General features: G+C 39.1%; 3 protein-coding genes across 17 annotated transcripts in view; 1 reads left to right on the forward strand and 2 right to left on the reverse strand.

The window, feature by feature from the left end:
- UBR4 (ubiquitin protein ligase E3 component n-recognin 4) overlaps positions 1 to 18,400 on the reverse strand; it is a 256,917-nt gene extending 238,517 nt beyond the window's left edge. For all 15 annotated transcript variants that reach the window (XM_053690290.1, XM_053690289.1, XM_053690283.1 and 12 more), the window contains exons 1-2: positions 18,267 to 18,400; positions 7,788 to 7,885 (exon numbers count right to left, since the gene is read on the reverse strand). In XM_053690290.1, the coding sequence (XP_053546265.1) occupies positions 7,788 to 7,885; positions 18,267 to 18,391 (223 nt within the window). In that variant the 5' untranslated portion in view covers positions 18,392 to 18,400. The remainder of the gene's footprint in view (positions 1 to 7,787; positions 7,886 to 18,266) is intronic.
- A 2,922-nt stretch (positions 18,401 to 21,322) lies between these two features.
- On the reverse strand, positions 21,323 to 45,871 carry EMC1 (ER membrane protein complex subunit 1). The gene is made up of 23 exons (XM_053690293.1): positions 45,731 to 45,871; positions 42,545 to 42,669; positions 41,946 to 42,011; positions 41,761 to 41,854; positions 40,538 to 40,666; positions 39,271 to 39,397; positions 39,038 to 39,187; positions 38,766 to 38,936; positions 38,603 to 38,674; positions 37,474 to 37,536; positions 37,156 to 37,278; positions 36,982 to 37,078; positions 36,785 to 36,901; positions 34,890 to 35,089; positions 32,422 to 32,571; positions 31,345 to 31,506; positions 31,095 to 31,214; positions 30,394 to 30,531; positions 28,102 to 28,275; positions 27,753 to 27,963; positions 24,795 to 24,879; positions 24,511 to 24,640; positions 21,323 to 24,427 (listed from the first exon to the last, which is right to left on the reverse strand). Exons 1-23 carry the CDS (start codon positions 45,814 to 45,816, stop codon positions 24,248 to 24,250), a joined length of 2,970 nt encoding a protein of 989 aa, XP_053546268.1. The 5' UTR covers positions 45,817 to 45,871; the 3' UTR covers positions 21,323 to 24,247.
- A 308-nt stretch (positions 45,872 to 46,179) lies between these two features.
- On the forward strand, positions 46,180 to 60,476 carry MRTO4 (MRT4 homolog, ribosome maturation factor). Its single transcript, XM_053689850.1, has 8 exons — positions 46,180 to 46,307; positions 50,083 to 50,141; positions 51,135 to 51,238; positions 54,457 to 54,538; positions 55,732 to 55,799; positions 57,248 to 57,399; positions 59,469 to 59,545; positions 60,001 to 60,476. Exons 1-8 carry the CDS (start codon positions 46,280 to 46,282, stop codon positions 60,157 to 60,159), a joined length of 729 nt encoding a protein of 242 aa, XP_053545825.1. The 5' UTR covers positions 46,180 to 46,279; the 3' UTR covers positions 60,160 to 60,476.
- Positions 60,477 to 65,124: the final 4,648 nt, after the last annotated feature.

Below are 65,124 nucleotides of genomic sequence, written 5' to 3' on the forward strand. Positions count from 1 at the left end.
CTTGGCAGTTTGAAAGCTTGAAGCTTGTATCAGAATGTCGTCTAGGTACGGAGCTACCGAAATTCCTCGTGGTCTTAGTACCGCCAGAAGGGCACCCAGAACCTTTGTGAAGATTCTTGGAGCCGTAGCCAATCCGAATGGAAGAGCTACAAACTGGTAATGCCTGTCTAAGAAGGCAAACCTTAGATACCGGTAATGATCTTTGTGAATCGGTATGTGAAGGTAAGCATCCTTTAAATCCACTGTGGTCATGTACTGACCCTTTTGGATCATGGGTAAGATTGTCCGAATAGTTTCCATTTTGAACGATGGAACTCTTAGGAATTTGTTTAGGATCTTTAAATCCAAGATTGGCCTGAAAGTTCCCTCTTTTTTGGGAACCACAAACAGGTTTGAGTAAAACCCTTGTCCCTGTTCCGACCGCGGAACCGGATGGATCACTCCCATTAATAACAGATCTTGTACACAGCGTAGAAACGCTTCTTTCTTTATCTGGTTTGTTGACAACCTTGACAGATGAAATCTCCCTCTTGGGGGAGAGAATTTGAAGTCTAGAAGGTATCCCTGAGATATGATCTCTAGCGCCCAGGGATCCTGAACATCTCTTGCCCAAGCCTGGGCGAAGAGAGAGAGTCTGCCCCCCACTAGATCCGGTCCCGGATCGGGGGCCCTCGATTCATGCTGTCTTAGGGGCAGCAGCAGGTTTCCTGGCCTGCTTGCCCTTGTTCCAGGACTGGTTAGGTTTCCAGCCTTGTCTGTAACGAGCAACGGCTCCTTCCTGTTTTGGTGCAGTGGAAGTTGGTGCTGCTCCTGCTTTGAAATTCCGAAAGGGACGAAAATTAGACTGTCTAGCCTTAGCTTTGGCTTTGTCTTGAGGCAGGGCGTGGCCCTTACCTCCTGTAATGTCAGCGATAATTTCTTTCAAACCGGGCCCAAATAAAGTTTGCCCTTTGAAAGGTATATTAAGTAATTTGGACTTAGAAGTTACATCAGCTGACCAGGATTTTAGCCACAGCGCCCTACGTGCCTGAATGGCGAATCCTGAGTTCTTAGCCGTAAGTTTGGTTAAATGTACTACGGCCTCCGAAATGAATGAATTAGCTAGTTTAAGGACTCTAAGCCTGTCCGTAATGTCGTCCAGCGTAGCTGAACTAAGGTTCTCTTCCAGAGACTCCATCCAAAATGCTGCCGCAGCCGTAATCGGCGCGATGCATGCAAGGGGTTGCAATATAAAACCTTGTTGAACAAACATTTTCTTAAGGTAACCCTCTAATTTTTTATCCATTGGATCTGAAAAAGCACAGCTATCCTCCACCGGGATAGTGGTACGCTTAGCTAAAGTAGAAACTGCTCCCTCCACCTTAGGGACCGTTTGCCATAAGTCCCGTGTGGTGGCGTCTATTGGAAACATCTTTCTAAATATTGGAGGGGGTGAGAACGGCACACCGGGTCTATCCCACTCCTTAGTAACAATTTCAGTTAGTCTCTTAGGTATAGGAAAAACGTCAGTACTCGCCGGTACCGCAAAGTATTTATCCAACCTACACAATTTCTATGGTATTGCAACAGTGTTACAATCATTAAGAGCCGCTAAAACCTCCCCTAGTAATACACGGAGGTTCTCCAATTTAAATTTAAAATTTGAAATATCTGAATCCAATCTGTTTGGATCAGAACCGTCACCCACAGAATGAAGCTCTCCGTCCTCATGCTCTGCAAGCTGTGACGCAGTATCAGACATGGCTCTAGTATTATCAGCGCACTCTGTTCTCACCCCAGAGTGATCACGCTTGCCCCTTAGTTCTGGTAATTTAGCCAAAACTTCAGTCATAACAGTAGCCATATCTTGTAATGTTATCTGTAATGGCCGCCCAGATGTACTAGGCGTCACAATATCACGCACCTCCCGGGCGGGAGATGCAGGTACTGACACGTGAGGCGAGTTAGTCGGCATAACTCTCCCCTCGCTGTTTGGTGAAATTTGTTCAATTTGTACAGATTGGCTTTTATTTAAAGTAGCATCAATACAGTTAGTACATAAATTTCTATTGGGCTCCACCTTGGCATTGGAACAAATGACACAGGTATCTTCCTCTGAATCAGACATGTTTAACACACTAGCAAATAAACTTGCAACTTGGTTACAATCTTATTTAATAAAAACGTACTGTGCCTCAAAGAAGCACTAAACGATTAAATGACAGTTGAAATAATGAACTGAAAAACTGTTATAGCATCAATCCTTGAAAACAACACAACTTTTAACAAAGGTTTGTTCCCATTAGTAAAGTAACAATAATTAAATCTGAAACGTAAAAATAAGAGAGCAACGTTTTTAATCACAGTCAATATATAAGTCTCACAGCTCTGCTGAGAGAATCTACCTCCCTTCAAAGAAGTTTGAAGACCCCTGAGTTCTGTAGAGATGAACCGGATCATGCAGGAAATACAAGAGTAACTGACTGGAAATTTTTGATGCGTAGCAAAGAGCGCCAAAAACGGCCCCTCCCCCTCACAAAAAGCAGTGAGAGAGAAACGAAACTGTCACAATTAAAACAAGCAACTGCCAAGTGGAAAAATAATGCCCAAACATTTATTCACTCAGTACCTCAGAAAATGCAAACGATTCTACATTCCAGCAAAAACGTTTAACATAATAAATACCTATTAAAAGGTTTAATGTACTTTTTACAGAGTAATTCCAGTGAAGTACCATCCCCAGAATACTGAAGTGTAGAGTATACATACATGTCATTATAACGGTATGGCAGGATTTTCTCATCAATTCCATTCAGAAAATAAAAACTGCTACATACCTCAATGCAGATTCATCTGCCCGCTGTCCCCTGATCTGAAGCTTTTACCTCCCTCAGATGGCCGAGAAACAGCAATATGATCTTAACTACTCCGGTTAAAATCATAGTAAAAACTCTGGTAGATTCTTCTTCAAACTCTGCCAGAGAGGCAATAACACGCTCCGGTGCTATTGTAAAATAACAAACTTTTGATTGAAGTTATAAAAACTAAGTATAATCACCATAGTCCTCTCACACATCCTATCTAGTCGTTGGGTGCAAGAGAATGACTGGGAGTGACGTAGAGGGGAGGAGCTATATGCAGCTCTGCTGGGTGAATCCTCTTGCATTTCCTGTTGGGGAGGAGTTATATCCCAGAAGTAATGATGACCCGTGGACTGATCACACATAACAGAAGAAATAAAGAATCCTGGAATCCCTGATCTTATGCCAGGGAAATCCACGCTCTTCACACCGGAATAAGTAGGTCCTCCACACCTTATGATAGATGCGACAAGTAACCGGCTTACAGGCTTGAATGAGAGTATCAACTAAGCATTCAATTACCACGCAGTCAGCCTCAGAGAATCTAGATTTTGATGAACAAAAGGACCCTGTTCCAGCAGATCTCTGCGACAAGGTAACCTCCATGGAGGAGAAGATGACATCCCCACTAGATCTTCAAACCCCATCCTTCGCGGCCACGATGGAGCAACCAGTATCACCGACGCCTGCTCCTGCTTGATGAGGTAACGGTGGGAAAAGTTAGATTAGCCTAAACCTCCAAGGCACTGCTGATGTTGTCTGATTGGAATCTGATAAACTGTGTCGAACCCAGAAGAGGCCAAGCCTTCAGAGCATTTAAGATCGCTTCAAGTTCCAAGATGTTGATGGGGAGGAGAGATTCCTATCAAGTCCACAGACCATGTGCCTTCCTGGCACTCCAAACAGCTCTCCATCCTGAGAGACTCGTAGTCACAATCTCCCAGGATGGTCTCAAGAAGGATGTCCCTTGGGACAGATCTGGACAAAGCCACCAGGAGAGCGTTTCTCTCGACTGGCTGTCCAGAGAAATCTGTTGAGACAGATCTGAATGATTGCCGTTCCACTGACTCAGCATGCACAGTTGAAGAGAAAAGAGAAAAGAACACAAGCTGTGTTAGATGGAACCTGGCAAAGGGGATTATGTCCATGCAGGACACCATGAGTCCAATTACCTCTATACACTGCGCCACAGATGGCCTGAAGGAGGTCTGGAGTGCAAGACAACTGGAAGTTAGCTTGTAATGTCTCTGGTCGGTAAATGACAATATGTTTTAAATAATTCAATTATCCCCTTGTGTTAAAGGGAGAAGATGATGGCAGAGTTCTTACCTGGTAAATATCCTCAGACATGGAGTCTATTATCGTACCCAGGAACTCCACCCTGGTACTGGGAATAAGAGAACTCTTTTCTAAGTTCATCTTCCATCCATGAGATCGAAGAAGAGAAAGAAGAGCTTTCGAATGGTCCTCTGCTAGACGACAGGACGGTGCTTGAACCAAAATATCGTCTAAGTACGGCGCCACTGCAATCTCTCTGGTTCTGGCCACTGCGAGCAGACCCCTAGAACCTTCGTAAAAACTCTTGGAGCAGAAGCTAGACCAAACGGAAGTGCAATGAACTGGAAGTGCTGGTCCAGGAACGCAAATCTTAGGAACTTGAAGTGTTCCTTGTGTATAGAGACGTGAAAGTAGGCATCCTTCAGGTCTATCGTCATAAATTGTCCTTCCTGGACTAAAGGAAGAATGGACCTTATTGTCTCCATCTTGACCGAGGGGACAGACAGGAATTTGTTTAAACACTTTAGGTCCAGGATCGGATGAAAAGTGCCCCTCTTCTTTGGTACCACAAACAGATTTGAGTAGTATCCCAGACCTCTCTCTGCTGGAGGGACCGGTACAATGACCCCCAGGGCGGAGAGATCCCTCACACACCCTAGAAAAGCCTCTCTCTTTTCTGGCCTTGAAGACAGGTTTGATAAGAGGAATCTGCCCCTGGGAGGATGAGACTTGAAACCTATCCTGTATCCCTGAGCAATGACCTCCAGTACCCACGGGTCTTGCATGTCCCCCAAACCAAGCTTCTGAAAAAAGAGCGACAGTCTGCCCCCTACCAGATCCAAAGCCAGATTAGGGGCTGTCCCTTCATGCGAATTTGGACTTGGCAGGCTTCTTATTCTGCTTGGATTTATTCCAGGACTGAGGAGGTTTCCAAGTTCCCTTGGACTGCTCCAGCTTTGCAGAGGGCTGCTGACGTTGGGATTTGTCTGAACGAAAGGAACGAAAATTAGGACCCTGTCCCTTAAGTTTGTTCTTCTTATCCTGCGGTAAAAAGGCACCTTTGCCTCCAGTAACCATGGATATAAAAGAGTCCAGGCCTGGACCAAAAATAATCTTTTCCTTGAATGGGAGGGAAAGAAATCTAGACTTCGAGGTCATGTCTGCAGACCAAGACTTCAGCCAGAGTGTCCTCCGGGCTAGCACAGAAAAACCTGAAGCCTTAGCGTTAAGGCGAATAATCTGCATATTTGCATCACAAATAAAAGATTTGGCTACCCTTAAGGCCCTAATTCTTTCCTGGATCGAGTCGAGGGGACCCTCCACCTCGATCAGCTCAGATAAGGAGTCGCACCAGTAGGTAGCCGTTCAAGCAACCGCAGCAGCAGCCACTGCCGGTTGGAACAAATATCCTGTATGCTGAAACATTTTTCTTAATAGAGTTTCCAGTTTTTTATCCATGGGCTCTTTAAACGACGAACTATCCTCAAGTGGGATAGTAGTGCTTTTAGCAAGCATGGAGATAGCACTGTCTACTTTAGGGACGGAACACCACAACTCCAACTGAGAGTCCAGAACCGGGAACAATTTCTTTAAGGAAGAAGAAGGGCAGAAAGAAGAACTGAGTCTTATCCATTCATTCTTCATGTTCGCCATCTTTACGGGAACCGGGAAAGTCTGTGGTACAACCCTGTTCTCGTATACTAATTTAGGAATACAAGGTTCCTCAGGTAATTTAGGTTCTGGAACCTCTAAAGTAGCCAATACTTCCTTTAGTAGAAAGCGTAAGTGTTCAATCCTACATCTAAAGTCTGGTTCCTCCGCAGCTGGAGGCTTAGAGGCAGCAGATTCCGACCCAAAAAGAGCATTCTCTGAAGTATGAGAGGCGTCTTCATCATCGGATAATCTTGTATCAGATAAATCCAATAGGCTAGTAGATGACCCCTGGGAAGGATAGCAATATTTAACCTTTCGCTTGTGCTTAGCAGTGCAAGGTAAAGCACTAAAGGCTGCAGACACTGCCGTCTGTAACTGTTCAGTAAAGTCTGGCAGTAAAAGGGCCCCTCCAGATGGAGGAATAGGAGTGCTACGGGAAGCTGCATGTGTATCAGGAGATGAATGTAGGATGCACACCTCACGGGAAGGAGACTCCTCAGAGGTCGAAGGCTTAGTAGTACTAAACATATTAGTTTTCTTTGATAAGATTACTATATCACGGCAAGTGGAACATAACTGAGCAGGCGGGTATACAGTGGCCTCCTCACAATATAGACAGGTATTCGCTTTAGGTAAAGAGTCCTCCATAGCTTGCCCTTATATAAAAAAGGACTAAAGACAAAGATAAAATAGCACCTTTTTACCCCAATGGTTCCCATGATTACAGTAATATCTCAACCCCTTAAAAAGTCACATTACTCAGATCATCTAAAAACATATCTAAGAATGCTATTGCTGAGTGAGCACAAATTATATATATATATATATATATATATATATATATATATATATATATATATATATATATATATATATATATATATATATATATATATATACACACACACTTAAAGGGACATTCTAGAGCAAAATTATATGTGCTTCTGCTGCATTTAACCCTTTGAGTGCTAAGCACTTTCCCACCTGGGTGCTAAGCACATTTGAGGGTTTTTTAATTTTACATTTTTAATTTATTTTATTTTTTTTACTTTTTGTCTTTTCATTTCAGACTTATACCATTGGAAAGGTTAGGCGATTACCTTTCCAATGGTGGGTCTTGGGGGTCTGTAGCTGCTTAGATGCCTGAGATACAGGCTTCTAAGCAGCATGCCCCCTTTCCCTATATTGTTCATTGTCTTTTTTTACATAAAGTTGCGCAGTGACGTCATCACGCAAAAACGGGAAGCCCCGGCGATGCCTGTCACTCTACAGGCACGATCGCCGGGGTAGGAGCGGGTGGGAGCCCCCAGATCTCCCTCAAGGTGGGAGAGTGCTAGCAACGGCTCTGAGCCGTCGTTAGCACCTGAGTGAGAAACTCTGCGACGGCTCAGAGCCGTCATTAGCACTCAAGGGGTTAAAGGGACATTCCAGCAAAAATTGGAATCCACATGGATGCATTTCAGGTTTTGAATATAAGTATTTTTGACATATACATGTATTAGCAAAAATGAATCTAATAAAAGCTATAGCTGTTTTAAAATGTGTATTTAATGCACCAGCATTTTAAACAACACTTGCTCAGAGAGCCTAATGTGATTGTAACATCTGGTAATTACTCAATTTGTTAATTGCTGACATGATACAAGCCCCACTGGCGCTCTTGGTAGCTGCAGTATTTAAAATGCTGGTGCACTGAGAATATCTAGTTATGCTTTGTGCAGAGAAAACTGTTAACACTAAAACAGTGATAACTTTTACATAGATAAATTACATCTTTGAATAGAAACATATTTGCTATGTGCATTAATATTTTGACCGAAATGTCCCTTTAATGTGGTCCTGATATTTGTCAGATTGTCTCAAGTGGCAGCCCATGGGTCAATCCATGGGGGGGGGGGGTTTATTCCCAAATGTATTTTCAAGAATAAACATTTTAATTATTTTGTTAAGAATTTAATACATTCAAGTAGAACTCTCCTGTTTAATACTGATGATGATGATGATGATGATACTTACTTTGACTGCATACTGTAGTAATATAGTGAGTGGCCAAGGCAACAAAGGAAGAGTAGAATGGCTCATACTGTTTGTCATGGTGCAGGAGCTCTGATTCACTGCAAAAACAAAAAGTGAGTGAGTGAGAGGCTATAAAGAAAACGGATATCTCCAACATTAAAGGGACACTAAACCCAATATTTTTCTTTCATGATTTAGATAGATCAGCAATTTTAAGCAACTTTTTAATTTACTTCTATTTTCATTTTTTCTTTATTTTCTTGCTATATTTATTTAAAAAGCAGAAATGTAAGCATAGGAGCCGGCCCATTTTTGGTTGGGAACCTGGGTTATGCTTGTTTATTGGTGGGTAAATGTAAGCCTCCAATAAGCAAGCGCTATCCATTATGATGAACCTAAAATGGGCAGGCTGCTGAGCTTTACATTCCGGCTTTTAAAATAAAGATAGCAAGAGAACGAAGAAAATGCGATAATAGGAGTAAATTAGAAAGTTGCTTAAAATGTCATGCTCTATCTGAATTATGAAAGAAATAACTTGGGTTCAGTGTCCCTTTAATTGTAGAGAACATTTTAACCAAGTGTATATGTTAAACTTGCCTCAAGAGCAGCAGTTTATAAATTCATTTGAATTTAAACACTCACATTTATTAGAAAACAGATAAACAATGAATAGTCCAAATGGTCAGGAAATAAAATCATTCAGATGAACAAAAGTAATTACACAGAAAAGCGTTCCTTTATGTGAAAAAAAAAAAAGAGTCCTCAATTTGATGTTTACTGTAATCTTTATTGGATACTTATTCAGCACTGGTTTTCAGGAAGAACTTTCCTGCAAATTTTCTTTTACACAATCAAAGGAACACTGAACTGAAAAGGACATTGTACAATAGATTTGTCTTTACATAAAGGTTTTGTAGATGATTTATTTATATAGCCCATCTGGGGGTGTTTTTGTAACAATGTATAGTTTTGCTTATTTTTACTGAACATTGTGCTGATTTTCATATTCCTAACCAAGCCCCAAAGTTTTAGATGTATACTGATGTATTTAGACTCCAGCTTGCTCCTGTTTGTGTAATTTGTATTTTCATATGCAGGGGAGGGGGGGGGGTCTGCTCTTCCTGCTTTCTCAGCCCATTTCAGTGGATGTCCCAGCTTAACCTAATCAACAGTGCTAAACTGGAAGCTTCTAAATAAATTTTTAAAAGGTTTCATACTGGATTTTATATCAGTATCTGTGCATATTCTTCTTTATAGTAGTGTCTATTACATGCAGTTATATGATAATTAGTGAATACTGTCCCTTTAAAGCAGGGGTCTTAAAGTACTGGCCCACGAACCAGTTACAATGCGGCTTTCCACTTACTCCCCATAACTGAGAGCTGTGGGCTGATTAACATAATGCCAGGGGCGCAAGGAGCTGAAGCTCCAGGCCCACGCCTCTATATAAGCCCCTGAGTGTGCAGCACGCCAAAATTGGCGCCATAGCTGTTTGTGAGTGTGGCAGCAAAGGAGCAAAGCAAGCGAGTTAGGATTGTTTTGCCCAGAGCTTGTGTTTGGCAGTGACGAGGGGACTTTACTGGGGCAGTGTAGTGTATCTCTCAGTGAGACTGTGGGGCAAACTGAGTCTAAGCAGACCGCAGCAGAGGAGGACAAGCAATGGGGTTAAGCAAGGTATGTGCCAAGTATAGCTGCCTTATAGTGAGTTTTATTTTGTGTCTATCTAAGAGAGGGGCTGTATAGCTTGCTTTGTTTATAATACTACCATACCATAACTTGTGTGTGTGTGTGTGTGTGGGAGGGGTCTGTGTGCGTCTGTGTGTGTGTGTGTATGCGTGTGTGTATGCGTGTGTGTGTATGCGTGCGTCTGTGTATATGCGTGTGTGTGTGCGTACGTCTGTGTGTATGTTTAAGTCTGCGTGTGTATGCGTGAGTATGCGTGCGTCTGTGTGGGTGTGTGTATATGCGTGGGTGTGGGTGTGTATGTCTAGGTCTGTGGGTGTGTCTGTGGGGGGGGGGGGGGTCTGAGGGTGTGTGTAAGGGTGTGTGTGTGTAACGGTGTGTGGGGGGGGGGGGGGGGCTCTGTGTATGTGGGTCTGTGTGTGTTTGTGTGGGTCTGTGTGGGTCTGTGTGTGTATGTAATGATTACACATATGACACAAAGCCATCACTGATAGTATCTGTTTAACAGAGCATTATATAATTTTGTTAAAAGTTTTGCAAGCGGCCCCCATGGGGGAAGAAAATTTGACCAGTGGCCCAAAGGTAATTTGAGTTTGAGACCCCTGCTTTAAAGGGATATGAAGCCCAAATAATTTTTTTGTGATTGGAATAGTGTGCAAATATAAATAACTTTCCAATTTATTTCTATCATCTAATTTGTTTCATTCTCTTGGTATCACTGGTTGAAAAGCATACCTAGGTATGATAAGAAGCTGCACATATATGCTTCATGTCATTGGCTTTAAGCTAGCTGCCAGCAGTGCATTAATGCTCCATCAACAAAGGATACAAAATGAACAAAGCAAATGAGATCAAAAGTAAATTGGAAAGTTGTTTTAAAAAATGTATGATCGATCTGAATTATAAAAGGAAAATGTATTTCAAGTGCCTTTAATAATGCATTAAAAAAATTAACATAAAGGACCATTACAGCGATAAAATTACGCTTTAATTTGTTATAACGTCATTTTATCACTAGCGATGATGCAAAGCAATGTGTTAACCCCCGCAAAGGAATTAAAAACATAAAGTACACTTTAGACTCTTAGACAATATTAGAGCATGTTATTTTATCGCTAAAACAGCCCTTAAAATTAAAGGAAAATATTGAATTGTACATAAATTATTTTTCAGACTGCTTTTCTTCTAATGTAACTTGGAATGCAGAGCTTTTGCAGTGCAATGTGTAACCACTGATGTATCAAATTTTAAAAATTTATTAATGTTCCCTTAAAGGGGACCCTTTTTTTTTTTACTATAACAAAATAGAAATTAAATTTTGTAATTGTGTTACTAATTATTTTCTATTCATAGGTATTTGCCGAGTGGTCGCATCTACCCCTCATTTGCTTCCCTTGTTTGGTTTATGAAATGCAACAACGTGCTCAACCACTCTACACAATGTTTCTTTAAAGCCACAGCTTTACATTACCTAGCAACAACACAGAAGGTGTAAGCCAGTGCTTTCCAAACAGTGTGTCGGCAGTAGTGTGTAGGTGTGTCCCTGCTTCAGCACAAATTTTTTATATTTAATTTTTTAAAATTTTTTTTTTGGTTTCTGACTTTCCGCCTGCCTGCTACGCATATCACATGGTTGACACATGATTGATACCTAGTGGGTCGCAGATCATCTTAACCTATTGGCGCAGCTCAGTGGGAACTGAAACTATTCCCATTGGTGGCACATTGGCTCCCGACTACACGTGTAGTCTCCTTAATTGGCTCGTGACTGCATGTGTAGTCAGTGAGTGAGACAGCAATGTGTTTGCAGCGTGGGCAGTAGTCAATCGGACTCACCGAGCTCTGAGGGCGGCAGCTTAAATGCTGAGCTGAAGTCAGAGGGGTTTTTTCTGCAGCTAGCTCCCAGTAGTACATTGCTGCTGCTTCTGCTCTTGATATATGGATAGGAAGGGGAAGCTTAATGAAATGCTTGATGATGAAATGCGAGTGTCTTTATCTAATATTCCACCAAATATTCAGAAATTGTGTTGATCCCATCAACCTCATACATCCCATTAATATAGTAAGTAGCTATTGGTGTTATTAAACTGTTTATTAATTCTTGCACATACTTACTGTTACTTGTAAATACATTTTGTTATTATATAATTTATGTATGTGTCCGTATCTCTTAAAACAAGTTAGTTTAACCTCCTGTTTGCCAGTACAACTGAATTACTGTGTTGCAAAATGATGTAGGTCTAAAAAGTGTATCACCATCATAAAAAGTTTGGAAAGCTCTGGTGTAAGGGGAAGACACTTAGATACCGTTATCCAGCACAGAAGCAGCAATCAAGGTACAAAAATGGTTAAAGGATTCCAAGTTCAAACACCTTTATTAAATCAACATAAAACCACCCATTCACAAAATAAAACTAGGATCTCGTATTATAAAAAATAAAGCAGGTTATTTGTAAGACAATCTGTAGGGGGAGGGCTATAGTTCTACAGGGTAGGATATAAGTAAAACAAGCTGGTCACAGGGTGTCAGGAAATTTGTGGTGCTGTTAAAGGGACATTAAACCCCAAATGTTTCTTTCATAATTCCCAACAACTTTCCAATTTACTTAATTTATCAAATTTGCTTTGTTCTCTTTATATCCTTTGTTTAGGAAGCAGCAAAGCACTACTGGGAGCTGAGAGGCATATATGTAGAGCTACCAATCAAAAGCTAGTTCCCAGTAGTGCATTGTTGTTCCCGATCCTACCGAGGCATGTCTTCCAGCAAAGGATACCAAAATAAAGAAGTAAATTAGATAGAATTAAAATGGAACATTGTTTTAAATTCCTAAGGTCTATCTGAATCATGAGCTTAATTTGCCGTAATTGCCCCTTAAAGGGACAGTCAACTCAAAAAAAAAGAAAAAAAAAAAAAGGATGATTGTTTTAAAAGATAGACAATCCCTTTATTACCCATTCCCCAGTTTTGCATAACCAACACGGTTATATTAAAATACTTTTTACCTCTGTGATTACCTTGTATCTAAGCATCTTCTGACAGCCCCCTAATCACGACTTTTTATTTATTATCTATTGACTTGCATTTAAAGGGACAGTCAAGTCCAAAAGAAAAACTTTCATGAGGTAAATAGGGAATGTAATTTTAAACAACTTTCCAATTTACTTGTATCACCAATTTGCTTTGTTCTCTTGGTATTCTTAGTTGAAAGCTAATTCTAGGAGGTTCATATGCTAATTTCTTAGACCTTGAAGACTGCATCTAATCTAAATGCATTTTAACCACTAGAGGGCATTAGTTCATGTGTTTCATATAGATGACATTGAGCTCATGCACGTGAAGTTACCCTGGAGTGAGCACTGATTGGCTAAAAAGCAAGTCTGTCAAAAGAACTGAAATAAGGGGGCAGTTAGTTTGCAGAGGCTTAGATACAATGTAATCAGAGGTTAAAAGTGTATTTATATAACTGTGTTGGTTATGCAAAACTGGGGAATGGGTAATAAAGGGATTATCTTTCTTTTTAAACAACAAAAATTCTGGTGTCGACTGTCCCTTTAAGCCAATAACTGCTGCGTTGTGCACAACCTATGGGCGTGAGCACAATGTTATCTATATGGTTCACAAACTAGCAGTCCCCTGTTGTGAAAAGCTAATAAAAAAGCATGTGATAAGATGGCTGTAGTGGCTTAGAAACAGGCAGACATTTAGAGGTTTAAAGGTTATAAAGTATATTAATATTACAATGTTGGTTGTGCAAAGCTGGGGTATGGGTAGTAAAAGCATTATCTATCTTTTTAAACAATAACTATTTTTTTGTTGACTGTCCCTTTAAGGACCATGGGATTTCAGTAGGGCTGTAAGTCTGGGGAGATGGCTTGATGGAGTACAAGTGTGTACTAACATCACGCGTCAGTGTATCCCGTAGTGGGAAGAGAGAGCAGCAGTGTTTACTAACATCACGTGTCAGTGTATCCCGTAGTGGGAAGAGAGAGCAGCAGTGTGTACTAACATCATGCGTCAGTGTATCCCGTAGTGGGAAGAGAGAGCAGAAGTGTGTACTAACATCACGTTTCAGTGTATTCCGTAGTGGGAAGAGAGAGCAGAAGTGTGTACTAACATCACGTTTCAGTGTATTCCGTAGTGGGAAGAGAGAGCAGAAGTGTGTACTAACATCACGTTTCAGTGTATTCCGTAGTGGGAAGAGAGAGCAGAAGTGTGTACGAACATCACGTGTCAGTGTATCCCGTAGTGGGAAGAGAGAGCAGAAGTGTGTACTAACATCACGTTTCAGTGTATTCCGTAGTGGGAAGAGAGAGCAGAAGTGTGTACGAAGATCACGTGTCAGTGTATCCCGTAGTGGGAAGAGAGAGCAGAAGTGTGTACGAACACCACATTTCAGTGTCTACCGTGGTAGGGTGATAGAGCAGCAGTGTGTACGAACATCATGTGTCAGTGTATGCCATGGTAGGGTGATAGACCGGGATAGGCAAGGTGTCCGTTACTAGCCCTTGCAGTGTCCGCCACAACCTTAGTATATGTTTTATTTCTGATTAAATAATAGGAATAAAAAAATATATGTAGTGTGAATAAAATTAGTGGCTTCTCAAGAGACTGCTAGCGATATTTGGTGATAAGTTATGGAATAAATAAAGCCTGACTGAAATACTGGATGTGTATCTGCATCTGTATAATAACACCCAGCTCTATACAAAGACACAGCAGTGACACTGGCTCATGGGTATAGCCAGAGGAGGGCTGGTTATAGGATCAGTGGTATCTGTATCAGTATAATAACACCCAGCACTATATAATGACACAGTAGTGACACTGGTACATGGGTATAGCCAGGAGGGCTGGTTATAGGATCAGTGGTATCTGTATCAGTATAATAACACCCAGCACTATATAATGACACAGTAGTGACACTGGTACATGGGTATAGCCAGAGGAGGGCTGATTATAGGATCAGTGGTATCTGTATCAGTATAATAACACCCAGCACTATATAATGACACAGTAGTGACACTGGTACATGGGTATAGCCAGAGGAGGGCTGGTTATAGGATCAGTGGTATCTGTATCAGTATAATAACACCCAGCACTATATAATGACACAGTAGTGACACTGGTACATGGGTATAGCCAGGGAGGACTGGTTATAGGATCAGTGGTATCTGCATCAGTATACTAACACCCAGCACTATATAATGACACAGTAGTGACACTGGCTCATGGGTATAGCCAGAGGAGGGCTGGTTATAGGATCAGTGGTATCTGTATCAGTATAACACCCAGCACTATATAATGACACAGTAGTGACACTGGTACATGGGTATAGCCAGAGGAGGGCTGGTTATAGGATCAGTGGTATCTGTATCAGTATAATAACACCCAGCACTATATAATGACACAGTAGTGACACTGGTACATGGGTATAGCCAGAGGAGGGCTGGTTATAGGATCAGCAGGGTGTGAGTGTACTTCATGACAAGCTATTTGAACAGAAGAGAATTCTGTAACACAGTGATGGGGCAGCAGGTTTTCTAGGTTTCCTGTGAGCACATAATCAGGCAGCAGGGTATCATGTGACATGGAGATGGGGCTGCACAGTGTCAGGGTATCATGTGACATGGAGATGGGGCTGCACAGTGTCAGGGTATCATGTGACATGGAGAAGGGGCTGCACAGTGTCAGGGTATCATGTGACATGGAAATGGGGCTGCACAGTGTCAGGGTATCATGTGACATGGAAATGGGGCTGCACAGTGTCAGGGTATCATGTGACATGGAGATGGGGCTGCACAGTGTCAGGGTATCATGTAACATGGAGATGGGGCTGCACAGTGTAAGGGTATCATGTGACATGGAGAAGGGGCTGCACAGTGTCAGGGTATCATGTGACATGGAAATGGGGCTGCACAGTGTCAGGGTATCATGTGACATGGAGATGGGGCTGCACAGTGTCAGGGTATCATGTAACATGGAGATGGGGCTGCACAGTGTCAGGGTATCATGTGACATGGAGCTGCACAGTCTCAGGGTATCATGTGACATGGAGATGGGGCTGCACAGTGTCAGTATCATGTGACATGGAGCTACATAGTATCGGGGTATAAAGTGACATTGTTATGGGGTGGCAGAGAGGCACGGTATAATGTTACATGGTAATAAAGCAGCAGAGTTGAAGGGTATAAAGTGACAGTGAGGGAGCAGTAGAGTGTCAGTGTTTCCTATAACAAGTTGATTGGTCAGCAAGGTGTTCTTTTAGCAAGGTGGTGAGCAGCTGTGTGTAAAGCTATGTGGCATGGTGACAGATCTGCGGGGTGTCATGATTTCCTTTGACAAGTTGGTGGGCAGCTGGGTGTCAGGGTAGAATATGACACGGTGGTGTAAGAGCAGGGTGTTAGGGTTTCTGGTGACAAGGTGGTGCCCTATGAGAAGTTGATAGGATAGCAAGGTCTCAGGGTATCCTGTGACAAGGTAATGAGGCAACAGGGTGTCCGGTCACAGGTTTGTGGGCAGCTGTGTGTCAAGGTATAACCAAACATGATACAGGGCAGCAAGTTTTCAGGGTCCCCTGCGACAAGAGTGGTGGAGCAGCAGGGTGTCAGGGTATCCTGCGGCAGAGAGATAGGGCAAAAGGGTGTCAGGGTATCCTGCAGGCAGAGAGATAGGGCAAAAGGGTGTCAAAGTATCCTGTTACAGGGCAGCAGGGAGTCAGGGCACCTTGTGGCAGAGAGTGACAGGGCAGCAGGGAGTCAGGGCACCTTGTGGCAGAGAGAGTGACAGGGCAGAGGGGTGTCGGGGTTTCCTGTGACAGGGCAGAGGGGTGTCGGGGTTTCCTGTGACAGGGCAGAGGGGTGTCGGGGTTTCCTGTGACAGGGCAGAGGGGTGTCGGGGTTTCCTGTGACAGGGCAGAGGGGTGTCGGGGTTTCCTGTGACAGGGCAGAGGGGTGTCGGGGTTTCCTGTGACAGGGCAGAGGGGTGTCGGGGTTTCCTGTGACAGGGCAGAGGGGTGTCGGGGTTTCCTGTGACAGGGCAGAGGGGTGTCGGGGTTTCCTGTGACAGGGCAGAGGGGTGTCGGGGTTTCCTGTGACAGGGCAGAGGGGTGTCGGGGTTTCCTGTGACAGGGCAGAGGGGTGTCGGGGTTTCCTGTGACAGGGAAGAGGGGTGTCGGGGTTTCCTGTGACAGGGCAGAGGGGTGTCGGGGTTTCCTGGGACAGGGCAGAAGGGTGTCGGGGTTATCTGGGACAGGGCAGAAGGGTGTCGGGGTTATCTGGGACAGGGCAGAAGGGTGTCGGGGTTATCTGGGACAGGGCAGAAGGGTGTCGGGGTTATCTGGGACAGGGCAGAAGGGTGTCGGGGTTATCTGGGACAGGGCAGAAGGGTGTCGGGGTTATCTGGGACAGGGCAGAAGGGTGTCGGGGTTATCTGGGACAGGGCAGAAGGGTGTCGGGGTTATCTGGGACAGGGCAGAAGGGTGTCGGGGTTATCTGGGACAGGGCAGAAGGGTGTCGGGGTTATCTGGGACAGGGCAGAAGGGTGTCGGGGTTATCTGGGACAGGGCAGAAGGGTGTCGGGGTTATCTGGGACAGGGCAGAAGGGTGTCGGGGTTATCTGGGACAGGGCAGAAGGGTGTCGGGGTTATCTGGGACAGGGCAGAAGGGTGTCGGGGTTATCTGGGACAGGGCAGAAGGGTGTCGGGGTTATCTGGGACAGGGCAGAAGGGTGTCAGGGTTATCTGGGACAGGGCAGAAGGGTGTCAGGGTTATCTGGGACAGGGCAGAAGGGTGTCAGGGTTTCTTGTGACAGGGCAGAAGGGTGTCAGGGTTATCTGGGACAGGGCAGAAGGGTGTCAGGGTTTCCTGTGACAGGGCAGAAGGGTGTCAGGGTTTCTTGTGACAGGGCAGAAGGGTGTCAGGGTTTCCTGTGACAGGGCAGAGGGGTGTCAGGGTTTCCTGTGACAGGGCAGAAGGGTGTCAGGGTTTCCTGTGACAGGGCAGAAGGGTGTCAGGGTTTCCTGTGACAGGGCAGAGGGGTGTCAGGGTTTCCTGTGACAGGGCAGAGGGGTGTCAGGGTTTCCTGTGACAGGGCAGAGGGGTGTCAGGGTTTCCTGTGACAGGGCAGAAGGGTGTCAGGGTTTCCTGTGACAGGGCAGAAGGGTGTAAGGGTTTTCTGTGACAGGGCAGAGGGGTGTCAGGGTTTCCTGTGACAGGGCAGAGGGGTGTCAGGGTTTTCTGTGACAGGGCAGAAGGGTGTCAGGGTTATCTGTGACAGGGCAGAAGGGTGTCAGGGTTATCTGTGACAGGGCAGAAGGGTGTCAGGGTTTTCTGTGACAGGGCAGAAGGGTGTCAGGGTTTTCTGTGACAGGGCAGAAGGGTGTCAGGGTTATCTGTGACAGGGCAGAAGGGTGTCAGGGTATCTGGTGGCTGAGTGACAGGGAAGAAGGGTGTCAGGGTATCTGGTGGCTGAGTGACAGGGAAGAAGGGTGACATGACAGAAGGGTATCAGGGTTTCCTCTGGCAGTAACAGGGTGTCAGGGTGTCCTGTGGCAGAATTACAGGGAAGCAGGCTGTCAGGGTGTCCTGTGACAGGGCAGAAGGGTGACATGACAGAAGGGTATCAGGGTTTCCTCTGGCAGTAACAGGGTGCCAGGGTGTCCTGTGGCAGTATTACAAGGAAGCAGGCTGTCAGGGTATCCTGTAGCATTGTGACAGGACAGAAGGGCCGCAGTGACACAGCTCTCCTGGCTCTCTATGCTTTTTTCCATCCTCCTCTTGCCTACACTACATTCTCACCTCTCTATTACAGAGCCCACAAGCTGCGGTAGTTCCTTCATATCAAACGCAGAATAAGAGGCCGACAGAAGCGGCCGAACGGCCACTTCCCAGCCGGGCCCTGAGCTGCCTCCGCTAGACGCCATCTTCCTGACTGTGACTGAACCTACAACGGAAGTGAGAACCTCCTTCACTAGCGTACAGGGCTAACTTTACGTCTGTCCTGTCTGCTTGCAGGCGCCATATTGGAAGAGGAAAGACGCCATATTGGTAGGGAAGGCTCAAAAGTAACATTTTGATGCTGAAGTCACATGATGTCTAATAACTAAGTAATAGTAGCACTAGCTTAACTAGTTTAATCTTTTTAAAGTAGAACTATTAAAACGTATGTATTATTATTATTTATATTATTATTATATACAATTATTATTAACAAATACAATATCATACAAATTTGCAGCAACTGGGTCTAGTATTGTCTACTTAATCACAGAAAATCACGTTTCCAGTTCGTCCAAATAAAGGTTTATTTTTAGAAATTACCACACCAGTATTTTATCTAACTGACTGGAGTTGCAAGTGAATGTTGCTAACCTTGGTGACTTCACCAGTGAGTAATAGATGCATTTAGGAACATAAAACCCAAACATTTTCTTTCATGATTCAGATAGAGCACACAGCTTTAAACAACTTTACAATTTACTTCTATCTATTATCTAATTTGCTTTGTTCTCTTGATATCCTTTGATAAAAAGAATACCTAGGTAGGCTCCGGAGCTTGGAGCTAGCTGCCGATTGGTGGCTGCACATATATCCTTTTTGCCATTGGTTAACCAATGTGATCAGCTATCTTCCAATAGTGCACTGTTGCACCTTCAACAAAGGATACCAATAGAATGAAGCAAATGTGATAACAGATTAAAGGGGCACTCAGGTTAAATTAAACTTTCATGATTCAGATACAGCATGTAATTTTAAACAACTTTCCAATTTACTTCCATTAAAAAAAAATGTGCACAGTCTTTTATATTTACAAGTTTTGAGTCACCAGATCCTACTGAGCATGTGTAAGAATTCAGACTATACGTATATGCATTTGTGATTGGCTGATTGCTATCACATGGTACAAGGGGAGTGGAAATATACATAACTTTGAAATTTGTTATAAAAAATGTACTACTCATTTGAAGTTCAGACTAAGTGCTATTGCATTGTCTTATTATCTTGCATTTGTTGATTATGCAAATCTAATGTGTTGACTGGTCCTTTAAAGGGGCTGTCTACTCCAGAATTTCTATTGTTTTAAAAGATAGATAATCCCTTTATTACCCATTCCCCAGTTTTGCATAACCAACAGTTATATTAATATACTTTTACCTCTGTGATTACCTTGTATCTAAGTCTCTGCATCCTGCCCCCTTATTTCAGTTCTTTTGACAGACTTGCATTTTAGCCAATCAGTGCCATCTAATTTGTAACTCCACAGGCGTGGTCACAATGTTATCTATATGGCACACATGAACTTGCACTGTCTAGCTGTGCAAAACTGTCAAAATGCACTGAGAGAAGAGGCGGACTTCAAGGGCTTAGATATTAGCATATGAGCCTACCTCGTTTTAGCTTAAAGGGACATTAAACCCAAATGTTTTCTTTCATGATTCACATAGAGAATACCATTTTAAACAACTTTCTAATTTACTTGTATTATCTAATTTGCTTCATTCTCTTGATATTCTTTCCTGAAAAGCACATATAGATAGGCTCTGTAGCTTCTGATTGGTGGCTGCACATAGATGCCTCATGTAATTGGCTTACCCGTGTACATTGCTATTTCTTTAACAAAGGATATCTAAAGAATGAAGCAAATTAGATAATAGAAGTAAATTGGAATGCTGTTTAAAATTGTATTCTCTGTCCGAATTATGAAAGAAAAATGTTGGGTTTAATGTCCCTTTAAAACAAATACCAAGAGAACAATTAAAATTTGATGATAAAAGTCAATTGGAAAGTTGTTTAAAATTGCATGCCTTATCTGAATCATGAAAATTAAATTTTGACTAGACTGTCCCTTTAAATTGGAAAGTTTCAGCAATGCACTACTGGGAGTTAGCTAAACACATGGGTGAGCCAATGACAAGAGGCATATATGTGCAGCCACCAATCAGCAGCTAGCTCCCAATACTACATTGCTGGTCCTGAGCCTACCTAGGTATGTTTTTTTTTTTTTTTTTACTAACAAAACCAGGAGAATGAAGCAAATGTAATAATAGGAGTACATTGGCAAGTTGTTTAAAATTGCACGCCGTTTCTGAATATTGAAACTTTTTGGATTTACTGTCCCTTTAATGCTCACACCATTGTATTATACTTATGGTGTCAGTCCATCCAATAATACTGATCTCAATACTGCTGACAGCTACTCCTCAGTCACAGTGGTAATAGATATGACCAAGCTGTAGATTAAATAAAGCAAACCGAGGGCACCACAGCCGTGTATTAGTATAGGAATAATTTTGGAATCTAAGATGAAATAAGTCAAAAACACTTTACAAGGATAAAGCACCTGATTCCAACATGCTAAATATCACAAGTCCCCCAGCTAATGAAATATCCACACCGTCAGAGAGATGTGAAACAGGGTTTTTTTTTTAAGATCGGATTCTTGCCACAAGGCCCGCACAAACAGTGGATGAGCGGTTAATGCTTAACTTCTTAAAAAAAAAGATTTTTTTCTAAGTGGGACGGCAAAGGTGGGAGCGAGTCTAATAAACAAGATTAATTTTAACCCTCCCAGGTACAATGTTGATATAAAGTAAAGGTGCGCATATCCCTTTTTTTTGCCCCCAAACAGCGATTTCATATTTACGTTCAGTATAGGCTGTGTTTACCATCACTTTAAAGTGTAATGCCACAGAAATTGTTTAATTCTGCTTAGTTAAAAACAAACTTTACAACACAATTACTTTATTTATTTGGTCCTCTTTTTGTTAGAAAAAAACTAAGATGTGTGTGGAGTGAGTGGTGTTTTTATATTGACAAAATATTTGAACAAAAATAAAAAAAAATCAGAACACTCATTTTATAAATATTTTTTATTTTTGTAACCTTGATAAAGAACATTTTTATTCTAAGAAGCATCTCATATTTTAACCATATCCCTGCTAGAAATCTTCGTAATTCTTCTTTTGCAATATATTGTTATTCAGCATTAAATCAAATTTCTAAATGTACAAATTTTCGTGATTAATCCTACGCTTTGATCCAGACTGCTTGGTCCGTACAGAAAATCAGCAGTCAACAGTTTTAGGATTGCACTGCTCAGATGATTCAACCTATGATAAAGTTCATGAAACCCGAGACACAACATAAGTAAATCGGAATTTTATTTTACAATAATGTCTTTATTTTTGCAAAAGCATAATTTAATCATTTTATTTTTTATTTATGTTTTGCAAAGGAAGTGATGAATTCAAGTTAAAGGGACATGAAACCCATTTTTCTTTCTTTCTTGATTCAGATAGAGTATGTGGTTTTAAACAAATTTCTAATTTACTTCTATTATCTAATTTGTTGTGTTCTCTTGATATTCTTTGGTGAAAATGATACCTAGGTAGACTAAGGAGCTGCTGATAGGTTGCTGCACAAACTGTATGTGCCTATGGTAATGGGCTGACCAATATCTTCAGATAGCTCCTAGTAGTGCATTGCTGCTCCTCCAACAAAGGATACCAAGAGAATGAAGCAAATTATAATAGAAGTAAATTGAAAAGTTGTTTAAAATTGTGTTCTCTATCTGAATCATGAAAGAAGAAATTTGAGTTTCATGTCCCTTTAACACATCACTTTTATTTTCCTCTTAGAATATAATTAATATTGTATTCCACACAAGAGTGATTCAGTCACATAATTGGCAGTTTTTTATATATTTATTTTATTGTATAATTACATAAAAAGTTCCTTTCATTCCAGATTTGAATATGTGGTGGTCAGTTTTAGTCTATAACAATCTTCGGGGTTTATTTTTATACTAATCTACACACATACAGTGTTGTGCACACACATATTACAGGCCGGTTTACAGCCACCTTTACCAGTCATGCATCACATATAAAATTAACCCATAATCTGTGCAACACCTCCCCATCTCGTTTACAGAAAAATTCCAAGATGGGGAGTCTATTTTATCCTTTGTGTACAAATCAAATACAGAGAGGTATATTTTCTGTATCCTGTAACCTGTACATCATTAAATAACAGGGACACAGTCTACCACATGTTCATTGGTTACACATAGGGTTAAAGGGAAATTTTACTGCAAAAATAAAATGCCCAGCTAAGGGGTTTTCTACTTAAAGTCTGCAATACAGCTGCAATGCATTGCCCTTCATAAACAGAACATGGCTGGTAAGCTAATCAGAAGTAGCATATGTACAAAGCGGCCAATCACCTGCTGTGTCCTGTTCAGGACTCGGTGTGAAGCATCCCCTGTGCACAAGATTAAAAAGGGACATGAAATCCAAAATATTTATTTCATGATTCAGAAAGAACATACAATTTCAATTTACTTCTTATTATTATTAATTTTGCTTCATTCCCTTGGTATCCTTTATTGCATGCGCTACTGGGAGCTAGCTGAACACATCAGAAAGCCAATGATAAGAGGTATGCATGTGCAACCACCAATTAGCAGCTAGTTCTCAGCTCCTGAGCCTACCTAGGTATGTTGTTCAACAAGGGATACAAAGAGCCAAAAACAGAAGTTAATTGGAAAGTTGTTTAAAATGATATGTTCTCTCTCACTGCTTTTCAAACCTGTTCTCAGGCCTCTCTAACAGGTCAGATTTTGAGACTATCTGAACTAGAGCATAGGTGAAATAATCAGCTGATTAATAAACATCGTTTTAACAGCTCTCACCCAAGGTAATCCTGAAAATCTGGCCTGTAATGGGGGGGGGGGGCTGAGTGCAGGTTGTAAAACCAGTGCCTTATCTGAATCATGAAAGAATATTTTTGGGTTCCATACCCTTTTAACGCCTTAGCATGGAATAGTTAGCTGCACATGTACTGTATGTACAATAATAAATTCAAGAGCATTTTATTTTTGCACGATTGTGTCCCTTTAATGTGAAAGATAAAAAAACATACAAAAAGCTCATGTTCCTTTAAGTATAATCAAATACTTCAGGTCATTTGTCTCACAAGACACCAACTTCCTATAGGATGAAGTTGACCAGTAGGACAAGTTAGCATAGATCATAAAGGCAAATGTGATTGGATGTCTTGGTTCAAAGTCCGACGATCTAAATAGTGGTAATCTAGAAAAACAATGCTTTGCTCTTTTTTTTTAATAAACATTTTACTGGCACAGAGAGACGTGCGCCTGTCCTTTAGCATGCTCAGCATTAATTTATTTCAGGTTTGCACACACTAAATAAATATGCACTAATTTCACGTTTGTTTTTTAATTTACCCTATTGCAGTTCTAATAATTAAAAATGCAAAACCTGTTTAAAATATTTTTTATCCAACAACGGAAAACAGAATACCAAACCAAAATAATTCCAAGCACAGAAGATGATAGAGGGAAATGTATGAATACAGCACATTTGCGTTGAGCGTATTTCCTATTGACTGACAAAAAGGGCCGCAGAGTGATGTTTTGCAATATGTTGCAGTCATCTATGACAGCAGAATGGTTAGTGCAACAAAGTAATATATAAAAACACAAAAGGCCATATCTCATAAGTGATAACCAGACATTTCATTCATCCGACTTAAAGACCAGGTTCCCTAACTCATACACGGCATCACATACATCACTAGAGGTAAAGCAGCAACAGGGTGGTGTCTTAGAACTTCAAGTTAAATCAGTGTTTTCCCAAAAAAACATTCCATTTTGCAGACACTTTTCTTCTGGATGAAATGAAATAAATAGTTAATAACTCTCTGCTCATCAGGTCCGTTATTCAAGAATAGAAATGTTCTCTCGTCATAGCTTCAGGTTAACGCCAGGCCCTGTTCAGGAGTTTAACCTGGGCCAGCCGCTTTGTGATCATTGTGGCAAAAACCAGGCCTATCAGTACACTGCTGATAAGAATATAATCATAATCATCCTTTAACACATCAAATTGTTTAGAAGGGTAAACTCGTGTCTGGTAAATATCCAGTCCATAAGCAACAACCTGGCAACAAAAAAACAAAATGACAGATCAGTGGCTGCACCATTAATAGACCACACAAAATATTTACATTGTCTTTCACTTACCAAACACGTAGACTCAAGACCAGAGGGAGCGGTGTAAATTCCTCGCATTCGGGAAACAGTCTGGTTGTAATTTATAAAGCGCTCAGCATGAATCTGAATGTCTGGAGTGTAAGGGATTAAATTCTCTTCCCTTCAAATAAAGAAAGACATGGAAACAACATAGTAATTACATTTTTATTGTTTAAGACAAAAAAAAATATCTATTGGGAATGCAATTTTATTAAACTTCACGTCTGAGGTATAGTATGTTATAAATGTAGAAGTGGGTTGACTGGAGAACTTACCTCGTGTATTCTGTGGGTATTTCCGGGCGCCGAGGGTCCAGTAATGCTTTAGGAAGGGAGAGGATGGCACCAGAAGGAAGTCCAACTATATGGACCAGAGAGGGGAAAATAAATTATAAATCTATAAACATCTATAAAATAAAAAAAATAATAAATGGAAGCGAGAGAAAGAAGATATAGGATAAAAAAAAAAAAAAAAAAAAAAGAACACAAAATAAAACCAAAAATAAAAAAACAATTAAATATATGTGTCTCATATTTAGGCCTCAAAGTTCAAAGCTCAGTATTAGACATCTAAAAAAAAAATAAGTGCAAAAGCATCACAAAAACAGAATTTATGCTTACCTGATAAATTACTTTCTCCAACGGTGTGTCCGGTCCACGGCGTCATCCTTACTTGTGGGATATTCTCTTCCCCAACAGGAAATGGCAAAGAGCCCAGCAAAGCTGGTCACATGATCCCCCCTAGGCTCCGCCTTCCCCAGTCATTCGACCGACGTAAAGGAGGAATATGCATAGGAGAAATCATATGATACCGTGGTGACTGTAGTTAGAGAAAATAAATCATCAGACCTGATTAAAAACCAGGGCGGGCCGTGGACCGGACACACCGTTGGAGAAAGTAATTTATCAGGTAAGCATAAATTCTGTTTTCTCCAACATAGGTGTGTCCGGTCCACGGCGTCATCCTTACTTGTGGGAACCAATACCAAAGCTTTAGGACACGGATGATGGGAGGGAACAAATCAGGTCGCCTAGATGGAAGGCACCACGGCTTGCAAAACCTTTCTCCCAAAAATAGCCTCAGATGAAGCAAAAGTATAAAATTTGTAGAATTTGGTAAAAGTGTGCAGTGAAGACCAAGTCGCTGCCTTACATATCTGATCAACAGAAGCCTCGTTCTTGAAGGCCCATGTGGAAGCCACAGCCCTAGTGGAGTGAGCTGTGATTCTTTCAGGAGGCTGCCGTCCGGCAGTCTCATAAGCCAATCGGATAATGCTTTTAAGCCAGAAAGAGAGAGAGGTAGAAGTTGCTTTTTGACCTCTCCTTTTACCAGAATAAACAACAAACAAAGAAGATGTTTGTCTGAAATCCTTAGTAGCTGCTAAGTAAAATTTGAGAGCACGAACTACATCCAAGTTGTGCAACAAACGTTCCTTCTTTGAAACTGGATTAGGACACAAAGAAGGCACGACTATCTCCTGGTTAATATTTTTATTAGAAACAACTTTCGGAAGAAAACCAGGTTTAGTACGCAAAACCACCTTATCTGCATGGAACACCAGATATGGAGGAGAACACTGCAGAGCAGATAATTCTGAAACTCTTCTTGCAGAAGAGATTGCAACCAAAAACAAAACTTTCCAAGATAATAACTTTATATCAACGGAATGTAGGGGTTCAAACGGAATCCCCTGAAGAACTGAAAGAACTAGATTGAGACTCCAGGGAGGAGTCAAAGGTTTGTAAACAGGCTTGATTCTAACCAGAGCCTGAACAAAAGCCTGAACGTCTGGCACAGCCGCCAGCTTTTTGTGAAGTAAAACAGATAAAGCAGAAATCTGTCCCTTCAAAGAACTTGCAGATAATCCTTTCTCCAAACCCTCTTGAAGAAAGGATAGAATCCTAGGAATTTTTATCTTGTTCCATGGGAATCCTTTAGATTCACACCAACAGATATATTTTTTCCATATTTAAATGAGAAGGAACTTTGGCTTCCTGACATACAGGACATAGTCTATCTGATGGTACAGACATGTTAAACAGGCATAAACTTGATAACAAAGTACAAAAAACGTTTTAAAATAAAACCGTTACTGTCACTTTAAATTTTAAACTGAACACACTTTATTACTGAATATGCGAAAAAGTATGAAGGAATTGTCCAAAATTCACCAAAATTTCACCACAGTGTCATAAAGCCTTGAAAGTATTGCACACCAAATTTGAACCGGAGCCGTTTTTACATTTAACCCCTATACAGTCCCTGGTATCTGCTTTGCTGAGACCCAACCAAGCCCAGAGGGGAATACGATACCAAATGACGCCTTCAGCACGCTTTTTCAGTGTATCAGAGCTCCTCACACATGCATCTGCATGCTCTGACTCCCAAAAACAACTGCGCATTAGTGGCGCGAAACTGAGGCTCTGCCTAAGACTAGAGAAGGCCCCCAGTGAAAAAGGTGTCCAATACAGTGCCTGCCGTTTTTATTATCAATATTCCCAGATAAAAACAACTCCTCAGAGTAAAAAACCATTAAACATGCTTATAAAACAAACGTTTAAGCCCAGAAAAAAGTCTACCAGTCTTTAAAGCCCTTGTGAAGCCCTTTATAAATTGTTATTAAAATGGCTTACCGGATCCCATAGGGAAAATGACAGCTTCCAGCATTACATCGTCTTGTTAGAATGTGTCATACTTCAAGCAGTAAAAGTCTGCACACTGTTCCCCCCAACTGAAGTTACTTCATCTCAACAGTCCTGTGTGGAAACAGCCATCGATTTTAGTAACGGTTGCTAAAATCATCTCCCTCTTACAAACAGAAATCTTCATCTCTATTCTGTTTCAGAGTAAATAGTACATACCAGCACTATTTGAAAATAACAAACTCTTGATTGAAGCAATAAAACTACATTTAAACACCAAAAAACTCTAAGCCATCTCCGTGGAGATGTTGCCTGTACAACGGCAAAGAGAATGACTGGGGAAGGCGGAGCCTAGGGGGGATCATGTGACCAGCTTTGCTGGGCTCTTTGCCATTTCCTGTTGGGGAAGAGAATATCCCACAAGTAAGGATGACGCCGTGGACCGGACACACCTATGTTGGAGAAATATAAAATTTTATAGCAGGAAGCTAAATGTGCCCTGAAGAGCTAAAACCCAAAGCACACATCTATACACACACCATACTCCCCCCATCTACTGTACAGTATTCTGCTTATAACGGAGATACTTACTAAGGATGTGACGACTGGTGATACCACGCTCAGTAATTGTTGCCTGCATAGAGCGGATGGCAGAGGGAAAGATATAAGATTGTTGCAGGACATGAGGAAGATGAGGCCTGTCCAGGGAGCTGAAACTTGTGCTGTTATACTGCTCAGTTCCTTCATAAAGCTCCAAGACAGAGAGTTCGTTCCGGCGAGACTTGCTGTTCCAATACTGATACTGTGGGAGAGGACAAGAAGTGCAGAAAATAAAAGTGGTAAGTCAAGCGGCAGCAGGAAGACAGAAGGAGAAGCTAGAGAGTTTAACTAAGAAAGACCAGATCAGTGAAGAAAAAGAAAATAAACCATGAAAACCCACCACCACCCAGTTTTCAGAGTGGACAATCTCAACAGGTCCCCGGGCTTTTCTTTGTACAGAGGAGTGAATGATGCGTCCGGTGACTCCATCAATTAGATAGATGCCTATGAAGCAGCGTTCAGGGTGCGTGTCCGTGCTCTCTGTCACAATTGCCAGTAAGTTGGGGTTTAGGTACTAGATTTAGAAAGAGAAGGACATTGAGCATAGATAGTCCAAAACGTTATACATTTAATTACCTCACCACTGGGCATTTCAAATTATAAATAGCTCCTTTTGCCTTTATTTTGTAAACAATTTAATAGACTCCAGCAGGTAAACACACAAAATAGGAGAACATTTCATAGCATAATTCTTCTTTAACCATTAATATTTTTTTGATATTTTTTTTGGAGAGGGGGGTAAATAAAATGTATAATATAATATAGCTGTATCAGTTGTGTACAGCATGCTAAGGCACAAAAGCTAATCCTCATTTGGCTGACCATGAGCATATACACCTATTAGCCAAGAAGTAAATAGCGGATACATCTGTACTCGTTTTAGCAGCTTTTACGATACATTTTTACTGGCAAATATAAATAAATATCACCATGTTTAACTACTGTTCTTTCCTATACATTAAAGAAAAATATTTGAGTACCATATTCCGAAAATGAAATCTGAAATAGTTAATTCACAAATAAGCACATACAACAGATTTACATATTTCTTATTAGGTACGTTTATAATATTAATTAATGCAGGTTTAATCTCTGCCTGATCTTCCTGCATATGCCTATAACATAGTACTGAGATGGGTTACTGAAACTTTCGCTATGTAAATCTGTCACCTGTGTGGAGTTTGACCCTTAATTTCACAATAAACACATTTAATAATACTATGTTTTCCTAGGATTTCTACTTGGAAGAGCTAGGTTCATAGAACAATTATCCTTACAGTACTTTTTTTTACAGTAGTTTGTGAAAGTCTTATGAATCTATGCGATATATTAAAGGAATCAAAAATGTCCTCCAACATTATTTTATTTATATAAACATATGCCATAATTCACGTCCAGCCGCCCACCGCGAAACAATTTTTCATGAGCTGACATTTTCACCTCTTATCCAATAGCCGTGTGTTATGTCCTGGTGCTTAGCATATAGAAGACCGAATAGAACAGAAAATGCTAATACATTAACTGTGTGCTTAATTATTGTATGTAGTGTATGGTTTCATGAAAAGTTTCCAATCTCTTATACCGTGCTAGGCATAGGGTACTACATACAGCACAGTGCAGCTCTGAAGTGTTTTTTTTTATGGAGTGCCATAAGGCTAGCACAGCTATTGGATAAGAGGTGGAAACGTCATCTCATGAACAAACAAAAATTAAAAAGGGAAAAAAAAGTTTTGCGGTGGGCAACTGGATAACTTATGGAAAATAATAATTATCAAAATAAAATGTCGTTGGAGCACATCTGTGATTCCAATTCATGGATGAGGGTACAGTTAAAGGGACACTGAACCTAATTTTTTTATTTCATGGTTCAGATAGAACATGCAATTTTAATCAACTTTCTAATTTACTCCTATTATCAATTTTTCTTCGTTCTATTGTTATCTTTATTTGAAAATCATGAAAATAAATCTTAGCAGCCAGCCCATTTTAGGTTCAGCACCATTGGCAGCACTTGCTTATTGGAGGCTGATATTTACCCACCAATAAGCAAGCATAACCCAGGTTCTCAACCAAAAATAGACCGGCTCCTATGCATTCCTGTTTTTTAAATAAAGATAGCAAGAGAACGAAAAAAAATTGATAATAGGAGTAAATTAGAAAGTTGCTTAAAATTGCATGCTCTATCTGAATCATTAAAGAAAAAAATTGCGTTTAGTGTCCCATTATATTACTGCATAGGATCATGATAGACTTTCACAAACGTTAAAACTTACCATCACTTTAATAAATAACAAAATGTTTTATATTGCCAGCTTATTTGAAAAACTGACACTTTCATACAGCTGTCATCACAGTAACTACTGTACTAGTTACCTATTTACAGAAATAACTTATTTTGGCACAATCTGCTTATCTAGACACAAACTAGGATATATATATATATATATATATATATATATATATATATATATATATATATATATACACACACACACACATATACCCTGTGTGTGTGTGTATATATATATATATATATATATATATATATATATATATATATATATATATATATAAAAAGCTGAATGCTACACACAGTCTATTCTCATTTTTCATGTATGCCAGAGATTTGTACCTTATAGAGGACACTCCTGTCACCCATAACACGCCCTTGTGAGTGCACATGTTCATTTGAGCGTTTTCCTTCCACAACAGTCATCCTCTGAATATCAGGAGGGAGCACAAGATCCCAGATCTCTTCTGTGGTTAGGTCCTAATCAGAGTGAGTTACAAAGATTATGGTTGTTACAAAACATGAGCAAGTTTAAAAGGGACAACCAAGTCAAAATTAAACGTTCATGATTCAGATAGGGCATGTAATTTAAAACAACTTTTCAATTTACTTTTATCATCAAATTTGCTTTGTACTCTTGGTATTCTTAGTTGAAAGCTAAACCTAGGTAGGCTCATATGCTAATTTACAAGCCATTAAAGGCCGCCTCTTATCTCAGTGCATTTTAAATGTTTTTTAATGCTAGACAGAACTAGTTCATGTGTGCCATATAAGACAACATTGTACTCATTTTTTAATGGTGTTATTTTGGAGTCAGCACTGATTGGCTAAAATGCAAGTCTCTCAAAAGAACGGAGATAAGGGGGCAGTCTGCAGAGGCTTAGATACAAGGTAATCACAGAGGTAAAAAGTGTATTAATATAACCACGTTGGTTATGCAAAACTGGGGAATGGTTAATAAAAGGGATAATTTATAATTTTAAACAATAAAACTGAGTAAACTGTCCCTTTAAGAAACAGAGAAAATTGTCTGAAACAGGTACCTTATGCAGTCGGAGTCCAGTCAATTTGCCTTTTTCAGCATCTACCAGATAGAAGAAGATAGTGGGTGCCAATTCCTGTAATTGCTGCAAAACATATTTTGTGGCTGGAAAAGTAAGGACCTGGAAAAACAAAAAAAATTATTTTAAATGCAATCAAAATATCATGTCCAAATACACCACTCTCCGATCACCTTGTGCCGATTCACACAGCATGTACAACGCTCCTTATCTGCAAGTACAGATCTCTTACCTTGTGCTGATCATCCAGCAGTAGTAACACCTTGGCATAGTCATTGTCCATTATTGGGAGAATCAGGGACTGAAGAATGGGGCGATGCAGAGGTGGGGGAGTCAGCTGGCTTAGTTTTCCAAATATAGGGTTGAAAACGTAAAGAGAGCTCATTCCAGTCCCCTGAGAGGGAACAAAGAATAAGAAATAAACCTAAGGGATTATTTGTTGGAGCACCCAAAGATCTGTAACTGTGTTTATTCATTTATGATCTGAGGCCCAGGATGCACAATACATTTAAAGGGATAGTCTACACCTTAGTCATCTCAAAGTCTTACCTTAGATAAAGCTGCAGGTAGCCTCCTGCACCCCTTTCTATATCATGCAGCAGGAACAATAAAAAAGTTATTTTAAAATGAATGTTGTTTCTGGCCACTTTGAAAATGGCTGCCAAGCTTTGCCCACTGATGACATCATGATCTGTGCTGACTGTTGAATCCAACTAATGAGGCTTTTGTGATTGGACACCATATGCAGCCCAAATTAGGATGTCATCAGTGGGTGGATCTTGACAGCAATTTTAAAGTGTTCAGAAAGAATATTCATTTTAAAATAACTTTTTTTTACCATTCCTGCTGCATGATATAGAATGGGGTGCAAGATGTTATTTGTTGCTTAATCTAAGGTAACGGTAAGACTTTAAGATGTCTAAAGTGTAGAATGTTTTTTTAAGAAAATAGAGTATTTAGTTATAGAGCACTGCTCCCACACCAAGATAATAAAACAGACAAAAAAAAACAAACTTGTATTTAATTACGAGTTGTACAAAATTAACCAGAAGAGAACAATAAAGAGAATAAATATAGTGATTCACGTTAGCACACAAGAATGATTAAGTAGGGTTCCTTATATATATATATATATATATATATATATATATATAAATAAAAGCTCACACTAACTGCACTGTAAGGCTGTTGACCCTGTAAGCAATGTAAAATTATGATAAGATGAAACCAACCAATTAGATCATAAAAGCAACAAGTACCAGCGGCATTTGCACAGTGAGATATCAAATACCTCTATAGGCGCTCCTACCTTATCCTTAACCAGCAGGGTGCACTGTGGAGGATGTGGGAAGTGCGCGGTTGTTCTCTGAACCAGTAGTTTGAATGAAGCTCCTCTGTTCACACCTTGCAAGTAAAACTTCCAGAGGATACTTCCCGAGCTGCTCTCTATTCCAAACAGCTGCAGACAAACAACAAGAGAATCCGACGGTAGCTCAGGTTATTGGAACTAAAGTCACCCCATCTTTTAATTACTTAGAATGACACAGAATCTTATGTTCATTTGCAAAACACTCCTTTAAAAGATATGCTTCTTATCATTTAAAGAGACATGAACCCCAAAGCTTTACTTGCAGTATTCAGAGAATACAATTTTCAACAACTTTACAATTTACTTCTATTATCTAATTTGCTTCATTCTCTTGGTATCTTTTGCTGAAAAGCATACCCAGGTAGGCTCAGAAGCAGCAATGCCCTACAGGAGCTAGTTGCTGATTGGCAGATGCACATATATACCTCTTGTCATTTACCCAATGTATTCAGCTAGTTCCCAATAGTACATTGCTGCTTCTTCAACAAAGGATACCAAGAGAATTAGTACAATTTGACAACAGAAGTAAATGGAAACTGTGTTTAAAACTGTATGGCCTATCTAAATCATGAAAGAAAAGTTTTGAGTTTAAAGGGATAGTCTAGTCAAAATAAAAAGCTCATGATTACGCTAGAGCAGCAATTATAAGCAACTTTCTAATTTACTCCTATTAATAATTTTTCTTTGTTCTCTTGGTATCTTTATTGGAATGTAAGCTTAGAAGCCGGCCCATTTTTGGTTCAGAACCTGGGTAGCGCTTGCTGATTGGTGGCTACATTCTTGCTTTTTCAAATATCGATAGTTACAATTGGTTTCTAACAAACGTATAATTAAAAATAAAAGGAACCCAAATATTTTTGCACCACAACCAGTTTGACTTCACTTTCTCTAATTCTGTGCAGAGGAGCAGTTACCGCTGTAAAGCTAGAAAAGGATTGGAGTAAACTTAGGAGGGTTAAAGGGACAGTCTAATCAATGCAATTTTAAACAACTTTCCAATTTACTTTCATCATCAAATTTGCTTTGTTCTCTTAGTATTCTTAGTTGAAAGCTAAACCTAGAAATTGGCATATGAGCATAGCAAGACAGTGCTAGTTCATGTGTGTCATATCGATAACACTGTGCTCACTCCTGTGGCGTTATTGATCAGTCAGCACTGATTGGCTAAAAAGTCTGTCAAAATAACTGAGATAAGGGGGCAGTCTGCAGAGGCTTAGATACAAGGTAATCACAGAGGTAAAAGTGTATTTCTATAGCAGTGTTGGTTATGCAAAACCGGGGAATGGGTAATAAAGGGATTATCTATCTTTTAAACGTTTGTCTTAATTGAAAGTTTCTGTAATGTTTATGACTTTTAATGTCCCTTAATAAACATTTTATGCATAAGTTAAACTTTGGATTTTTCCCTCCATGTAGAAAATGTTATGCGAAACAAACATTTCCACTAAGTACTTTAACTTTTGAAATTTCGAAAATCTGTATTTAAAAAAAAAAAAAAAGGATGGAATTTATTGACATAATTAGTTATGGAAAAGCAAATTACAGATTCAGAAACAGTAGCAAACTAAATAATAAATTGTGAACTTGGATTACAATGGAGAGGTCCAGCAAACATAGTAATTATAATATGATCACCCATTTATCCACTAAAGCTTTATCATCTGTTTATCAAAGAAATCTAAACATCACAATTCCAAGGGGATTCTTTTTTTTGACATATCAATGTCAGGCATAGATGCAGAAATCACATAATCCTCTTGATTTACTTGTTTCATACAAGAAACAGGTGCAAGACTTCATATGTGATCTAATTTGTGAAGAGCCTCTTGCCTTGTATGTTTTATACATTGACCAGATATCTCCCTATTAATTTGTTACATGCATCGAACACCCTTCTATTATTATATTAATATACTTTATTAATGAAGCACCAACATATTCCGCAGCGCTGTCCATGGGTACAGTTCATTTCAATAAAACAATAATATAAAACTTGTAAGAGACAGGACAAAATTTACAAACACATACAGGAGGAATTGAGGGCCCTATTCCTGTGGGAACTTGCAATCTAGAAGGGTAGGAGGTTGAGAAAAGGGAGGTGAGGACTGCAAGTCATCTACTTTATCTTGTATAAGTCAAGTCATCTACTTTATTTTGTATAAGTCAAGTCATCTACTTTATCTTGTACAAGTCAAGTCATCTACTTTATCTTGTACAAGTCAAGTCATCTACTTTATCTTGTACAAGTCAAGGCATCTACTTTATCTTGTACAAGTCAAGGCATCTACTTTATCTTGTACAAGTCAAGGCATCTACTTTATCTTGTACAAGTCAAGTCATCTACTTTATCTTGTACAAGTCATCTACTTTATCTTGTGCATGGAACACATAAAGACCACATCTCTCACCTTTCCAGAAGATGTTACCATGACCATCATCTTCTGCAAATTAAAATCATCTCTGGCTAAGTTGTCAATGTTTATCTCGTTACGAATTTGGCTGCGTGGTTTGCGAGCATCACAGAACATCTTCCAAAGGTGAGCGCTCCAAGACTGCAGCAAAATGAACTGTGACGATAAACGTTTCAGGACCATTCCTAGCAATCCATCTAAAAAGGACAGAAACATTAAAATAAAATTTTAAAAAAAATTTAAAAAAAACTTAAGATGCAAAATAATTGTATTTATCTCAAAAGCAACACATTTTAAAATATTTAACTGCCTATGGGATATGAAACAAATTACAATGCATGACCTAGTTATGGCTACAAATACTGACTTATTTCTGTAATGTTTTCTGTTGCAATTGCAAAATATTGTTAATACAAATGTCATTAAATAAAGGGATATTAAACAGAAAAATGTCTATCATGCATATAAAAAGGCAGCGAATAAACACTATAAAATTTGCATAACTCTGTTCTTTAAGTCCAAATTAAAAACTTTCATGATTCACATAGAACATGCAATTTTAAACAATTTTCTAATTTACTTCCATTGACAAAATCTGCAGTCTTTTTATATTTACAGTTTGAGCCACCAGCGCCTACTGAGCATGTGCAAGAATTCACAGACTATATGTATACGCATGTGATTGGCTGATGGCTGTCACATGATACAGGAGGAGTGAAAATAGACATAAAAAAAAAATCTACTACTCATTTAAAGTTCAGGCTAAGTGCTATTGCATTGTCTTTTTAGCGTGCATTTGTTGATTATGCAAATCAACTGTTCCTTTAAACTGACATTGAAACTAAACAAGGAATTCACGTTTGTGCACATGCTGGCAGAGGACGACAAATCTTACTTTTCTCCATTAAAGGGACACACCTCTACAAGCCATAGGGTATTTAAAATGGCTTGTAAATGTATATTCCTATGTAGATGCAATATAGAAAGAAAAGAATGCATGTCCCTTTAACTGCAATACAGACTTTTTATTGCAGAAAAAAAAGACTATGTTTATGTTTTATCTTCTTTCCTAAAACAATGCTCAAAGTGGTTAACAACTCTTGCCTCACCATCATGTGAGAACTCATATCACTGTTTTTATCTTTATCTAAACGTTAAATTAAAGTCTTCACAAGACACCAGAGAAAATAAAAACATGCATCTGGATAATAATAAGACATGGTCATGCAGAGTAATTCATTATAAAATGATTAATCAAGAGATGTTTAATTACGGTAATACTTCTGTTAAAATAGTATAACTTTAGTGGATTTTATTTTCAGAAGACACAGACGGAAAAAAAAAATGCACTGAACCACAATGCACCTTGAAATCACAGCAAGACAGCTAGCAACTGCCAAAGGTCATTGTGTCAATGAAAGTTCTCTGGGCATGCTGACTTATGGACATATGTTCTTCAGGTCTCGTGCCCAGTAAATGCATAATACTAAAGCAATGTTTGTTGCAAAACTGCTTCTACTTAAAATGTAAATGCACTAATGGCCATTTTAATTTTTACTATCATGTTCCTTTAAAAAGATGCGTTAGTAGTTGCTTTAAGATAAGTGGGTCATGCAAGCTCAGCGTTACCTTGTATAGCTGTTCCAGGAAGCAGTGAAAATAGAATAAAAAAAAACAGAGCTTAGTGAGAAAACATAGAAGCAAAGAATCAATACAGGGAGTTTGCACCAAACTAATAATAGGTTTGTGCCTTTAGAGCAAAGGTGTTCAACTAGAGGTTCTGGAACTACATTTCCCATGATGCTTAGTCAGCTTAAAGAGTCTGAGCATCATGGGAAATGTAGTTCCAAAACCCCTGGAGTGCCCTGCTCTAGAGGAAGAGGCCTTTGTACCTGCTTTCTTGCCAAACTCCCCTTCCAGTTCAGCCTGGGCTCCAGTTAGTGGTAAATCGACCATTTCCATGGTAACCACCTCAGCCAGTGACTCTTCTCGCTGCCATATCAGCTTCCCTGTGAAAAGAGTGGAGAGTGAGATAAAGGCACATCCATATACAGGAGGAGTAGGTGGCATGGAAGGGGTTAATAGCCACCTGGCTGCTGAAAGAACAGGAGCTGGTTGTCCTCAGTTTGCACCAAAGCCCGATATCCGACTGAGTCATCCTTCTTCAGAAATAGCTGGAGGAAAAGCTGGGGGGGGGGGAATAAATAAAATTACAAAATTTGTGAATTACTCAATTCCAATAAGCGTTTGCTAGTTCACTTACATCATCAGGTCGCACACAGCTCTGCTCCAGTGTATAGCTCAGACTAGTGTCTAACAGCCGCCGTCCGCTCTCTGGCAATAACAGGTTAATACTATAGCTCTGACCAGGAAACGACCACGGTTCCTGCAACACCAAACGCAGATAATCACAATACTGACATTGTAATACAGCTGTGCTTTTAAATAGAAGACATATTGCAACACACCATCAATAACTAATTAGCTAAACATCCCATTTGTAACCTGAATCTTTCTCACATTAGTTTACAAAAGGAGTCTTTTTGGTATTTTTCCAGTCGCTGCTACTATAAAATACTACCTGAGCACAAGACTGTGGTGTTGGGTTCTCAGATTCATTTGTTGTGGCCCCAGATTTCTGGCTCTGAAAGGAAAAAATATAATAAATAAAACATAAAACAAAGATACACTGGAAAAGTGTGAATTTAAAGACTTAATGGACATTCTAAAGCAATAATAAAAAGTTTTAACTTGTTAGAACACTTTATTATTGCACAGATGCTTGTTGGTATATGAGTTGCAACTTGTGAATACAACATTTTCCTGCAGTTTTCCAATAGACTAAAATATTAACAGAGTCTGAACGTTATTAGAACAGATTAACACCTTGTTTGTTGCATGTTTTTCAATGGTCAAACTCAGCACACCAATATCCTTAAATGTGGGGAGCTAATCTGGACTTCAGTCTGGAAATGACACTGTCATTGTGTTAAGAAAAATCTCCAATGTTTAGCTTCAGCAGAAATGATAACATAAACTGCAAATCAGAGATATATGTGGTTGGGTTAGGCCTGAGAAGCCTTTTGTGCTCTTTTAGCTTTCAGGACTGGAATATCCACAACTTTCAGACTTAAATTACAGGAAAAGGGAGAAAGCAAACAAACAAAGTATATTGAAAAGCTGTTTCACTATATGTATAATTATATATTTAGTGTTTAATGTCCCTTTAAGTGTTTACACTGCTGTGTAGGTTAAACACAGTCACACAAGGGCATCTGTATAGTAATAAAATGTTTAAAAAAAAATAAATCATGATATCCTATTAATCTTTTAATGCCGTTGCGTCGTTATATTCTGTCTTAACCGCGCAGGGCTTTAGCGCATTTAGGACGGAATAGAACGTCCAAGCCGTTTGGCTGTCCTGAAGCCCACTGCGTTTCCTGGATGGGATTGCGGTCTGGAGGGTGTGCCTAGCTTCATAGGGACGCCTCCTGACCCAATCCCATCATTGAAATCTTGCGATCACGTGCACGATCCCAGGATTTCAATTTGTCTACATCAGAACGTTGTTCCGATGTAGGCAAGTTAACCCTGTCATTAAAGGGTTAATAAGCACGTGAAAGATGGCCATGTGAGGAGCATATAAGTTTCAGTCTAAATAATTAATGCTTACAAGCAACACAACGTACTTATATTTAAAGTACACTAACCGCATTAATCTTGTATTGCATAATAGCAGCCACCGTCTTATCTCCCGTGGAAGCAAACGTGACAAGAACAGTCTATAATTAAAGAAAAAAGATAAAGACACATCAGCAGACTGTAGGGCATAATACGATCTAGCCTACACACCTGTTACATTCAGATCTGTACCTGGGACAAGTGAAGCAGTGAGGTCAGCGTACCATCAAGATACTGCATCAGTAGGAAGCGGTGAGAGGAGATTTGAAGGAAGAACTGGGGCAGTATTGTATTGACAGACCTGTGAGATGTGGTTATAACACTCATCTGTGTGATCTCAGTCAGTTCCACACCACCTAGAGACTAAAGATACATAGGATAATTAATAGTTAGACATCCTTCCCTCAAAAGAAACAATGTGTAGCTAAACCAGTCTCCAAAATAAACTCAGTAAAATACGTCACCTGCAGGAAATGTTGCGTTGTCTCCTCTCCATTCAGTAAAGAAAGGCTGTGGAGAGAGCCACTTTCCACATCACCGCAAACCAAAACAGCATCTTTAATTACACCACACGAGCCATGTAGTGTGTGCAGCCAAGGAGTGGAGACTTGAACCTACAAGAAGAGCAGATGGAAATATCAGCAAGAGCTCTCCAAGGAAGCTTCCACGTCATGAGACAAGACACTGCCCAGCTAACCTGTCGGATGATGGATCCATCTTCCACATTGAAAGTTATGACGCGGATGTGACTCTGAGGTACAATTCCAACCACATGGACCAACGCCTTCCATGGAGAATAAACCAGCTGGTATTGCACAGTATCACTTAAATATATGTAAAGGGGTTAGTTACATACTGAATCAGTGAGCAAACACATCACAGACTTTATTAAACTGTCAAATCCTGCAGCACTTGGGTAATAATAACATTCCAATTATTTTATATAACTATTATATTACTCTCTTAATTATCTCGTGTTAATTAGGTCGATTTATCAAATGTACAATGTGGATCTGACTTACAACAATAACAAAATAACTCAAATTATAAAATAAGCTACAAGTGACAGATTAGAAAGCTTTGAAGGACACTTGCAAGGCTTTCAGTTATGTTGTACCCTCCTTTTTCTCTTACCTAGTCAAAGTATTCTCCTACCTATACCCTTTGCTCTACCCAAGACCTACATCCTTTCCTCACATGCCCTCTGCAGGATGTTATGTGGAACTTGTCCGCTTTAAGATGTATACAACCAACACTCCAATACAGGAAGTTGCCAGTGACCCAATCAGAAGAAGCAGCAGCTTCTTCTTCTATTTAGCAATCACCGCCCATCTCCTGTTTGGAAGTTGTAAAGGTCCGCTGGGGAACCATAAACATTTCATGTGTTTTTGAGCCCTATGTGAGGGTTAAATACATAGTTGGGGTAAGTAAACATAGAAGTTCCCTTTAAAGGGTTACTAAAGCCATTTTTTTTCTTTCATGATTCAGATAGAGCATGCAATTTTAAGCAACTTTCTAATTTACTCCTATTTTCAATTTTTTTTGTTCTCTTGGTATCTTTATTTGAAAAGCATAATTGTAAGCTTAGGAGCCAGCCCATTTTTGGCTCAGCACCTGGGTTCCGCTTGCTGATTGGTGTCTAAATGTAGCCACCAATCAGCGAGCGCTATCCAGGATGCTGAACCAAAAATGGGCTGGCTGCCCAGCTTACATTCTTGCTTTTTTAAATAAAGATACCAAGAGAACAAAGTAAAAATAGGAGTAAATTAGAAAGTTATTTCAAATTGCATGCGCTATCTAAATTATGAAAGAAAATATTTGGGTTTAGTATCCCTTTAATAAACAGGCATTACAGGATAGGAATCTTCAAACAAAAACAATAATTCATTGTCCTATTATTGTGAATGCTGAAGACTGACATAACTAATAGGAAGTATTGATATAAGATATAAAGTTATACACACCTGTCTGGGAGAGGTTCAGACCATTTCTGGTGCCCATTTGAGAGGAAGTGAAGAGATACCACTGAACTCTTCAACACAACCACAAAACGTGCCACATCCTGACTGCCTCCAAAACCAAATGTCTGAAAACTGACAAGAAAAAGAAAGATCAGTCTGGTATAAATAAATGGTCTACCTGAAATACAGTATCTTGTTGGTGCCATTTGTTTTTCCTATGTACAAAAGTCCCATATTCTAAAATTCAAACATTATGAGAAGAGTCACTGATGGCCCCAACTTAAAGGGAACGTAAACACCTTGTAATTACAAGAAATTTCTGTGGTGTTGCTATAAGAGTACATTAGCCATATCTTAATGCGTTTAAAACAAACTAACTTTTTTTTTTTTTTACTGCAATTATTTTTCAAAAGACAAACTACACCCACTATTTGCCATATTTGGAGAGAGGCCAATCTGGGCTTAAATCTGCAGACAACAAGGCTAACTAGTGTCATAAAATTAGTATAAAATGCATTGTTTTGCAGTTATCTGATAAAGCCAGTTAGGGATATATATGTAGAAGGGTTCGCCTTAAGAAGCCAGCAGGGTGTATTCAAATCCTGATAAGAAATTGCTCATTTTTCAGAGCTACATTACATGAAAAAGAGCCAAAAAAAAAAAAGTATTAAAATGCAAAACTAAAAAAATTTATATAAGAATCTCAAGATGTTTACGGTCATTTTAACCTGTTTTGCAGACAAATAGCCGTATGTAGTGGCATCACCATGCTGTTGCTGGGCACAATAGTCAACATTTTAACTCGCATTTCAGTTTAGAACAGAAGTATTTATGTCATATGTTTTTATCAACAAAATGCTCCTTAATCTATCTAAATATGTTTTTCAAATGATACCAAGGCAATGAAACAAATTAGATAATAAATATAAATTTGGAAAGTTGATTAAAATTATATTCTCTATCTTAGGGGTATTTGAGGACTGGAGGTGAGAAACACTAACAGGCCAGATTTTCATGATAGCTGAACTAGAGCACAGGTGAAATAATCAGCAGATAGGTGAGAGAAGGTTGTAACCATGGTTACTGATCCGCTGATTATTTCACCTATGCTCTAGTTCAGCTATCATGATAACCTGGCCTGTTGGGGTACTTGAGGTGAAAAACACTGCTCTATCTAAAACATGAAAGTTTCATTTGACTTTACTGACCCTGCAATCAGCACTTACCTGCCAGGCTCTAAAACAGCCTCCCAGTTTAGACCTCCAATGTTTGTTTCCCATGAACGCAATAGATGACCTCCCCCAGAAATCGTAATAGCATCTAAAGAAGCGAAACAAAATATAACAGATCTTTACCAACTGTATTATTAATATGAAGACTACAAAGCAATGAAAATGACTGCAGAACTTACCCTGCCCAAGCATTAACAAACCATCGACTGACCCTTCAGCAGTGTCCTTATCGACATGACGCCACACTGCAATGTAAGGTGACAACAGGACAGACAGTTTAGGGATATTAAAGTTTATAATTTGTTCTTTTATATAAATATATATACACTTTTTTGTAGTATTTATTATTTTCAATAGAGATATACACAATACAAAAACTAGTTACTGGCTAATTATAAACTAGGCATGTGCATTCAGGAGGTTTTGGATGCATCACAGTATTTGGCTCTTTTGGGAGTCGTATTTCTTCTTGTGAAAGTGAAAACACTGAAGATCTGGATTTGCACCGGAATCCGATTGGAGAACAGTTTTTAGCTCACAAAAAAATATGTCTTTTGAAGTGGGCAGCTGGAGCATGGGGTATTAGAATTTCATCACTACATTAAAAAGTATGTTTCTGCGTATCTTCATTAGAATGGATGAATTAAAATCCATCTAAAATATAAAATTTCCATTCTGGATCTGATTATACGAATTGGAAACCTTACCGTTAGATTTTCATGTCACTTATAAAATAACACCAATCCCCTTCTTGCAAGCTAGAGAGAAAAATACTTACAGAGATCTCCTGTCCTAGAGTTCAAAGCGGCAATGATATTCTTTTCGGTTACTGCAATCAGTTTTTTGGCTCCCAGTCCTGACTCTAAGGCAGCAAACTTCAGCCTGCCCACATACTGTTGCCGCCTGCAAACAAAAAGGGGATAGATTAATAATATTCAATAATGAAATTAAACTTAGGCAATACCTTTATAAACAAATGATAAAATAAAAAGAGGGCGTCTCATAGTGTGGTATGTCCCACATGGGTCAAAAGGTATGGATTGTGAATAGGCTTACCAGATAAGGTTGCACCTTGCTATGACCGGTGCCAGCAAGCAGACTAGTACTTTGCAGTGGCTAGTGCACTGATCAGGTTATCCCCGGCGTAATTCTCGGCTGGAATCCAAAACTAAACAGGTTCTGATGAAACTGCAAACACTCTTTGTGCCCACTGGTGAGATGAATGGATGGATAAAAACAAATGGACAACTTTCAATTTTTTTAAAAGGTAAAATAACGCTTTATTCTTTACAGCAACGTGTTTCTCGACCAAAACAAACTGGTCGTTTTTTCAGGCAAAAACGACCAGTTTGTTTTGGTCGAGAAACGCGTTGCTGTAAAGAATAAAGCGTTCTTTTACCTTTTTAAAACATCGGAAGTTGTCCTTTTGTTTTTATCCATCCATTCACCTCACCAGTGGGCACAAAGAGTGTTTGCAGTTTCATCGGAACCTGTTTGGTTTTGGATTCCAGACGAGAATCATGCAGGGGATACCCCGATCAGTGTACTAACCACTGCAAAGTGCTAGTCTGCTTGCTGGCACCGGTCATAGCACAGTGCAACCTTATCTGGTAAGACTATTCACAATCCATACCTTTTGACCCATATGGGACATACCACACTATGAGGCACCCTCTTTCTGTTTTATCATTTGTGTAGATTGCCCTTCACACCGGGTTCAAGCGGAGCTGCCTTGTTTCACGTTCACAGCATTGAACAACGCTACAGAATCATACTGTTGGATATTCGATCTCTTTACTTGGGAAATGTCCTCTGGTAACAGTTTTTTTGTCCAAAACCAAATTTAGCGCGTCTCTCTAGGTTCCCCTCCTGCGTTCTTAAACCTTTCTAAACATTCATGTTTTGAGAATTTCTAATAAAAGACTTGCAGTATACAGTCCTTAAAGGGATACTAAACCCAAAATCTTTCTTTCATGAATCAGATAGAGCATGCTATTTTAAGCAACTTATTTAGACCTATTATTTTTTTTTTTATCTCTTGCTATCTTTATTTGAAAAAGAAGGAATGTACCCAGGCTGTGAAACAAAAATGGGCCAGCTTCTAAACTTACATTCTTGCTTTTCAAATAAAGATAACAAGAGAATGAAGAAAATTGATGAACAGGAGTAAATTAGAAAGTTGCTTAAAAATTGCTGCTCTATCTGAATCATGAAAGATAAAATTTGGGTTCAGTGCCCCTTTAATAGTTTGGTTTTGCTGTTCAATATGTATAACAGAGAGGAGAAGGGAGAGAGGTAATATGATAGAAAACTTTAGGTATATTGATGGCTTTAATAGAGAGAAGGATAAACTATTTTCCACAAAAAAGAGCAACACCAGTCTAAGGGGCTATGATTTCAATTTGAAGGGAAGTAGGCTCAGGAATAATTTGCTTAAAGGGACATTAAAGTATAGCTATATTGGTCTCAAAATATAATGGCACAGCCTACTAAGGAAAGCTAATCCACACAACAAATATGCAGCCAGAGAACATAATCCAAAACGGTTACATTTTTTAAATTACTTATTAACATCCACAATGGAAGGCACCCATAGTTGCTGCACTGACCCATCTGCACATCAAGAATAATTTTATGAGGAGATGTGATGCTCGTAACACACACTGAACTCACAAGTAATACACAAGCAGCTAAGCTGGAATCAGACTTCCACACAGCAATTATGTCATCAGGATGACATTGTGCATGCGCAAAGCTTGTTGTGTGTGATCCAGTCTCCTACCTTGAGAGACCTCCATGACAGGACTTCTATAATGAGTCTACAGGTGCAGAATTGTTAACAAAAGGCTAACAGCGATAGTTATAATTTTTCAAATGCTATTCAGTGATTGAAAAAAAAATTCCGGGTTTCATTTTTATATAAAGGAATAGAAAATTCAAAATGGAACTTGCATAATTCAGATAGAGCGTGTAATTTATTCTTTCATGCATTACTATTATCAAATTTACTTAGTTCTCTTTGTTAATAAAAAAAAAAAGAATTTGTGAGAGCCTTTGTTCTGTCGAGAACTCCAATTTCTAGAAAACTCAAATCTGACGTCACTTCCGGTGACTCTCCTATTTTCACTATCTGTTTTGCCTGTCTTGGGGGGCGCACCGCCGATCCTCTGGCATACACCCCAAGTAAACCTTGGGGAATGAGGTTTACAAGGGGGGCTTTGCTCCCCTTGATCCCCTCAGGCAGAGGCAAAATAGATAGTAAAGATAGGCGATTACAGTGCCCATCTGATTGGCTGTGAATCCTGTCACTCGAACCAATCAGATGTATGGACTCATCGGAAGTAACCTCAGATTGAAGTTTTTGATGAATCGGAGTTCTCGATAGAACACCTTCACTACTAGGACCTAGCTGGTGATTGGAGGACACACACGTCTCTTGTGATTGGCTGACCAGATATGTTCAGCTAGCTTGCAATAGTGCATTGCTGCTCTGAAGCGAAATGTGCCTTTCATCCCTTTGCATGGTTTAAATACTGATATACAATAAATTGTGAAATATTAAAATGCTGTACCATATTAGTGCTTTTTTGCACTTTTAAGCACTTATTTTCAGAAAAGCTGGTTGATTCATGTGATAGACTTCTAACAGGTAATAAGTACAAAGGGAATTTAAGAATGCCCAGTATGTGCTATACACTCACACTTTAGAATGAAATATATGCAGACTCAATGGGCCTTTTTGTTTTATATCTGTTAACAAAATATATGTCTCTGTGTTATTTCCAGATAAAGTGGTTTTAAGGTGTCACAGACCTTTCACCTATTAGCTGCAGCCATCTCTGGGGTTAAATGGGAGATCTATCATGGTGACTCTATGGAGGACTAGACTACCATTGACATGGGAGGATTTGTCTCACAGTGTGACCCTTCATTTTAATCTATCTGAACCCTCAGCCTCACTCACCAATCAAACTTGCCCACTTGGTCCTCGTATACAGCAGCGGCCAGTGACAGCAGAGCACAGAGCTTGACAGCACAAAACACCGCCATGACGCCTCCTGACCGGCAACACCACCAAACTACCAACGAGATCACAGGATGTGGCTAAACGATACCCTCGCTACCATAGAGATCCGATCCTGTAACACCTCCACTTGATCATAGAGGTCACAAAAAGGAGACAGAGCAGCCAACAAATTACCATAGAAATAAGAGGGTGGGGACAGAGCGACTAAATCACATTGTATAGTAGTATTTAAAACAAGTGCCTTGTTTTTTTTAAATCCGAACTGAACCATTAAAGGGGATTGTTGAAGCAAATAAAGATGTTACCATATTGTAGCAATATGTCAACTAAAGACAGCAAGGCTTATCATTACGTTGGTGATATTTGCTGGCAGGCAGTGAACTAGTCACCCTTCATATCCCATGGTGCTGCAGGCGCAGGGTCCTTGCACACATGCTGTCTGTTAGCCAACGTGACTGAAACAGCGCAGCCGACAGAATCAGCACGATGCCCAAATCCAAACGGGACAAGAAGGGTGAGACACCGGGCACACGGCTCACTTTATTGTCATTAACACGTTAAACGCTAACACGAATCATACTGGGACGAGCAGACGTACTTGTTATGCTGGTGCACACGTTCTTGTAGTGTTAGATTTCGCAGTCCCCTCGTCGTTATAGTTTATATTTAAATACTTTTATTTAATCGTCCTGTCAGATATTGTCTGGTCCTGGTTAGTTGGTTTCATTTAAAAAGATAAGACTGATGGATTAGAGTAGCAATGCAGTAACATTATTTTGCTTCTCTGTTCCTATTTTAAAGTGACAGTAAAGTCAAAATTAAACTTTAATGATTCAGATAGAGCAAGCAATTTTAAACAACTTTCCAATTTACTTCTGTAATCAAATTTGCTTTGTTCTTTTTGTATATTTTTTGAAGAGTAACACTAGGTTGGCTCATAAGAGCTCAGGAGTGTGCACGTGTCTTTAGTATTCTATGGCAACAATGTTTTGCAACAACGTATAAAAAAGCTCTATGGTAGCAGTGTTTTGCAACATTATTTGTAGCTTTTTTTATACGTTGCTGCAAAACACTGCTGCCATAGAGTACTAAAGACACGTGCACACTCCTGAGCTCTTATGAGCCTACCTAGTATTACTCTTCAATAAAAAAATACCAAGAGAATGAAGCAAATTTGAGCACAAAAGTAAACTGGAAAGTTATTTTAAAATTGTATAATCTATGTGAATCATGAAAGTTTAATTTTGACTTTACTGTCCCTTTAATGAGGTTTTCTTCTGGGAGCAACACATGTGTGAGTAGCAGACAGGAAGAAACACCAGAGTTTTACATTTGTTGCTTTTAGGACAATTAGATCGCACATCATTTCAAAATAAGAATTAATAAAACATTGCATTAATGTTGATCATTTACAGAGGAGCACAGGGTTACATTGTTTTGTATCATTACTTAGCAGCCAAGGGGTAAACATTGCGAAGTAAGGAAAGGAGTAAATCTGGTTACAGCTTGTGAGGCAAAATACAATGTACCATCACTAGACTACAGATGTACTGTATATTTTTCGGCCCGTTAATGTGCTCCTAGTTTTTCATTTTACCTGCTGGAGCATATTAAAATGTTAATGTATCCATTACCTTTATTTTGGTGTTAGAATTGGCTGATTTTGCCCGTGGTATCCCCACCAATACTGAATATGACAGGACTGAACTGTAGAATCAATGACAATTTTATACAGTGTAGTACTTTAAAGGACAGTCTACACCAAAATTGTTATTGTTTAAAAAGATAAACCCTTTATTGCCCATTCCCCAGTTTTGCATAACCAACATGGTTATAATAATAAACTGATTACCTTGTATCTAAGCCTCTGCAGACTGCCCCCTTATTTCAGTTCTTTTGACAGACTTGCATTTTAGCCAATCAGTGCTCACTCCAGGGTAACTTCACGTGCATGAACTCAATGTTATCTATATGAAACACATGAACTAACACCCTCTAGTGGTGAAAAATTGTCAAATGCAGAGGCGGCCTTCAAGGTCTAAGAAATTGTTAGCATATGAACCTCCCTAGGTTTAGCTTTCAACTAAGAATACCAAGAGAACATAGCGAAATTGATGATAAAAGTAAATTAAAAGTTGTTTAAAATTACATGCCCTATTTGAATCATGAAAGGTTTTTTTGGACTTGACTGTCCCTTTAATTTGTGTATATATAATATTATTCTAAAGTAATGGAAATTAGTCCACCAGTGTTATGTTTGGTAAAAGGTGCACAGTCTGACAATCAGTGATACTGACTGCACATGTGCGCATTAGAAGTGGTTGGCAAAGTTAACGGGGTGCGGTATACAAAGTTGAAAATCACATGCATGCTTGTTAAACACTGTAGAGGAAATTTATAGGGATATAAACTAAAGCACTGACATGTGCAGCCAGGAATGCCATGACGCGGCACACATGCACATTAAGGTGAAACAGCTGATACCACATCACAGGAAGTGACGTGGTTTGCTAATTTCACAGGTTTGCTATTTTCTCAGAACACCAGCCTATCATATTAGCTGGGGCAGTGAACACATTAAATAGATGGTAAACACAGATCTCAAATTTACACAGAATTTCAATATGCTTTATTTCCATCCAAAGCTTACCTGGCTATAGATTTATTTTATTGCCCATTCCCCAGTTTTTCATAACCAACATGTATAATAATACACTTATTACCTCTGTGATTACCTTGTATCTAAGCCTCTGCAGACTGCCCCTTATTTTAGTTATTTTGACAGACTTGCATTTTAGCCAATCTGTGCTGACTCATAAATAACTCCACGTGAGTGAGCACAATGTTATGTAATGACACACATGAACGTGAACTAGCAGTGTCTAACTGAAAACTGTCAAAATGAACTGAGATAATAGGCGGCCTTCAAGGCCTTACAAATTAGCTAGGTTTAGCTTACAACAAAGAATACCAAGAGAAGAAAGCAAGTTTGGTAATAAAAGTAATTTGGGTAAAATTGCATGCCCTATCTGAAACTTGAAAGTTTAATTTTGTTTTATATGTCCTTTTAATTGCTAATAGATGCCACACACAAAAAAGGATAATGACCTAAACCAAGCAAAAGGTCTCTTAAAACTGTTTGAGCGTAAGACACACTGTGTAAATGTATGTTTTGACCATATGTTTGCCAAGGCAATAATGTTTATAAAGCAAAAACTGTTGCTGTAACTTTTCTGTCATGTATGCATTTCTGCCACAGTACTCCTTTAGTAAAATGAAATGTTACATCAAACTAAACATACTGTTAAACAGCAAAGCACTTACTTGCTTTCTTGCAAAACGAGCACTTAGAAATACTCAGTGTAGCCACTGACTAGTGACCTAAGGAAGCTGAAATGCTGAGAACTTAAGTTTTATGTTCTGCCTTTTCTGAGCATGAGGAAGAGACTAACTTCCTGTTTCTCTAGTATTGACTGAAAAGTAAAATAGGTCCAGTTGCTTTAGAAGAGTTATGATATCAAGAAGATATATATCTTCCTTTCTTTAGAGACTCCAGCCCCCCTATGGGATGTGACAGGACTTAATGAACCCTGCAGAAATAAAATGTCAAATCCTTTTTAAAAGGATGAATAATACATAATGTGGTGATTTCGATTAAGTATAACCTACTGCTTATTGATTTTATTACAACAAAGAAACAGACTTTTTTTTTTTTAAATCCATTTTCTCAATGAGTGTGTGAGTATAGTATATGTATATTATGGGACCGATTTATCAAGGGCCCTGTTTTTGCGTGAGCCTTCAGGAGTTAAGAAGCAGCAGCAGCAGTCTTAAGACCGCTGCTCCTTAACTGGTCCGCTGCCTCTGAGGCTGCAGACATCAATCCGCCCGATCCCATACGATCGGATTGATCGACACCCCCTGCCGATTAGCTGCAAATCTGCAGAGGGCGACATTGCACAAGCAGTTCACCAGAACTGCTTGTGCAGTGTATAATGCTGACAGCGTATATGCTTTCGGCATTTAGCAATGTCTGTCGGACATGATCCGCTGAGCGGATCATGTCGGACAAACATTTGATAAATCGGCCCCTATGTGTGATTTTGTGTAACTTGAGTCTTGAGAAAGATGCAACCGAGTTTTATATCTCCATAACTTTTAATATCTGTATACAGTACACACAATATTACAAAAACAAAACTTATATTGTAGTTATCTTTCCTATACACAGGGAATCTAGTAAGGTACTTTGGGAATTGTTACCTAAAACAATGTTTTTTGTATTCTAGTTTCATTGACCAAAACTGCAAAGAAAGGTCTAGAGGTGAAACAGAATCTGATAGAGGAGGTAAGAACATGGAGTTATTTATATCTTATTAAAGGAACATTGTAAACTAGATTTTCTTTGCATAAACGTTGTGTAGATGATCCATTTATATAGCCCATCTGGGAGTGTTTTTGTAAAAATGTATAGTTTTGCTTATTATATTCTATTACACACTATCTTCTCCCCCCCCCCCCCCATCAAATGTTAACATTTAGAAAACTGTATATGTTTCATGATTTATTTTCCCTTCTTCTGTAGGCAGATTTTTATTTTTGTTTTAATTCTCTTTATTTTTCAAAACGACTTAAAGGAACATTAAACTACTATGCACAACTACAAAATAATAGTTAATTACTTACTGTTAAATTGCATTTCATCCTGTTCCTGCAGCTCTTTTGAAATCCGTTTTCCTGTTTTAAAAGCGTAAAGGTTCCAGATACTGAAGCTCCGCCTCTTCATACTGGGCGCTGCCATCTTAGAGCTCAAGTATTCTCACAGCCTGTGACAGAAGCAGTGCATTTTTTACAGTTGCACAAAATATATATTTTTTTAAATGCTCAATAATCTGTAGCAATGCAGCAGCTCCTGCTTTGTATCATGGCCTCTATCCTGAAGCACTTTATACAGTTGCTTAGGTAACAGGCTGTGAGAATACTTGAGCAACAAGATGGCAGCCCCCTTTACAAAGGGGCGGAGCTTCAGCATCTGGCACCTTTAAGCTATTAAAACAGGAGAACAAATTTGAAAAGAGCTGCAGGAACAGGATGAAATAACATACTGAGTAGTTGCTATTCTTTTATAGATGTGCACAGCAGTTTAATGTCCCTTTAATTACCTATGTGTACATAAATAAATTGTGTTTTAGGTCCCTTTTAGCTATTAGGTTATATCTGGTTCATATAGGTGCTGGCGAATTCATGGCGTAAATCCGTTAAATGGAGAATATTCCTAGCTTGAGCTGTCTATGTAGTGTGTTACCTGTGCCTACTGACTATTTTACTCCTTTTCTTTAAGCTACGGAAATGTGTGGACACGTACAACTATCTGTTTGTGTTGTCAGTAGAGAATATGAGAAACAACAAATTAAAGGATGTCCGGAATGCGTGGAAGCACAGCAGGTAATACGTTTATTCCGAATGATAAATATACAATAATGATATAAAGTTACAGATTTTTATATTTGTCATGGTGAGCGAGGAGCAACTGGTGATATATAGAGCTTTGGGTTTTTCAGGCGATTCCTTAAAGAATAGAATCTAATCAAAATGAAACGTTCATGATTCAGATAGAGCATGTCATTTTAAACAACTTTCTAATTTACTCCTATTATCAAATTTTCTTTGTTCTCTTGGTATCTTTATTTGAAAAAGAATGTAAGCATAGAGGCCAGCCCATAAATGTAGACACCAATCGGCAAGCACGCCCCAGGTTCTGAACCAAAAATGGGCCACTCCTAAGCTTACATTCAACTAAAGATACCAAGACAACAAATACAATTACAAATTGATAATAGGAGTAAATTAGAAAGTCTCTTAAAATGACATGCTCTATCTGAATCATGAACGTTTAATTTTGACTAGACTATCCCTTTAAATAATTTTTTTGTCTTGGCTGCTTTTATTAAAATGTCTTGAGCTGAAAAAATACTTTTGTTTTTATATGCATTGTAAGATCCTTTTTTAGTTTTATATTCTCATTAAAAAAATGCTGTGATATGTTAAATCATTTTATAATTGCACTATTATTGGCATATAACTGTGTTTAACCCCTGCAACGAGATTAAACAGAGTAGTGCACTACTGGGAGGTAGCTGATCACATCTGGTGAGCCAATGAAAAGAAGCATATGTGAGTAGCCACCAATCAGCATCTTACAGTAGTGCAAATCTGTTCCAAAGCCTACTTAGGTATGCATTTCAACAAAATATAACAAGAGAATGAAGTAAAATTCATAAAGAAGTACATTTTAAAACTGTCTTAAAATTACATGCTCTTTCTGAATTATGGAAGTAAATTTTGATTTTCATGTCACTAAGTATTTGAGAGCAAAGAGAGTACGGTCATGTTCTCCACAGAAAATGTTACCAACCAGGTGGCATTATGAAGTAACTTTCTAATATTATAACATTGTCCGTCTATTTAAATCACACATTAATTGCATTATTTAACATAAATTGATTTACTGATAATTTGTGCAATAAACATTGAAAATGTTTAAAGGGACATAAAACAAGTTAGGATAGAGACAAAATATAATATGTACTTTAATTACTTTACTTGCACATTTATACTGCAGTGCCTCGCCATTAACCCTTCCTTTTAAGTTTCTGAATTGTAAAGCCCCCCCCCCACACACATTTTTTTTCTATGGCTATATATAGTGTTATTTTGGTAGAATGCAAAAGGCCATAGGGATTATCTGCTGGAGCAAGCCTAGAAGCTGTGAACTCAGTTGAAATACAATGCCTGTGTCTAAACACTGATAAAGGGGGGGTGGAGTTGGCTGCTCCAGGCAGCTTAGCTATGTAATTATTTTTGAAAATTATTTTAAAATGCTTCCCAGCAATTTTAAACTATTTTTTTATGCAATCAATTTTTAATTAATTAGCCCTTTTAGGATATACACAGATCTCAACATGTTTTATGTCCCTTTTAAAATTAGCTACTTTTAGGTTAAAGGACCAATCAACACAGTAGATTTGCATAATCAACAAATGCAAGATAACAAGACAATGCAATAGCACTTAGTCTGAACTTCAAATGAGTAGTGGATTTTTTTTCTGACAATTTTAAGTTATGTCTATTTCCACTCCCCCTGTACCATGTGACAACCGTCAGCCAATCACAAATGCATACATGTACCATGTGACAGCAATCAGCCAATCACAAATGCAAATGGGTATATGCTGTGCATTCTCGCACATGCTCAGTAGGAGCTGGTGACTCAAAGTTTAAATATAAAAAGACTGTGCACATGTTGTTAATGGAAGTAAATTGGAAAGTTGTTTAAAATTACATGCTGTATCTGAATCATGAAAGTTTAATTTTGACTTTAGTTTCCCTTTAATACTTTGAGTGCTAATGACGGCTCTGAGCCGTCAGAGTTTCCCACTCTGGTGCTAATGACGGCTCTGAGCTGTCACTAGCACTCTCCCAACTTGAGGGAGATCTGGGGGCTCCTACCCCGGCGATCGGTGCTGCATAATGACAGGCATCGCCGGGGCTTCCCGTTTTGCGTGGTGACGTCACGTGCAATAACGTGATGACGTCACCGCGCAACTTTATTTAACATTAACAAAGGTAATCGCCTAACCTTTCCAACAGTGTAAGTCTTGGAGATCTGAAATAAATTTTAAAAAAAAGTAAAAAAATATATTTTTACAAATATTAAATAAAAAATTAAAAAAAACTTTAAAAAAACCTTAGCACCCAGGTGGGAAAGTGCTTAGCACTCAAAGGGTTAATATTGCTTAAATTTTAGCCAGGTGTGGTCAGCAAAATCAGCCGGGTGATGCACCCATTAAAAAAAGGTTCTAGTTAAATGGATGGGGGTGGAATGGGTGTGATTAGTGCATGCTTGAAGTGATCATAAAGTGCTGGTTTTCAGAAACATATTAAAAAGATGATTTACATTTGGATTTAAGAAGCAGAAAGATGAAGGTGTCAAGGGTACTGGGACAGGTGTTTAAATGAGAAGACGATAGGCGTAAAACATTTTTTTTTTTCTCTGCTTCAGAGGAGAGTGTTTCTTAAATATATTTAAAAGGACATTTTCCCCCACCTATCATAGCCTCAAGTTCTACCAACCAATTCTATCAGTTGTATTCTTGACGTCATTGGTTATCATGGCTGTAAGGTTGGTAGTTTAGTGGAGCTGCAAGAGAATTGAAAGCTAAGAAAAGCTGTTGCGATTGAATGAGTTGAAGACAAAGTGCATGATTTCCTCTGTTGATGATTAGCACCCTGTGAACATCTTTGGAGATAGCGAGCAGGTCTGTTTTGTGTGTCTTGGTTGTCATGAGTGTACGATGCATGGTGAACTGTGAAGGACATGGTTTTATCAGTTTGAGTATGAAGTTGTAGTGTGCAGTCATGAGGTCTGCACAGAAGAAGATAAACAATAATGAGAAGAGGTTACATTTAGATGAATAATCAAATCTTGAAGTTCCTGAATGATAGATGTATTTAGGTAGATTCTGTTAGAACTTATACCTTTCTCTTCCTGCCCAAGCCTGGTTCACTGGGAAAAAAAACATGTTATGTTTCCGTTTGTCAATAAGCATGGTCAAAATTTAGAGTGTAATACCCTTTTTTTTTAATATATTTTTTGTTTTTAGATTGTTCTTTGGAAAAAATAAAGTGATGATGGTGGCTCTGGGGAAGGGGCCGTGTGATGAATACAAGGACAACTTGCACAAGGTGAGGCTGTAGTTGTAAGGGGCACCTATTTGCTTATCACAGAGAGAGCCGGTTGGTAACCATGGTTTTACAGATCAGCTGATTACTTCACCTGTGCACGGGTTCAGCTATAATAAAAAAAAAACCTGGCCTGTTGGGGGTACTTGAGGACCGACCGCGGTTGAGAAACACTGCTCTAGTGAGCATGGGACAAGCATAATTTTTACACAAAATCGGGCGATGTTTAAAGGTACCTGAAACCCAAATTTGTTTCTTTCATGATTCAGATAGAGAATACAATTTTAAACAACCTTCTAATTTACTTCTATTATCTAATATGTTTCATTCTCTTGGTATCATTTGTTGAAGGAGCAGCAATGCACTACTAGTTTCTAACTGAACACATGGGTGAGCCAATCACAATATAAATATAAATATATATATATATATATATATATATATATATATATATATATAAACACCACCAATCAACAGCTAGAACCTAGGTTCTCTGCTGCTCATGAGCTTGCTTAGATAAACCTTTCAGCAAAGGATAACAAGAGAAGGAAGCAAATTAAATTACAGAAGAAAATTGGAAAGTTGTTTAAAATTGTATTCTCTATCTGAATCATGAAAGAAAATGTTGGGTTTCATGTCCCTTTAATGTAGCTTAAAGCGACACTGAACCCAAATTTTTTTCTTTCGTGATTCAGATAGAGCGTGCAACTTTCTAATTTACTCCTATTATCAAATTTTCTTAATTCTCTTGGTATCTTTATTTAAAAAGCAAGAATGTAAGTTCTTGTTGATTGGTGGATAAATTCACCCATCAAAAAACAAGTGCTGTCCAGGTCTGAACCAAAAATTGTCTGGCTCCTTAGCTTAGATGCCTTCTTTTTCAAATAAAGATAGCAAGAGAACAAAGAAATTGATAATGGTATTAAATTAGAAAGTTGCTTAAAATTGCATGCTCTATCTGAATCACAAAATAAACAATTTGGGTTCAGTGTCCCTTTAATACTGTGACTTAACGTATTGAGAATTGTAACATGTAGTAACATCTTAATTTATTGAAAATAATATAAAAGCAGAAGCTATTTCCTATGATACTGCTAGACCTCTTGTGCAAAAACACAAACATTTTCCCTATGTGGAACTTATCTACCGTTTTGTATCTTTGGCAGTATTAACCCTTCATGTTCTTTTACCTACAGCTGAGCAAATCTCTGAAAGGAGAGGTCGGGCTGCTATTCACCAACCGTACAGAGGAAGAAGTCAAAGAGTAAGTCATTAATCATAGTTCCACATTAATGTGCAGTCTTTGTGTATTAGACTAATAAATCCAGCTCAGAAAAGAGCTGAATGCCGCTTCCTGTGGCCATGGCTAATCTGCAGGATTTATAAAACCTTTTTCCACATCTAGGCAGAAATATTCTTATTAAATTAGGAATAATGAAAAAATATTTTTTAGAGGGAAATACAGCTGTGATAGATAATACAAATTAAATAGAAAAAATCACTGCACACCAGGGCCAGATCGGGAAATTCAAACGAGCCGTAGAAATATGTTTAACAACAGCCCAGTCTGTTCTAAGGAGCCACTGAGCTGCCCCCAACCCGCCAGGCATGAGCGGAGCAGCCTTGAATAGATGTGCTATGCACGCGCACAAGGCTCGCTCTGTGACCTCCCAAAGAGTCTCCCACTGCCCAACAGATGTGGCGTTGCATTGCCAGCAGCCCACTGGGAAAATTCCCAGTATTCCTGTGGGTCAATCTGACACTGATGCACAATTTATTTTTTAATAAATGATTTTGAGGCTGCACTGTGTGCCTGTGTTCCTATACACAAACAAGCCACAACACAATATACAAATACATATTTATTATAATTCTTTTTCAGATACTTTGTATTGCGTTAATGAATTTCTTTGAAATTTGGTCAATTCATTAGCCCCTCGGAAGTAACTACAAATTTTGAAAATTATAAGTAAATTATTTGATCATTAAAAGGACACACAAGTCAAAATAAACTTTTATGATTCAGAAAGAGCAGCAGTTTTAAGACACTTTTCAATTTACTTCCATTATCAAATTTTGCTCAGTGTTTTTATATGCACATTTCCTGGGGAACAAGATTCTACTGAGCATGTGCACAAGCTCACAGGGTATATGTATACTAGTCTCTGATTGGCTGATAGTTGTCACATGATACAGGGGGCCGTAAAAATATTAGTCCACTAGTTCTGGACAAATAAGAAATTTGTCTTTCTGACAGTCAGCTGGTCCTGAGCGAAACAGATGGTGAACCAATTAGCAACAGTTGCACAGCTGTGTTGTGTGACTACCGCTGCTGATTGGGTCATCTGTTTCTGCTCCGAACCAGCTGTTATCTGTGGTACTTCAGTCTCTAGTGCTAAAATGATATAAGGTAATGATTTTCCACTACAAATACCCTTTATTGTGTACAATGTATCATTTTTAAAGCATCATTATTTGTATAGCGCCCCAAAGTTCAGTAGCACTGGAATGTTTCAGAATCTCGTGACGCCCATGTGATAGGTGTTATGTAGAAGAAATGGCTGTTATATGCAGGAGTTAGGAGGCTCTGATAAAATTTAAATGGGTGGGTTGGGGACTGCAGATTCTATTGCAAAATCATTACTAATCCTAAGTCTACTCTGGGCCTCAAAGAGCCCAAGTGCACTGCTGACAGATTGTTTTCCTCTCCAGATGGTTTGATCAGTTTAAGGAGACGGACTTTGCCCGGGCTGGGAACAAAGCCACCTATGATGTGGTCCTGGATGCTGGGCCTTTGGAGCAGTTTCCACACTCAATGGAACCACAGTTACGGCAACTGGGACTTCCTACAGCGTTGAAGAAAGGTGAGTACTAAGTAACTACTGGAGTTTATTAAACCTTAGTGCGGAAGAGCTCAAAGAAAATTGTTAAATTTGTACTTAAAGGGACATGAAACCCAAATTTTTTCTTTCATGATTTAGAGCCTGGTTTCTCAACATCCGGGCCGTGATAGCCCTGCTGGTGGCCCTGACCTGTCATGCCCCCACTGCACACTCTTACCCTGCTGCACACCAGGGGCAGACTGAGACCAATCAAGGCCCCAGGAAAACTGTCTCACACTTACCCAAATGTATGCAAATGAACATGGTAGCCTCCCTGCCCCAACCCCAACAGGCACATCAACCTCCAGAGCCAGGACCCCCAACAATAAGGGCCAGAGAAAAAGCCCCCAACCTCCAGTGCCAGACCTCACACTCCATGGCCCCCACTAAACCCACTTAACTGCTTAGTTACTGATATGGCAACTGAAAACTCCAGCTTAAGAAATGCACCAGGAGGCGTGGAGATGCCATTTGTGGGGCCCCCTACTTGTTAGTCCCTTGGCCCAGGTTCTATTTGCCTGGCTGATCAGCCCGCCCCTGCTGTGTGTGTGTGTGTATATATATATATATATATATATATATATATATCTATATCTATCTCTCTCCCTGGACATGTTATATATATATATATATATATCTCCCTGGACATGTCCAGCTAAAATATACCGGGCCTTGAGGTCACTTTGGTTGAGAACCACTGATTTAGAGCATATAATTATAAACAGCTTTCTAATTTACTTCTCTTATCTAATTTGCTTTATTCCATTGATATTCGTTGCTGGAAAGCATATCTAGATATGCTTAGTAGCTGTTGATTGGTGGCTGCACATAGATGCCTCCTGTGATTGGCTAACAATGTGCATGGCTATTTCTTCATTAAAGGATACCTAAAGAATAAAGCAAATTAGATAATAGAAGTAAATTGGAATGCTGTTTAAAATTGTATTCTCTACCTTAATCATGAGAGAAATTTTTTGGGTAAAGTGTCTCTTTAAGTTGTAGGTAGCAAAAATAATATTGCGGGTTAAACATTAGTTCCTTTTAGCTTCAAATAAACAATTTCTCTGTAAAAAAAAATAAAAATGCATTAATCAAGCATAGTAAGAATAATAAATGCAATGCACGTTTTTGAATGCCCACGAGGGCTGGAACTCATCGTTTTTCACTGTATTGTAGCAATCTGGCACCATAATAGTACCTTAGATCAGGTGGGATGGCTTACACTGGTATCCCCTCACACAAGCTAGAGATGACCCAACCATTGAATATTGATTGATTATATCTTTGTACAAATGTTTGATTTTAACATGTCTTCTAGTAAACCGTAGCTATGGCTGAGAGATGTTAGAGCATATTACTTGTGCTTTATGTATATAGTGCTTTGTGTCTGATTTCTGGGAGTGACTAAAAGGCATTTGTAGGTAAAATGTCATGTATGGGGGGGACTATTCAATACTTGAACCTTTTTCAATGTAAAATATTAATAATTTAAAGGGACAGTCAACACCAGAATGTTTGTTTAAAAATATAGATAATCCCTTTATTACCCATTCCCCAGTTTTGCACAACCAACACAATTATAATATATGTTTTACCTCTAATTACCTTGTATCTAAGCCTCTGCAAACTGCCCCCTTATTTCAATTCTTTTGACAGACTTGCATTTTAGCCAATCAGTGCTGACTCCTTGGTAACTCCATGTGAGTGAGCTCAATGTTATATATATATGACACACACATGAACTAACACCCTCTAGGGGTGAAAAACTGTCAAAATGCATTTAGATAAGAGGCGGCCTTCAAGGGCTTAGAAATTAGCATATGAACCTACCTAGGTTTAGCTTTCAACTGAGAATACCAAAAGAACAAAGCAAAATTGGTGATAAAAGTAAATTGGAAAGTTGTTTAAAATTATATGCTCTATCTGAATCATGAGTTTTTATTTTGGACTCGACTGTCTCTTTAAATTGAAACAAGCGCTGAATGTATATTTCATACTGCTGGAAATGCATGCGTATAATTATTCCTTACATAGATTTTTCTTTCTTCCAGGAGTAATCACTTTGCTATCAGATTATGAAGTGTGTAAAGATGGAAGTGTCCTAACCCCTGAACAAGCTCGGATATTGGTAAGCAAAACAAGGGTGTGTTTTTTGTCAGGGCTTGACAAATACGGAATCCTCATCTTACTTTTCTTTTGGCTCCTAACTCTGCATATAAAATAAAGTGCCTCAAGTTCCATGAGGCTGCCAGAACCTGCTCTTATAACGTAGATAAAAACGGTGTACGTTTACCGCTATCCTTTTCAAGACTCGGCTTCCATAATAGTCTGCTAAAGACGGCTTTCTGTGTATAGGGATGTTGGTGGAGGTTGGACCTCCAAAAGTGTTTAAAACATTTCTGACTTTTTTTAATTTCATTTTTATGCTACTAGGATAAAGAATTGTTTGTGTTTTGTAATTAAAAGCCTTTTAGCAGTGATTTTTAAGTCTGACTTATAGGTTTTAAATGTCATATTTACTTATAAATTCTGGTCTTAATGATTTTTTTTTTTAATATATATGTTTTACTGGTTTATTTATAGAAACTATTTGGCTACCAAATGGCTGAGTTTAAAGTTTCCATCAAATCATTATGGAGTGCAGAGACTGGGGAGTTTAAGAAATTAGTGGAAGAAAATGATGACGACGATGCAGAGGAAGATATGGAGGATGACGATAAAGAGGGAGATGACGAGAGTTAGTTATGTTAAACAGGAAAATTCTCTTGTGATATGAGATCAACCTCCCTACGGCCACGTTTGTTCTTGAAAATATTTACTTCCATCAGAATAGTGGATGGTTCTTATTAACCCCCCTGGCATGTTTACTAAGACATAACAAGATGTTACTGCGTTTTAGCAGAAACCTTTTGTTCCGGGGGATTTATTATAACGATGCTGGTTTTGAACATGACGTGTCACATGTTTGTAAACAAGGAAAGTGACTCATTGTGCTGTACTATAGACATTAAATGAATCGTAACATTTTTATTAAAGTCTGTTGTGTTGTGGAGAAAACACATTTTGACTGTCTGCAATTCATACTGTGTGCTTCTGTATGTTTTGATTCACCTGTTAGCGTCTTAAAGGGTCATTAGAATGATAAAAAAAATGTAATTGTATCACTTGCAATGCTGCAACTCTGTGTTTACCCCCCCCCCCCATGGGTTAAGCACCGTTAAATTACTGCTCGGACTTGCTGATCTAATTAGCTGTGCTAGTCGCACATCATGGTCCTTATATCTTCTTCACAATCAGATTGTAAGACTAATGGTACTTTAATTTAGAATCCCCTATGTTTGATTGTTTTTAATACTACCAGAAAGAGCATGTTTTGGATCTCTTCCCTGGGGACAGTTTGTTCATTGGCTGATTGGCATGCAACGCTCACAAACGTTTTAGAACTCGTTTTTCAGGAACTACTATGCATTTGAAATTTGTATATCCCTTTAAGCATTACATTTTGTGCATAACCTAATTATTACATCTGGCCATGGCTTAAACATATTTAAATCGTTTTCAAGAGTATCCTTGATTGCTCTAGACAAGGGTTTTCAATTCCAGTCCACAACAGGCCACATTTTCTGGATATATGAACTACATCACAGCTGCTCTCATCCAAGTGATACTGAAAGAATGACCTGTTAGTGTGATTGATAGATATCTATCAATCATATAAAAAAAGTCTACACACCCCTGCTAAAATGTCAGGTTTCTGTGATGTAAAAAAAAAATAGACAAAGATAAATCATTTCAGAACTTTTTCCACCTTTAATGTGACCTATAAACTACACAACTCAATTGAAAAACAAACTGAAATCTTTAAGGTGGAGGGAAGTAAACAAAAAAAAATAAAAAAATAATGTGGTTGCATAACTGGGGATGTAGCTGTGTTCAGAATTAAAGGGACAGTCTATACCAGAATTTTTATTGTTTTAAAAGATAGATAATCCCTTTATTACCCATTCCCCAGTTTTGCATAACCAACACAGTTATAATAATATATTTTTAACCTCTGTGATTATCTTGTATCTAAGCCTCTGCAAACTGCCCCTTTATTTCAGTTCTTTTGACAGACTTGCAGTTAACCAATCAGTGCCTGCTCCCAGATAACTTCACGAGCACAGTGTTATCTATATGAAATACATGAATTAACCCTCTAGTGGTGAAAAACTGTTAAAATGCATTCTGAAAAGGGGTGGCCTTCAAGGTCTAAGAAATTAGCATATGAACCTCCTAGGTTAAGCTTTCAACTAAGAATACCAAGAGAACAAAGCAAAATTGGTGATAAAAGTAAATTGGAAAATTGTTTAAAATTACATGCTCTATCTGAATCATGAAAGTTTATTTTGGCCTAGACTGTCCCTTTAAGCAATCACCATGTTAAACAGGAGTCATCATACACCTGCCATCATTTAATGTGCCTCTGATTAACCCCGAATAAAGTTCAGCTGCTCTAGCAGGTCTTTCCTGACATTTTCTTAGTCGCATCCTACATAAAAGCCATGGTCCGCAGAGAGCTTCCAAAGCATCAGAGGGATCTCATTGTTAAAAGGTATCAGTCAGGAGAAGGGTACAAAAGAATTTCCAAGGCATTAGATATACCATGGAACACATTGAAGACAGTCATCCTCTAGTGGAGAACATATGGCACAACAATGACATTACCAAGAACTGGATGTCCCTCCAAAATTGATGAAAAGACGAGAAGAAAACTGGTCTGCGAGGCTACCAAGAGGCCTACAGCAACATTAAAGGAGCTGCTGGAATATCTGGCAAGTACTGGTTGTGTGGTACATGTGACAACAATCGCCCGTATTCTTCATATGTTTGGGGTAGACGGCAAGACGGAAGCCTTTTCTTACGAAGAAAAACATACAAGCCCAGCTAAATTTAGCAAAAGCATGTGAGAAAAGGTGTTATGGTCTGATGAAACCAAGGTTGAACTTTTTGGCAATAATTCCAAAAGATATGTTTGGTGCAAAAACACTGCATATCACCAAAAGAACACCATACCCACAGTGAAGCATGGTGGTGTCAGCATCATGCTTTGGGGCTGTTTTTCTTCAGCTGGCACTGGGGCCTTATTCAAGGTAAAGGGAATTATGAACAGTTGCAAATACCAGACAATATTTGCACAAAACCTTCAGGCTTCTGCTAAAAAGCTGAACATGAAGAGAAACTTCGTTTAGCATGACAACGATCCAAAGCATACATCCAAATCAACAAAGGAATGGCTTCACCAGAAGAAGATTAAAGTTTTGGAATGGCCCAGCCAGAGCCCATACCTGAATCCAATCGAAAATCTGTGGGGTGATCTGAAGAGGGCTGTGCACAGGAGATGCCCTCACAATCTGACAGATTTGGAGTGTTTTTGCAAAGAAGAGTGGGCAAATCTTGTCAAGTCAAGATGTGCCATGCTGATAGACTCATACCCAAAAAGACTGAGTGCTGTAATAAAATCAAAAGGTGCTCCAACAAAGTATTAGTTTAAGGGTGTTCACACTTATGCAACCATATTTTAGTTTTTTATTTCCCTTTACCTAAAAGATTTGTTTGGTTTTTCAATTGAGTTGTACAGCTTATAGGTCACATTAAAGGTGGAAAAAGTTCTGAAATGATTTATCTTTGTCTCATTGTTTTACATTACAGAAACCTGACATTTTAACAGGGGTGTGTAGACTTTTTATATCCACTGTATATGTGTGTGTTTATATATATATATATAAAATATGCAATGTCTCTTTAAAATGGACTTTTAAAGGATCACTAAACAGTAGAAAAGCATAACAAACACATTCATAATAAAAGGACAATACAAAAACACTTCGTTTGAATTTCAAATGAGTAGTAGATTTTTTTTTTTCCCCTGACAAATGTCACTGGTACATTGTCCTTCCCACTGCATCATGTGACAGCCATCAGCCAATCACAAAATGCATGCATATTCAGTAAATCTTGCACATGCTCAGTAGGAGCTGGTGCTTAAGAGTGCATATTTAGATACTGGAAGTAAATTGGAAAATTGTTTAAAAATGTGTGCTCTACCTGAATCTGGAAAGTTTAATTTTGACTTGACTGTTCCCCCACATCCAGATGTGCTATATAAATGGATCTAGAAAACATTTATGAAAAATCTAGTATGTAATGTCCCTTTTAGGTATTTATCTTTTGCTGCATGTAAGTGGGCAGTTTAATATTGAATTGCTTTTGTAAAAATGGATGTGCCTCTGCTTTATCACTGTGCACTTGTTAGGTTTAAACCTTTAAATAGCGCTCTTTCCACTGCATGAGAGCAACTAACGACATCAGAGACAAATTCTCAATCAGTAGAAGTGAAATACTTTGGTTCAATAGGAAAAAGGGAGGCAAAGTAAGATGTTGCACCTCAGTATCAAGGCAAAGGATATATGTGAATATTCCAAATAACTTTAATGGATCGAAAGGTCAAAAATAAAAAGTACATGGGTAAATTTCAATTTGAAAGAAAAGCATTTCTGCAATGTACTTTTCATTAGCAAAAATGCTTCTAGTAATAGTTCTTACGGTGGCATACGCACATATCCTGTAAAGGCCCGTGCACCAGTATTAAAACACCACAGCTTTGCAGAGAGTCAGCAGTGGCTTGTAAAACAAATGTCTTTAGAAGCAAGCTGCCACTGCCCGCTCTCTGAGCAGACACTATATATACTGAAGTACGAGCATTCGGCATATGTGAGTATTCTGCAGAAAACCAGTAATAACTTTTACTAGAAGCAATTTTGCAGATGAAAGTACACTGTGCAGAATTATTAGGCAAATGAGTATTTTGACCACATCATCCTCTTTATGCATGTTGTCTTACTCCAAGCTGTATAGGCTCGAAAGCCTACTACCAATTAAGCATATTAGGTGATGTGCATCTCTGTAATGAGAAGGGGTGTGGTCTAATTACATCAACACCCTATATCAGGTGTGCATAATTATTAGGCAACTTCCTTTCCTTTGGCAAAATGGGTCAAAAGAAGGACTTGACAGGCTCAGAAAAGTCAAAAATAGTGAGATATCTTGCAGAGGGATGCAGCACTCTTAAAATTGCAAAGCTTCTGAAGCGTGATCATCGAACAATCAAGCGTTTCATTCAAAATAGTCAACAGGGTCGCAAGAAGCGTGTGGAAAAACCAAGGCGCAAAATAACTGCCCATGAACTGAGAAAAGTCAAGCGTGCAGCTGCCAAGATGCCACTTGCCACCAGTTTGGCCATATTTCAGAGCTGCAACATCACTGGAGTGCCCAAAAGCACAAGGTGTGCAATACTCAGAGACATGGCCAAGGTAAGAAAGGCTGAAAGACGACCACCACTGAACAAGACACACAAGCTGAAACGTCAAGACTGGGCCAAGAAATATCTCAAGACTGATTTTTCTAAGGTTTTATGGACTGATGAAATGAGAGTGAATCTTGATGGGCCAGATGGATGGGCCCGTGGCTGGATTGGTAAAGGGCAGAGAGCTCCAGTCCGACTCCCGCCAGCAAGGTGGAGGTGGAGTACTGGTTTGGGCTGGTATCATCAAAGATGAGCTTGTGGGGCCTTTTCGGGTTGAGGATGGAGTCAAGCTCAACTCCCAGTCCTACTGACAGTTTCTGGAAGACACCTTCTTCAAGCAGTGGTACAGGAAGAAGCCTGCA

Source organism: Bombina bombina, chromosome 8, assembly GCF_027579735.1.
Source record: "Bombina bombina isolate aBomBom1 chromosome 8, aBomBom1.pri, whole genome shotgun sequence".
NCBI lineage: Eukaryota > Metazoa > Chordata > Amphibia > Anura > Bombinatoridae > Bombina > Bombina bombina.

What these genes read in the sequence shown, in the direction of transcription:
- EMC1 (XM_053690293.1), bottom strand. Translation starts at nt 45,816, where the DNA reads ATGGCGGTGTTTTGTGCTGTCAAGCTCTGTGCTCTGCTGTCACTGGCC. An exon ending in CCCTGCTGGTTAAGGATAAG is followed by an intron (nt 31,507 to 32,421) that starts GTAGGAGCGCCT and finishes GTTCCCTCTCAG; the next exon opens with GGGACTGGAATGAGCTCTCT. An exon ending in CACCAGTCGTCACATCCTTA is followed by an intron (nt 24,880 to 27,752) that starts GTAAGTATCTCC and finishes TGGTCCATATAG; the next exon opens with TTGGACTTCCTTCTGGTGCC.
- MRTO4 (XM_053689850.1), top strand. Translation starts at nt 46,280, where the DNA reads ATGCCCAAATCCAAACGGGACAAGAAGG. An exon ending in AACAGAATCTGATAGAGGAG is followed by an intron (nt 50,142 to 51,134) that starts GTAAGAACATGG and finishes CTTTTCTTTAAG; the next exon opens with CTACGGAAATGTGTGGACAC. An exon ending in ACAAGGACAACTTGCACAAG is followed by an intron (nt 54,539 to 55,731) that starts GTGAGGCTGTAG and finishes TTTTACCTACAG; the next exon opens with CTGAGCAAATCTCTGAAAGG.